We start from the raw sequence: 72,089 nt of genomic DNA on the forward strand, positions 1-72,089 counted from the left end.
CAAACATTCGCATTCACATTTGTTGACATTAGTTTGATTGAAGGATTTAAAGCCTTCCTCTCTTCTTCACTTACCACTTACAAACTGATTAGATTGAACGCGGTGCCAAGCCGATGATGTATTCTAGCAGGTTATATAAAAAAGATTTCAGCTTTTCAAATAGTAAATCTGAACGGTGAACCTAAAATTTTCTCCACTGACCATTATGTAACATACGATAAAATTATTTTTCGATTTTTATTTTGATGTGTTATGTGTTGTGTACTTGCAATTATCATAATCGTGAGCTATGAGATGTGTTGTGTAGGGATATTAATATACTCATATGAAACGATACCTAGATGCAAACAGCTAGAAAGAATTCAAACAAACTATTAGTGAAATTTTCATAATTACCAACAAACACCGGAGTTTGAGAAAAAATTAACGAGAAAGATAAAAAACTAAACCAACGTTTATTTGTAACAAAAAACACAGTTGCAGCAGTAGTTAATACGTAGGTTCACTGCAACTTTTATAACAACTTCTTTGAAAGTGCTACCTCTGAGCTCATAATACCTGCAGCGAGCGAGGACCGGATTAGTCTCTTTACCGAGGGGAAATCACCCTTTGAATATTACCTCTTTGCGTGATAACTAACTTTAGTTTTATAAACCAAGTTATCATTCTTCTCCCTTTGGATATAAAAGTCATGATAGAAATGAATAGCCAGGATATGTTTGTACAATTGAGATGGATTTGGAATCTTAACTAACTCAATATAACTACGTATTAAGGTCCGTTTATATCTACAGACATTTCGCGTGGCAGACACGTGCCGTGACAGACAAAATAAAATTCTTCTATACAGTGTTTATTAACGTATTTATATCTATCGTGACGTGGCCGCGCAGACGTTGACGGACATGGGCCGCACCCGGCCAATATTCGCGAAAAGAATATTTTGTCTGTGCGGTTCATGTCTGTAGAGTTTTTCACACAGCGCCTTACACAAATGTCAATAATACCGCCATTATCAAATGCCAATGAGCGCCATTAAGACATTAGCGCCGCGTCTGGGGGACTTATTTCATGAAAAGAACTTTACGTGTCTAGCTACCTGCTTGGAAGTGTGGATAGACGGTGTCTGTTGTTGTCTGCCACGCTACTTGTTTGTGACGCACTGTGTCTGTAAATATAAACGGTCCTTAAAAGAGGTTATTTCATGCCCACTAAGCATGTAAATAAATAAAGGAGCCTCTTTTTAAAAATAGAATGTTAGTAAATGATATATGAAAATAATTTTACACATCTATAAAATTAAACACTGAAAATTAAGAAATAACCCAATCTTCGATATTTGACAAGTGATTTCCTTTGCATGGCTTAGATTTTGATAAATAACATAACCTACTTCAAAGAAGGAGGTTCTATATCTATACTAATATTATAAAGCTGAAGAGTTTGTTTGTTTGTTTGATTGAACGCGCTAATCTTAGGAACTACTGGTCCGATTTGAAAAATTCTTTCGTTGTTAGATAGCCCATTTATCGAGAAAGGGTATAGGCTATATATTATCTCTGTATTCCTACGGGAACGGGAACCACGTGGATGAAACCGCGTGGCGTCGTAGCCTTATCTAGCACTGAAATAATTTTTCAAATCGGTCCAGTAGTTCCTGAGATTAGCGCGTTCAATCAAACAGACAAACAAAAAAACAAACAAACAAACTCTTCAGCTTTATAATATTAGAAACCTTCCTCAATAAATGGGCTATCTAGCACTGAAAGAATTTTTCAAATCGGTCCAGTAGTTCCTGAGATTAGCGCGTTCAATCAAACAAACAAACAAACTCTTCAGCTTTATAATATTAGTATAGATTAGTGTAGATACGGGCCCCCCGGACTACAGAGGCCTCTTACGTGTGAAAGCAAAAATTTGTAAAAGAGGTTATCCACAATCTCTTTTTTCCCTGGAAAAGCGTGTGCCCAAATGTTGGAAATATCATACATAGGTTAAGTCACTAACATATTTCTTTTAAGCAAGCATTTTTGTTTCTTTTGTGAGAAATCTTGACTGACTATAAGTATATGGACTACAATTTGTAAGCGAAGTTCCAAACGATGAAAGTCAAACAAAAGAGAGGGAGAAAGCTTTAAGAATATTTTATTTGAGTCATTTACTTCATCAGTAGTCAACTCATCGCTTTTACCACTAGAGAATTCTCTTGTATAACTAGCCTCAAGATAGCCATGTTCCCCGATTCTCAGAAAAGTTCAAGTCACTATTTTACGTGGATGAAGTGAACCATGACTTTCCTTAAAATTCTTACATTTTATTACAATTTTCTAACCTTTTTTATGGTAATTAGAGGCCCGAGAAATTAGTGGTCCTCCATATGATGTAGTGATTTCGTGGTGTTTTTTTTTATAAAAGAGAAAGAAATTGTCTTTTTTAGAATTGAAACTATCGTGAATGTTATTCATATTGATTGATTATGACACACGGCTAAAACTCACGTGATATAAGGTCGGAGTATGCCCAGTATGTTCGAACCCATACTGGGCTCTTAGTAATGAGCTGGTTCTTGCAACGCGGCACGATCCAAACTTTGGATCCAGTTGAAACGAAAAGAAATTGTCGTACGCCACTCTTCGCACTCAGAAAGAAATGAATTTACCCATTAAATCTGAGGTATCTATCCCATTTGAGGGTATCTCTATCTACATGTGGATAAACACAAAATAATCGTTTAGTACCCACAAATTTAATATCAAATAACTGCTGTTGTCTCTTATACCTATCGGAAAGCGACCAGGGAAGCGTCGGACCCATTTTGATCTCAATTCATTTTACGACACGGAGGCTATTAAAAAAGGGGCCCGCAATAAAACGGGCCCTTTCACTGAAAGCTGATCACGCGGATTGCAAAAAGGTTGCGTTGAAATTTAAAAAAGTTATTTTATGTTGACCTCTTTTTACTGTAGACTATATTAAATGGGGCAACAATTTAATGCTATAAGCAATGATTTTATTCTATTAGATACGTTACGTGCCTACAAAATCACTGCAAAATTTTCCAAACTCTAACTACTCCACTTTGTGCGCCTACAATCAGTGGCGGATTTACCAGTAGGCTAAGTAGGCTGCAGCCTAGGGCGGCAAATTTGGCCCAAATAGCTTTTCTTAAAGAAATAAAGAAAATTACTCATGAAAATTTCAATATTTTAGTCCTACTGTATGTTTCGAAATGGCAAGAGGTAGCTAAAGATAGGAAAAGGTGAAAAACATTGGAGGAGGCTTTTACCCTTAGGGAGTCCATATAAAAATAAATAAATAAAAAACGTGTAAATATAAACAAAAAAAAATCAAATTTATTTTAGAAATGTTATTTAAGATTGTGTGTAAGTTTTAAGATTTTATATGGAATTCAATAAAGCTTTATTATTATTATTATTATTTGTATTTTTATTTGTATTTTTTAAAAATATTAAAAGTCGAAATGTTACTGACAGATACTCGTAAAATATAATAAAAATGTTAGCGAACAATAGTGTCGAATTTCAGAGGACAGTAGGGGCGGCAAAAATTTAATAGCCTACGCCACTGACTACAATTGCAGAATTTTGTGTTTGCTTACATTATACAATATTTTATGTATAGGTACGAGTATATAGTTTTTACACTTCCTGAACGAACAATGCGTCATTGTGGACAATATTTAGATATTATTATGCTCAAATAACTAATCACTAAACTAAACTAACAATATATAATAATCGTTGTTTACTATAAATTAAATTAAGCCAATTGAATGACTTTATTCGCCTCACTTTCGATGCGCTAGAGCCATGTCTAATAGTATAAAATCATTGGCTATAAAGGCAAGATTTAAGCATAGATATAAAAGTAGGTACATATTTAATAAGAAATTAAAATACATAGAAAGATTCCTGACTGAGTAGGCTGAACCTGGCTGAACGTTCACCAATCATTGCCCAATATTGTTCAATATGCAAACAAAATAAAATATTTTTAACAAAAAAAATTAAAACAACTTCAAAGATGCAATCCTTAAAAAAGCGAATAATTACTAAACCGATTTTCGTGAAAATTAAATTCGATCAATCTGGAATTCTTCTATAAAAAATCAAAAAAACCCAAGATCTCGTGAGCTGAGCTAACAAACAATAGGTAACGGAATTAACTAAAAACAAAACAGTTTTAACTGCAATTTGATAGCGTGATAAAATTTTGACAATATCAACGCAGTAAAACAATGAATTTAAAGCTATTGCTTTGTGAACATAATGAATTTATTCTACAATCGAATCAATTGAAGAATATTGCCTCAATACCAAGTGCTTCTGTCATGCCAAGGTATAGGTCTTGCCTTGGCGGAGTGATTTGAGAATGACAGTTTCTGAAATAACTATATTCTCGGAGCTCACTATCCTTCCTCGCTCTACTTTGATAACCGCACACTTGTCTACACCAAATTCCATCCATAAGTCATTGCTAAAGGTTTGAGTAACCTTTATCAATGACACTAGTGCACACCATTGACGATCAATTATTATCACGTTTCTGCAGCACCCACTATAACTGATTGTGTATTGGTCGCTGCGTGCATGACGGCTCGACTTATGAAACGTCTTCGCTGCCGTTTAGCTGCAGAAACGTGAGAATAATTGACCGTCAATGGCTGACTTAGGTCTGAACGCTTTGATGCATACAGTTTGAGGGAGGGCCTCTCCCTGAGGTACGTCTAATTATTATTATCACCATTATCTAATATCTCAGGTTTCAAAAGTGTTTGTAAACTAAGCCTAATTTAAATAAATGAATTTTGACTTCTCATCTGATGTTAAGTGACAATACAATCTATAATCGTAGCGGTCTTACATTATCTATTAGATTTAAAAGTCATAAAATCCTAAATAAGCCGTAGCTGGGAGTGGGACCCAGTAAACCAAAGTCGTCGTAATATTACTAACCAGAACATAACCACATATTGTCAGGCAAGGAACAGAAATCTTTTAAAATTACGGAAACCTGTATATAGGTAGGCAGTTATCTAACTTCATAGGTATATACCTACTAGTATAGACCAAGTAGTTAAAGTCTGTATATTTACGTAGCTATTATGGAAAAGACTCATCTAATTGTAAAGCCCAAGCCCCGTATGGCTGACTTTAATCGCAGACTCCGCCAATTTCCGTAGATCGTCGTTTCAGTACCGTCACTATGTGTGGTACAAGAATTACATTCATTTCCTTTTTAGTTTGTTATATTATTTTCTATAGATGCTATTAATCAATGATGAAAGCTTAACAAAAATCAATTTCCAAAACAGTGTACTTTAATACAAAAACTCTGTCCAGTGAACTACACTAGAGTGAGTGAATATCGAAACTTTCTGTCATCACAATCAGCATACTTTCCATGGTCTAGCAGAATTCAGAATTCCACTTTCTTTCTCTTCTTTTTATAACCTGTTAATTTATATAAATTGTCGTACAATGAGTTATTTTAAATTTATTGTATGTTTTTTTCTGTATTTTTTTTGGCTTTGTGAAATAAACTATTCTTTCTTTCTTCTTTCTTCAAAGTATAGTGTGAGACGAATTTAAAACTCAGATTGTCGAATTATAAAACCATCGTTTATCTGTTTGTTACGTTTGAACTCAAAACTACTTAACCGATTTTAAAAATTCTTTCACCATTAGAAAGCTGCATCCTAACTAAATAACTTAAGCTATATTTTATCTCCGTATTCCCAAGGGATAGGGAATGAGTAAATCGTAGGGTAATAATTTATATCCTGAGCCTCTTTTCAGATGAAAGACATCGGGGTAAAATAAACTTGTAGTTATGAAAAAGTTGTACCTCTTCCAAGTTAGCCCGGTTCTATCTGAGACTACATCGACGCTTAACATCAGGGGAGATCGCAGTCAAGAGATAACTTGTAATTGTATAAAAAAACGCTATATCCTTTGCGTTGAGCCAAAGCAAAGTGTTCTCCGCAAGAAATTGGAGCGCACGTCCCGCGCAAACTTCGTCTCGGTTCTTCTTCACGTCAACAACATGCAATTTGGTTGCCGCAAAATTGGTCAAAAGTGTAAAAATAACTTTTACATCAAGTAAGAATTAAAGTGAGCGACTTGGAAACTAAAAAATCTAATCACACTAACATTGTAAAGGCGAAAGTTTAAACTTAACTGTGTTTGTATTTGTACTCCTTAATGTCGTAACTGCTGAACCGATTTGGCTGAATTTTGGAACAGAGATAGATTATACTCTGAATTAACACACAGCATTTTCATCCTGGAAAAAAATTGCAAGGGGTTTGTGAAAAACGTAATTTTTCATGAATCGTCCTCTAGTACGAGTAAGTACACGTAGGTACTTAAAAATATAGTGGCACGGTGTGTGACGGGAATTGAACCTATTCCTCTATCCGGATGTCGCTTCCAGAGTGTCAAATCCAGAGGGCCTGTAGCCATGCGTCACGTCAATTCTCTCTCTACAAACGCTAACGCTTCGAAGTTCGAACATTTAAAACGAGTATGGCAGATCAGATCGATAACTTGATCACGTGACATGTCTTTCCCTTACATTTTTTAATTTTCGAAGCGTTTGCGATTGTAGAAAGAAAATCGAGCTACAGGGCCAGGGCCAATGTTAGGTTAGGTTAGGTTATTTACTCTTCGAATTTCCCGTTTTCGATATGTCGGGTGCAAAACCTCAAAGGTCATGAGGCGTGCTGTTAGTAAATAACAAGCTCTGAGTAAGTACCGTCCATCTGCACTATTAGTCTAGCTGTAGGTGCGATGTAAGTCAATTTGTCCCACAGTCGGCGGCCATTGCGGTAATCCAGTTCAAACCGGATCGATCAACTTACCTGTTACCTTGTTTGCTGGATTAATGCGACTTTTCGTTGCGTTTTCGAAGCGTAAGCGTTTGTAGAAAGAGAATCGACATGCCGCATGGCTGCGAACTCTAAATACAAACTGAAAAATCGGGAAGAGACTCTCAAATTGCTATACCTAGTGTCACTATACTATCATAATAAATCTTCACGTACGTTTCTACTGATTGCAAAGACTGCAGGCAAAAGAGGTGTAGGAAGAAGAAAGAAGTCCTGGCTACGAAATAATAAGGGAGTGGACTGGCATAAAGACCATCGAAGAACTTTTCCGCCTAGCCATGGACAAGGAAAAGTTTAGAAAGTTGACCGCCGACCTTCAGTAATGGAGAGGCACTCTAAGAAGAAGACGTTTCTATGCGTAATAATTCAATGCATCAGCACCTTATGACGAACTATGTAAACAAGAAAGCCGTAAAAAGACCGTAAGTCGTCCTAAGTGTAACAAATAACCAATTGTATGGATATTCCTTGTAATATACTCAAAAAGTGTGCGAGAAATGGCCTATTATCACCTTCTTATCCGTTTTCCAACCAGAATAGTTGCGTGCGGTAGTATTATTCGTTGATCTTTAATAGAAACGATAAACGCTCTTATTACAATAAAAGTTAGGGTCATAATAGCTTGAACGTGATGTCTACTTAAACGTGCGTGAAAGAGTACCTGACCCATTACTTTTGATATCCGCCATTGGCTCACAGGACAATGGTTTAAACGCTACTGCTGGGCTAAATGTCGTAAAGTCTAATATCGCCTGGCAAGAGACCAACGTGTGTGTAATAACGAAAATCCACTTTCAGTTATGCTTTATTCGAGTCCACATCGCCCTCTGCAGGTCTGCGTAATAGGCCAAGAGCAAGTAAATATTTTTTATTTTATTCTAAAGCAAAATCTTGGAGTTCCGTCTGATCTTGAAGCCCTAGAACTTGTAATCTAGCAGAGCTCATAGTGTATAAAAATTACAGCGATTTATAAAAAAATCTACAGTGACACACAGAATAAGACCATACTACATGTTTATGTAAACGGAAGCTCGACAAATCAGTCCGAAGTTCGCTCTGTCAAGTGCAAGTGTCAAACATGCCAACTTCAGCTGTAACGCGGTACGTTACCAGGTGATTTACACAGAAGAAGATTTCTTAATTATGTTTAAACATAATTATATGTTTGTTTCGGTAGGACGGCGTTTTAAACCCGAAAATGGCTGTTTTATTGTATTTAGTCATAGGCTTTATATTAAATCCTACTAATATTACGAGTATAAAAGAAAAAAAGAAAGAAAGAAAAGTTTATTTAGAATAGGTACACATCACACAAAAGTACTTTACAACTAGCATCATGTGATACTAAAAGTGTCTCCACTCAGCAAACGCAAAAATTTGCATAGATGCTAATAAATGGATTAGGCTAAAATAGGGAATGAAGATAGATTATACCCTTTATACTTCATATACATAAGCTACTTTTTATCCTGAAAAAATCCATGTAGTCCGAGGGATTTGCGAAAAACCAAATTACGCGGACAAAGTAAATATTCAAGAAAATTTCAATTTTCATGGAAATTATTATCATTGGTTTATACGATAGTAATCTGTAGTTAGTATACAAAAACAATGATTCAGTTAACCAGCTCTCAGACTACATTCGCGTCCGCAGCACCCTCTGCAAGTCTACTACATACGTTTATTCACACATCGGAAATGGCTTTTGTTTCCTCCGTTGCGTTTAAGACTTTATTTTCAATGCATTAAGAATTAAAATACACTAGCGGAGCCGAACAGAGGTGTTGTTTGATCAAATTTTTCCTGTTTGTATTGTTAGTTGTTGTTCGGGTGGCTCCAGACGGGGAGAATTAATAAAGTGTTTGTATTTTATTTTCTAAAATACTTAGATCTTTATACATGTTATAGACCAGTGATTCCCAAAGTGGTCTATATCGACTCCTAAGGATCTATGAAACCTGCAAGGGGTCAACATCAGCGAAAAAAATTCTGGGGGTCCATGAAATGAAAATGGAGGTCCACGATAGTAGATCTCAACACATACACTGATAATACCTGTTTACTTACATCATACTATCCTATAATATCAAAACATATACATTATTTATAAAAGTACCTATGAAGTAAAAAAAATACTATATGTTTATAAAATTTTGTAAGTTGTAGGATGTTGGTATTCGCTTTGTGGTCGTAATAAATTTTGTAAAAACCTGAGAGTCGCAGTCTCAGAGCTTTGCTCAATACAATTTAATAAAATATAAATTTAGTATAAATTTATATTTTATTAAATTGTATAAATTAACATGTGTTTTTATTTTAAGTTTTTAACACTAAACTTCCCTACAGTTAGAATTTTACAGGAAATCAATATCAGGTAAGTAGGGGGTCTACCCAACACGGGAAAACATGGCAAGGGGTCTACGATACAAAAAAGTTTGGGGAACTCTGTTATAGACTAAGTAATTAATAGGATATTGTAAAAAATCCGCACATTTTGTAACATACCCAGTATATGAGGACGGTGTGTAGTCCTGGATGGGCAATAAAGTACTAAGCTCTTCTTTTTTTAATAGAAATATTAAAAAAAAAATAGCCCGGAGTTGGGTGTGTGTGATGAAGTGGGTGTATGTTACACCCAAACATTTTATACTATAGACTAGCTGACGCCGCGTGGTTTCACCTGCGTAGTTCCCGTTCCCGTAAGAATCATCATCATCATCATCATTATCTACCCATATTCGGCTCACTGCTGAGCTCGAGTCTCCTCACAGAATGAGAGGGGTTAGGCCAATGGTCCGCCACGCTGGCCCAATGCGGATTGGCAGACTTCACACACGTAGAGAATTAAAAAAAATCTCTGGTTTCCTCACGATGTTTTTCATTCACCGTTTGAGACACGTGAAATTTAATTTCTTAAAATTCACACAACGTCTATCCCGTAAGTATACGGGAATAAAATATAGCTTATAGCCTTCCTCGATAAATGGGCTATCTACAGTGAAAGAATTTTTCAAATCGGACCAGTAGTTCCTGAGATTAGCGCGTTCAAACAAACGAACAAACTCTTCAGCTTTATAATATTATAGATACTATTATAGACACTAGCACGTCGAAAGTGACGCAGAAAAAAGTGACTAATTATGTATAATGTATCTGTATGGTTGTGTGTTCAAGAAGTGTAAAAACTTTATATAGTCTACGTAAATATACTAGCGGACCCGGTCAAGCTTTGCCGGCCTCCGTGGCGCAGTGGTATGTGCAGTGGATTTACAAGACGGAGGTCCTAGGTTCGACACACAACTCGTCATTGTAGACGATATTTAGGTATTATTTGTTTAAATAACGTAGTCGTGTATAAATTTCCTCTTTTGAGCGACTAATTTTTCATGCGCTGGTAACACATCTGACACTATATAATATCATTGGGTATACCTAATATAAGTCTTACCTTCTTTTAGATATCTACCTTCCTTTTGGAAGAGGATAATATTCCGTTAAACGTGCACAGATAGTCCGCCTTGTAAAATCCTCATTTCCCCCATAAACCTAATTTGCCTGATCCAATTTTCCGGCGACCCTACCGGTCCGATAATTTAAGATAGGCATATCAAGTGGAATTTGGCATGCGCCTATCTGCCGTGCCTCGGGGAACACGTTAATTCCCCGTACCCCAGGGAGCACGTTAATTCCCCGTGCCCCAGGGAGCACGTTAATCCGCCGCCGTTCCGCTCATTATCACTAACACCTGTATAATCGTTACTTACGACTGACTTTGTGCTGAGATTGCAATCATTTCTGTTTCTTTTTACCTGGAATATTAACGACCTCCGTGGCGCAGTGGTATTCGCGGTGAATTTACAAGACGGGTCCTGGGTTCGATTGAGGTTTTCTTAATTTGGTCCAGGTCTGGCTGGTGGGAGGCTTTGGCCGCGGCTAGTTACCACCCTACCGACAAAGACGGCCAAGCGATTTAGCGTTCCTTTAGGATGTCGTCTAGAAACCGAAAGGGGTGTGGATTTTATCCTCCTTCTTACAAGTTAGCCCGCTTCCATCTTAAATTGCATCATCACATACCATCAGGTGAGATTGTAGAAAAGGGCTAACTTGTAAAGAATTAAAAAAAAAACTACCTCCCTGCCAAATTAACAATAATGCTTGCTTAAAGAAAATATGACAGTGACTTAATCTATGTAGGATCAAGGGGCCCCTATAGTTGCTACGCCCCTCGTATTGTAGGTGCAACGATAAAATATCCTTGGTGTTGTTGTTGGGGCAAAACTCTGGATCTACTGAACCAATTTTGAAATTCCTTTTACATCTAGAAAGCCACGTTATTTATGAGTGTCATAGGGTATATTTTATTGCCATATTCTCACGGGAACGGGAACTACGCGTGTGAAAACCGTGGGGCGTCGGTTCACTAATACATTAATTCTGCGTATAGCATACTAGATAACGCCGCGCGGTTTCACCCACGAGGTTCCCGTTCCCGTAGGAGTACGGGGATAATAGCTTATAGCCTTCCTCGATAAATGGGCTATCTAACACTGAAAGAATTTTTCAAATCGAACTAATACTTCCTGAGATTAGCGCATTTAATCAAACAAACTCTTCAGCTTTATAATATTAGTATAGATTATTTTAATCATGAGGCTCCGAGAATTTAGACTTTGTGTTATCGAAAACAACTGGTAGTGGCCAAGGGATGTAAGCTCATAGTAGGTGTGGAATATATTGTGTTAGCAATGAAGAATAAATATTTGTTTAAGCTAAACCTTTTTTGATAAGCAAACTGTTTGCAAGAAAGAATGGGTTTGAAAAAGGAGGAAGGCAAAGTTCTGATATAATACAAGTCGAATATTTGTATTTGGAAAACTTAAATACGTATCTGTCTTTGATAATATAAGCCTTACTAGATCAACGATTGAAGGGTCGGATTGAATACTGAGTTGTCACGGGTTCGACCCTCGATTGAAGCAAAAAGATCACATTTAAAATAAATATGGAAAATATTTTTTGAAAAAAAGGTTATCAATTCGTCTTTTAGACGTCTATCAATCTTTTATTTATGATTGATTGACATTTTTAGGATTAAAAGGACCTTGACTTAAAGATGAACAACAAAGTGATTGTAATAGGGTACCATATTTTCCTTTATGTTACGGTTAACCCTAAAAATTTTAATAAATTTTCATCGTTTACAAACACAAAGTGATTTGAAAACCATTACTCTTTTAAACGATTTTACTTTTTAAATATTATTTTCTTTTTCATTTTTAATATTTTATAAGCTTTAGCAATGTAAGAACATACATTTGAAGCACAGAACTCTGTTACGTGAATTCGACTCGTGTTTAGCTGTTTTTTCACAATGTTGCCTTTCATATTCCATTTTATAGTAATCAAAAACCACGCAAACTTATCGACAACGTCAACACAGGCATCCCTAATTAATTGAAACCATCTAGACCTGTCGAATCAGCGTTTTTATCTTCCACCGTACCATATTGCCATTTAAATATCGACCTTAACATATAGACGGTTAAATATATTCTGCATTAATAGACACGGAGTTTAATTTGCAATTTTCCGGCTTACTATTACAGAGGGATTAAGTTCTTCGACGGATAGAATCTTTAATTTCCTTAGGGCTTAGGGTTGCCACGCTTTTTTCTAGTGTACCCTTAATAGCTTTACGGTTAAGGGGACGGACTCTAGTATGAGTGGACTTGGTTTCGATCACCGCCTGATTGATTAATGTCGTACCCATTTTTAGTTCTTTAAGTTATACTCTCAGTTAAATTGTTACATCGGTCGAGAATTACCAAATTTTGAACGTTGAAAACCCTTGACGAATAATGAATAGCTAGTGTCGGAGACGTTCATGAGACGGAGCAGATCATGAGGTCATGGGTTTTAGTCTTAGTTTTAGTCCCAAGACTAAAACCCTCATGACCTCATGATCTGCTAAATATTTAGACCCACGGGCAGCAAAAAAATATATACGAGTAAGATTATCCAAAGGAATCCTTCAGATAACTCGTGAGGATAAAGTATGGGATCCAATCAACACTAAAATGGATAGAACACTGAAAGGAACCTATTTCATTTTGTCTCCGTTTTTTACGACCTACCCACTTGTTTCGTATTATTATATTTTTTTTCTGAGCACAATTTTGTACGCTGATAAATTGACCTATTGGAACCAACTCTGACTTCCAGTTTTCCAATACCGATTTCGAAAAATACAGAGGAAGAATACTGGAATGATCTCCAATCTAAAGGTCAATGTAGGGGAGATTCCTCTCATATATATAACGCCGTGATAGCCTAGTGGATATGACCTCTGCCTCTGATTCCGGAGGAATGGATTCCGAAGGGTGTGGGTTCCAATCCGGTCCGGGGCACGCACCTCCAACTTTTCAGTTGTGTGCATTTTAAGAAATTAAATATCACGTGTATCAAACGGTGAAGGAAAACATCGTGAGGAAACCTGCATACCAGAGAATTTTCTTAGTTCTCTGCGTGTGTAAAGTCTGCCAATCCACATTGGGCCAGCGTGGTGGACTATTGGCCTAACCCCTCTCATTTTGAGAGGAGACTCGAGCTCAGAAGTGAGCCGAATGTGGGTTGATAATGATGACGATGAGGTATATAGTAGATTCTGATGCGAATAGTACGAATGTTTCCTCTAGGGCAGGTTTTAGGTACACACAGTTATTGTCTATTTCACTAATGCAGTTCCATTAATTTAAAAAGGTGACAAAATTCACTGGATATAAGTAGGTTTCGTGGTGGTTTTATCGCAGGCAAACCAAATATTATTCAATGGCTGACGCTCACAGCATGAGCGCGGTTAAGCAGTTTGTTCGAATATACCCTCAAAATCGGTGACGAAAGTACCCACATGATCGAAATTCAAAAATTTCGAAGGGGTTGAAAGTTTGTATGGAAAGTCTTTCATTTTTAGAGTTACAGTTTTAAAACTTTGTTCTTAAATCATGAAAAAAGTACGAAGTATAATGTGATTCAAGATTTTTTTAAACTCAACCTCTAACGTGGTGAATATGGGTTGAAAGTTTACATTGATATATATGTGTAAAATTACGAAGGACTGACCTTCACAGGGTCTAGTTATGGTTACCAAAGTATACATAGAAAGAGTTTTATTAGCGTGTGAAAAACCTTACTAACATTGTTTCTTCTACATATAATATTCCTCAAGGGACTTAATACAATTTTAAACAAAAACGCAACATAGTTCCAGTTTATTTCGCTGAGGAAATAATACTTGCAACTATGAGAACAAGCGAGTCTAGTTTACGATGTCGTAATATATTGCAGTGGCGAGTGTTGGGTTGTATTGCAATGAGCTTGTGGTACAAGTGTAAGCTTTGAGCGTGTTATGATCATGCTATTATAGCTTGGCAAGTTCGTTCATGACACTCCCGTGATATGCGGACGACGGGGGGAAAGGACTGCGCAAGTGTGAGATCGCATAGCTACCCTCCTCCCGGCCCGCGCGGACCATCGGGAGTGTTACGAACGAATTTGCCAAGCTATAGATGCCCCGCGGTTTCACCCGCATACATCCTATTCGTGTGGGAATACGGGGATAATATATAGCAGACTAGCGGAAGCCCGCGACTTCTTCCGCGTAGAATTCAGTTTCTCACAAAGTCGCGGGCTTCCGCTAGTAGTTATAGTATACTTTAAATAACGATATTCGAACAATACATATTTTAAAATAAATAAGTTAAGAAATGGCGTGCGTTTTCACTTTAATTTCTAATTTGGTTGTTGGTAAACAGTGCACATCGAATCGGTCTGCAGTATACTCGTAGTAGAGGAGTCGATCATCACGGCGCTTTCTGGTCGCCATTCAAGCATCTTGGGACCCCAATATCAAATAAAATAAATAAATAAAATAAAATAAATGCCTTTATTGCTGTTTTTATCTTTACATACAAGCACTTGTTAACAAAGTAAACAAAATGTAGGTTATGTAACAACTAGCTAAAATAATAATTTTCTATCTGATTGATCCCCCTTTCTAACATGATATCTAATGGCGATCGTTAAGTAGTCAAACATTATAAACACACAAATGCGTTGCGTGGTGGGTTTTAAATCGCTATCGCTTCTGCTATAGCAGAAGCGATAGCGATTTAGGAAGGCAGGTCTAGGCCGAAAAAATAGTCTGATGATGACAAATCGCTTCCTCTTGTGACTTAACTAATACAAACGTAAGTAACAACAATTTATAACAACGGTATAAGTGTACTAAGCACTAACTGTACTGGAACATATTTTTTCATTACTTAAGACATAACTTCATTAACAAACACGGGTCTTACTAACTAGCTAGAATGCATTAGTTTAAAAAATGTTTTTAAAAATCGTATTTTTTGCTAAGAAACATTTGTTTAATATTATCTGCTAGTGTTACAAAGAGGACAGATTTGATTGTTTGTTTGGAATGAATAGGCTTTGAAACTACTGAACCGATATGGAACATTCTTTCACCATTAGAATTTCATCATCGCTGATGAACAAAAGCTGTATTTTTATCCCCGTATTCCCAAGCTAGCAACAGATATTGCGGAGTTCTACTAATTCTGCTCACATGTTTTGTTTTACTCTTCATAATATTAGTAGGTATAGAAAAAAAAATGCCGTTTTAGTTTGTCTATGTATAAGAAGTTCTTAATCTATACGTCAGATGGAAATTCTGTTAAGTCAAGTTCAAGTGTCATCAAATCAATCAAGCATCGAAAGTTCTTGGATTTACTATTTGGTTCTTGGACGTATTACAAGAACTAAAGAATAATTATTTTATTAGAAGCAAGAAAGTAAGCTCCTAAAGTAGAGGGTGAATTTGCATTTGGTCTTGTACGTATGTTTTCTGTGATTTGGTTTCAAGTATGTTCTCTGACGCCGCGCGGTTTCACCCGGGTGCCCGTTCCCGTAAGAATACGGGGATAATATATAGCCTATAACCTTCTTCGATAAGTGGGCTATCTAACGCTGAAAGAATTTTTCAAATCGGACCAGTAGTTCTTGAGATTAGCGCGTTCAAACAAAGAAACAAACTCTTCTTCTACCTTTTGTTTCAGATGGTATGAATACTTATATAAAACAGCATACAAGGTCAAATAGTCCAATCATGACCGGCGTGAAAGATGTCTCGATGCATTCAAATACGTAGGCGCTTAGAAATGTACTCGAAATACATGCAATCGATGCAATTCCTCCTTCTCATCACGTATATCAGTCTGACGATTTCTATGATGTGGATTCAGTTAGTAGAAATTATAACCTAACTTTCGTTAGCGAAATCTTGATACACGAAGTTATAATTAATGTCAATCGTGATTACAGATACGCGGAAATATACAGAAAGGTGTACAAACTACCTAGCGGTGTAAAATCCATTCTTCTATGGACTCGATATGATTTTGCGCCATTCTACTTTTTCGGGAATGGCCAAAAAGCTTTCGTAGACAAGAACTGCTCGGTGATAAATTGCTACTTTACGACTGACAGGAATTATTTCAACGGCGATGTAACACAGCTTGATTATATATTCTTCAATGGACGAAATATTGGGGGGCTAACTAAATCAGATCTTCCAAAGAATCGTTCGCCACGGCAAAAGTACGTTTATTGCAATATGGAATCAGCTGATAACATACCTGTATGCGAAGATATGTATGATGATTTTTTCAACGTAACAGCTACTTATAGACTCGATTCAGATATACTCATGCCGTATATACAAATTGAAAACACCAAAGGCGTAGTTATTGGACCTAAGGTGGAGATGGGCTGGATTGTAGGCGGTAAAGTTGGCAAAGATTTAGCTATGAGACTGAAGAATAAAACGAAAGCAGTGGCGTGGTTTGTCTCGAATTGTAAAAGTAGAAACAAACGTCGTCAATATGTCAATAAATTGCAGAAAGCATTAGAAACATATAATTTAAATGTAGATGTGTATGGAAATTGCGGGTCACTCACGTGTCCCTTGAAAGATAAAAGATGCAGTACAATATTAGATAGAGATTATTTCTTTTATCTCTCCTTTGAGAATTCTTTCTCGGTAGATTATGTCACCGAGAAGCTTCTAACGGCGATGCAGCATGACGTTGTGCCTATCGTTTTTGGCGGAGCCGATTATTCTAGGTACGTATGTAAATATATTTGTTTTTCTTATATATATCTTATATATTGTTGTATTTCAGGTCTATGTTCTTTTGATGTTTTTTCACCACATTACTCGAGTTGATAGGGATCCAGGACTTCAATACTGATGATATATTGTAAGATTTATATGTTCAAAGTTCCTATTCCATTCAAATCGAAAGTAGGTAAGAATTTTTGTTTCATCATCATCATCATCATCGCTTTTTTACATTAAGTATTATAAACCATCAGACGACCGTTGCATGCATCATCATCATGCATCTCCAACTTTTCAGTTGTGTGCATTTTAAGAAATTAAATATCGCGTGTCTCAAACGGTGAAGGAAAACATCGTGAGGAAACCTGCATACCAGAGAATCTTAATTCTCTGCGTGTGTCAAGTCTGCCAATCCGCATTGGACCAGCGTGGTGGACTATTAGCCTAACCACTCTCATTATGAGAGGAGACTTGAGCTCTGCAGTGAGCTGAATTGGAGGAGGGCGCTGCAGTGCGCACGTAAACAGCGGCTCCGTGCAAAAAAATCTTTTAAATTTTCAAGAACGCATAATACCACTTGTCGATGTGATAAAAAGTTCCAGTGTAATGTGACCCACCAGTGAAAACGTTTACAAAACAGTTAATCAACGGGAAACATAATTTTTCGTGTTCTTGTGTGACATCAGTTAAAAGTGTATAATGTAAACAAACACCAGTTCTAACCAATTGAAATACCACAATTTAATGCACGAAGTGTAAATAATATTTATATGAATATCTAATTCACTAGAAAATTACATAAAAACTATGTTTACAAATGCTAAATGTTATAACAACAACGACAAAAGTGAATCATAATTCATAATCTGTTAATTAACAATTTCGAGGGTGTGCAGGGAAAAGAATTGTGCCAACAACCAGTATGATACACGATTTGGCGTAGTGGTGCGAACATTCAGAATACGTACGAGTACAAAATTACGATGACCAGGTTTGAATCTTGGCGAAGTGTAGTGAAACAAATTTTTTTTTTTTTTTTTTTCCAAAATTTTGAGACAATAGAGGAGAAGAGATATAAAGGGAAGAAGGAAAAAACAAATCAGTACATCATAAGCAATTAAGTACTTATTTCAAGGAAAATTTAATAGGACTCTTAATTTGGTTTAAATGTATGTGACCTTGGTAGCTTAATTGGAAGTGAAGCCGAGAAACGAATAAACGTGCACTGAAACAAGTTGCTGGTTCAAATCCTCCAATTTTTTTTTTTTTTTTTTTTTTTTTTTTTTTTTCTTTCTATTATTATTATCTTCTACTCGGTTTGTATACGATATGGAAAACGACAATATAACTTTACGAAAACCTATACGCAAACCTGTAAACATGACACTGATGGATGATACTTATTTGAGCCTTCCTGATACATCCCTGGACGAAACACTTACTTGCTTACATGAAAAAATAGAAGAATTGACAAAGGAGCTGCAAAGTGCGCATCAAGAAATCGGAAACTTAAAATACGAGAACAGACAACTGATGACTGAGGTAGAAAAATGCAATAAAATTATACAATTATATAAAAAATGTAATATTGAACAACAAAATGTACAGACAACCCCAAAAATAAAAAGAAATAAATATAAAAAATATTTAAGTGCTGACAACACACCAATGAATCTATCATTTTTAAGAACTGAGGAACTCAAATTGAATAGAAATAATGTGCTCATACCTGAAATAGTACTCAATCAAAAAACACAGGCAACTAATGAAACTCTTAATAATGCAGAAATACTAGAAGAGCTGGAACCTAATCCTAAACAAATATTTAAAAAAGCCGTGTTAACAACCAACAAACGTGTTGAACCAACGAGCCCTGCTATGACAAAAAGAATCGTAATACTTGCAGATCAACAAGGTAGAGGTGTACAAAAAATAATGCAAAATTTAGCTGGGACAGGATACGTAGTAACATGTTTCTCTAAATCTAACGCAAAAATGACAGATATTATTAGCTCAGAAGCATCATTGCTAAAAGAATTAAACAAAAATGACTTAATAATTATAATTGGAGGTACCAATGATACTGACCCCTATGAATTCCAACTAAGCCTAAATCAATTCTTTTACAATAACCCCCACACAAATATTCTTGTAAGTGAAATCCCCTACAATAGAGCATTAAATGAAAAAAAGTTAAATTATGATTTAAGGTTTATGAGTGGAAAGTTCCAAAATGTTACGTTTACTAACATGAATTATAATAAATATTATGGTAAACGAAAACGAAATATCTATAATCTATGCCAAAACTTGCTAAAAGATGTTTTACGGCTTGAATATCAGAATAAAATAAGTAATTATAGTAAACAAATAAAATTTTCAAATGGTAATCTCATACAAACCGAAAACAAGGAGACACAAACAGATTATATACAACATAATATATTATCAGCATCCACGTCTACATATAATAATGATACCTACAATGAAATAAAAATCAGTGAAAATGGTAATATTGATAATAATATAAATATTAGTGAGAAACGTAACAGCAGTGATAGTAGGAATAGTGGAGAGGATAATAATTTTTTTCGTCTCTCATGAGCTATGTATACTACATCAGAATATTAATGGACTGTTAAGCAAATCAGAATTATTAACGGTACACCTGCATGAATTGAATAAGCGAAACATTGTTATAGATGTGCTATGTATAACGGAACATAATTTAATTAAAGATGATTGTAAGCTTTTGAAAATTCCTAATTTTAACCTCGCCTCAGCATACTTTCGTAATAATAGAAGTGGTGGTTCAGTCATATTACTACGAAATTATCTTAAGTTTAAAGAATTGACTTACGTTAGCAGTTTGAGTATAGCGGGTATTATTGAATGTAGCGGTGTACATTTGATTGAGCAGAATACTGTAATAATTTGTATTTATAGACGACCTAAATATAATCAACTTACATTAGAGACATTTTTTAAAATATTTTACAATTTGCTTATAAAGTACACCTTTTGTAAAAGGAAAATTATAGTATGTGGCGATATTAATATCGATGTGTTAAAAAATAATAACAATACACATAAACTTAAAGAATTCTTGGATGGTTTCAATTTAAAATTAGCTCTAAAACAACCAACGCGATTGGTTAGTGGCACATGCTTAGATAATTTCATGAGTAACATACGTAATTCTAGTTGTAGTGTTGAAGAATTTGCATTATCTGATCATACTGCGCAAATATTTAAATTTGGTGTTAAAAAATTTGCTCGCTTGACCCATTGGTATGCTATGAGACGGGACCTTTGTGATGAAAATTTAACTAAGTTTAAAGAATGCATGACTAATCTCACATTTTCAGACATTTATGAAACTTCAGAACCGAACGAAGCATTTAATATTTTCTTTGAATTGTTTCACCTTTTTTATGTACTATGCTTTCCATATATTAAAATAAAAAGAGATTTAAATAAAAAACCAAAATGGATGTCAAAAGGCATAAGGAGGTGTTGCAAAAGAAAGCGTGAATTGTTATGGCAGTACAGGAAAAAACCGAATTATGATAATAAGCAAAAATATAAAATATATGGCAAAAGAGTCAAACATATAATTAAAATGACGCAAAAATCACAAAATAACTATAAAATAAAAAACTCACAGAATAAGTCGAAGGCTACGTGGGCCATTATTAATGATTATAAGGCTAAAGCTTATGACGATAAAGTAATTAAGATTAAAAAAGGTAATTTAATAATTAGTAATCCCAGAGAAATAGCACAAGAGTTTAATGAACATTTCCTTAAACATAAAAATATAAATTTAAATATGCCAAAAACATGTATTGTATGGAATAAATCGAACTCAATTTTTATGAAACCTACATCACCCATAGAAATATATAATATTATAAAACTATTAAAGAACACATACAGTTGCGGGTATGATGAAATTAGTACAAAAGTCATTAAAACGGTGTCAAATATAATATCGCCCGTTTTAAGCCATATTACAAATCTTTGTGCTGAATGTGGCGTTTTTCCAGAAAAGTTAAAAATCTCTGTTGTAAAACCAATCTTTAAAAAACAAAATAGAGAAGAAATGGACTGTTACCGTCCAATCTCACTTATACCTATATTCTCTAAAATAATTGAAAAATATATGTACAATAACTTAAACGAATATTTTGAAAAAAATGGCATTTTCACGGAACAGCAAATGGGTTTCAGGAAGAATAAATCAATAAATTTAGCTATATACAAATTTTTAAAGGAAGTCATGGACAACGTGGATAAAAGGAAAAACGTGTGTGCTCTTTTTATGGATCTCACCAAGGCGTTTGATTATGTGGACCACTCTATAATGATAGATAAACTAAGTAGATATGGTATTAGAGGGAATGCTTTAAAACTCGTAAATTCATATTTATCGGGTAGGAAACAGATGACTGAAATAACTAATATAACTGACCATATAGAAACAAAATATATATCAGACCAAAAAACTGTGTCATATGGAGTTCCACAAGGGAGTATACTCGGGCCACTGCTATTTATAACTTACATAAACGACTTACCATCTGTTGCTAACTATCAAACATTCTTATTCGCTGATGACAGTACAGTTGTTTTTGTAGGTGACTCTAAAGATTCATTTGAAAATGACATAAATAATACAATTATAAATATTATTCATTGGTTGACAGTAAATAATCTAATTATAAATCTTGACAAGACTAAAATAATGACATTTGGAAATAAATATAATAAATTGACATTGAATATAAATTACTTGGGGGAAAATATAGCAGAGACTACAAGCACAAAGTTTTTAGGTCTTTATATAGATGACTGCTTGAATTGGAGAACCCATATTGAAGACTTGTGTACAAAATTAAATAGATTTTCCTTTGCTCTGTATATGCTCTCAAAAGTAGTGAATCAGTCAGCTGTTTTAATTGCTTTTAATGCATATGTTACAGCAAATATACGCTACGGTATCATATTCTGGGGAAATTCATTTGACCGTGATAAAGTTTTCAAGGCACAAAAGAAGTGTATTAGATCCATTTGTCATTTAAGTCCTACAGTTTCATGTAAACCATATTTTGAAAAATTTAAAATTATGACTTGCCCATGCCTATATATTTATGAGGTACTAGTTTTTATGAAAACGAACAGTCAATTGTTTCAATATTCAGATAGTGAACGTAGGAAAAATAAAATCTGTTATACATGGCATAAAACATCATTATATAATAATAGCATATTTCACATGGCACCTAAATTGTACAATAAACTGCCTCCAGCGTTAGCCGACAGAAACTTGAGTGCTGCCGTATTTAAGAATAAAATCAAAGAATTATTGCTCAAGAAATGTTACTATTCTATAAAAGATTATTTAATTGACATTTTTTAATAACTTTGACATAATTCATTGACACTTTAGAGAATAAGACATTTGGAATTATATAAATACTGCGCATAAGATATTGTTAAAAACTAATTTAAATTTTATTATACTTATATTGTCTGTAGTGTTTTTATTTTGTGTGTAGTGTTTTAAGAAATTTGCATGCCAGTATATGGCGAATTGTATAATGCATCTACTTCAACATTTATTGTATACCAGCTAATGTACCTAACTATACAATTGCAAATAAATAAATTGAATTGAATTGAATTGAATGTGGGTTGATAACGATGGACTAAAACCATCGTGTCTATTAAACTTTGCAATAACAATCTATTTTAAATAACTTCGTGCATCTCGCAGGTTCCTTCCACCAGGATCGTACCTCAACGCCCGAGACACCACACCCATGGAGTTGGCAGCCACTATTGCAGACCTCATGAAGTCAACCACGAAGTACAGTAGATTCTTCAGCTGGAAGTCTCAATACTCCTACCGTGAAAGTGATCACGTGTGTACAGTCTGTGACTTTGGCGAACTTTGGCGAACGGTGTAAAGAGCAACAGAGACAATGGTTGTGGTGGTAGTTGATAGACAAAGTTGCAATAGCATTTAAAAATAAATAAAAAATAAAAATAACACTATTTCCTTACATTGACAATAACAAATTTGAATATTTTAACTATATACTACAAGAAATCTAGGATTTAAAAGATGAGAATGTCCTCTACATTTGTTATCAAATAAACCTTAATGTAAAATTCATAGTTTAGGAGAAAAATGCAATACAATTCTTTTTTGAAAAACGCAAAATGTGGTTTTCATATTAAAATTTCAGCTAGTAGGTACTCAAATTAGGGTAGAAATACGCGAGTTTTCGCATAATTTCAGTAAAAGTTTCACTTCACACCGGAAAACTAAATGTACGTAATGCACTTTTAGCCGAGATACGAAAAACTAGTGGAAAATATGAAAACTATTTCAGTTTAAATAATGTTTATTTTTTATCTGGTAGTTTATCTGGTCTAGTGCTTCGTTGATCTAGCGCTTAGCATAATATTTTTTTAAACATACGGGAACTTTTTCATGTATTAAATACACTCTCGATCAAGTTATCAATATTCTTTTTCATTCAGTGTGCTTTCATTTGAGACCCCATTCGAGTTTAATTGCAGACATTTGGTTGATCTTCCCCACTTTCACCCCCACAACTTTTAAACGGCTCAACCGATTTTCATCAAACATGTCTAAGAACACTCGCCCGTAAGTCACCTTTAATACAAAAAAAACTAAATTGAAATCGCGTCTTCCGTTCGGGAGCTATGGTGTCACAGACAGACTGACAGACATACAGACAGACACACACGTCAAACTTATAAATACCCTCTTTTTGCTTTTTTTTTCTGTCTGAGTAGGTGCCGATAGCATAGATAGATAGGAATCACTACGGCGTCACCGGGGGGAATCTCTTTTTGCGTCCCGGGTTAAAAAGAGGACGTCATCGTGGCCAGAAGGCTAACCTATATTTAGGTCAGAGAATCAGTATTGCCATACAACGTGGCAATACTGCCAGCCTTCTGGGCAAACCAATGAACATCGATTCGCATGTTTAGCCTTTTAGTTATCCACTGGGCTATCACGTCTCTAAACGTCGTTCTAAGTTTAAACCCTGACTTTTAAATTCAGTATTACTCCTATGTACTTAGGTAAGTACAGTTTTACGAAGTTGTTGGTGTTACATCCCCGTGCCTCATTATTATTAATAACATCTGATAGCGATCGTTAAACAGTCATTATCACCCTCCAACCCACATTAAAGCAGCGTTGTGGGTCTAAGTCCCCATATATACTAATCTATAATAATATATAAAGCTGAAGAGTTTGTTTGTTTCTTTGATTGAACTCTCAGGAACTATCGGTCCCATTTGAAAAATTCTTTCAGTGTTAGATAGCCTATTTATCGAGGAAGGCTATAGGCTATATATTATCCCCGTTTTCCTACGGGAACGGGAACCATGCGGGTAAAACCGCGCGGCGTCAGCTAGTATTTCTATAACGAGTGATGGATCGATAATTCTAACAAGGATATCGTTTAAAAAACTCTCGTAACCCGAACAACTCATTTGGCTCGTGTCAATCAATGAAGTGTGAGTAATATCTTGTGCTTCACTGGCTCGCAACTGATGGAGCTACCCGCCTGTAATTGTTTATGAATAGCTCTACAATAAAAAACAAAACAACTGCCAAGCGCGAGACTGACTTGTGCTCTGTAGGTTCAAAATCAAAATCAAAATTCATTTATTTCAAGTAGGCTCAATTTACAAGCACTTTTGACACGTCAGTTGACTATTTGTAAAGATTACCTACCACCGGTTCGGAAGGCAGGTTCTGCTGAGAAGATACCGGCAAGAAACTCAACAGTTGCTCTTCCGTATCCACCGTAGTATTTAACGAGAAAAGTGGTATTGTTTGATGTATCTCGTTGGTTCAGTGGTGAGCTGTGTCTTCAGAATTTGAGTCTTGGCTCAAGCAGTATAATGTTATGCTTAAGTTTCTTCTAAAAAAATCTGTATAAATTTCCAGCCCAAAGTTGGTCTGTCTCGTCTGTCAGATCATGTTAACTGTTAATGACTACGGCTTAACTGTCAATGATATTAACAGTTAAGTCTGATAGTGGTTGTTACAAGATTAAAAAGTATAACCCTAAGTCCACCAACTCGCATTAGAGCAGCATGGTGAGTCTAAGCTTTTTATCCCCTTCTCCTGTAAGGAGGGAAGTCAAAATAGGCTATGAATGAAGAATCGATCGAGCCATTGTCAAGTTATTATCGAGAGGCGTTTGGAACCCTCGTAACTTTCATTTTAAAGTAATTACCTATCACCTAACTCATAACATAACTTGACGTTTCAAAAGTGCTTGTAAACTAACCCTAATTATTGTAATAAATAAATTTTGACTTTACTACAAAGAACATAATATAACCTTTATTTATATTGTGTATTGGAAAAATCAATACAAACCAAAAAACTGCAAAGGAACCCTAAAAATAATTGCTTGAGCAGACTCCACTCAGACATTCAAATAGTACTTTTTGAATTCATTTTATTTTCAAATTAAAAAGCGATAGGATGTAAATACAGAATTTCCATAATATCTTTGACTTTTGACTCCCTACACTCCATCTTTCATAAGTTACAATAATTGGAGAACAACTGCTTGTATTTTTGTTTATTTTAAGACTAGCAATGCCCTGCGGTTTCACGCATATCCCGTTACCGTACTATTAAACAATGCATATGAGCTTTTAAAAGTTTTTATTTTACTTGCAATGTATGTCTGTATGTTTTTATTAACTGAAATTTGAAGTAGATATCTTCAACCGATTGAGCTGAAATTCTGTATACCTACACGTTAAGTTTGGATGACTGTGCACGATATGATATATGACGTCATTTTAAATCACAGACATACAGTTTTGCTCATCAGAGCGTATGTTAAGCCCCATAACAAACATTCAATCCAATCTTTAACATTTTTAATAAGTATTCGTAACAGATGATCATAAAAATATTCACAAAGTATAAAATTACTTACATTAACGTACTAAGCATTTATAAGCCAATAAGACGGAGCGTTAAACTTTAATGACAGTCGCTTTACGATTTTAATCTGAGCACAAAATTTATTTGAACTTACCTTGCTTCAAAATAATTTTATTAAGTGTCTTATACGGCCTCGTAAACTTTTCCGTACAAAATGAGTGAATAATCGTACGGAAGGCGACGTTGTATCAATAGACGATTTTGAACCTTAAACATTTTGTTTTAGGGATGAGTAAATTAATATTGCACACTGTACAATTCCTTAATATAAAATGTAAATCAAAGTTACGAACAAATTTCTGTGCATATATATTATACGTACGGTATTAAAATCTCTTTATCTATGGGTGCCTTTACTAATGGATTATGAGCCTGCATTATTCACAAATGTCTTTTTCACTACTCTTGCTCAAAAACACTGTCATATTACCACTCCACAGCGGGGCTAAACAAGCATTTCAGCCTCTAGGGGCTAAAGTAATTTTGTTTTTTTAATTCTTGTCTGTTACGAGTACTAGCCAAGTACTAGCCTACTATAAAACGGAGGAGGTTTTATTCGAAAATAGAATCATTATAGGTAAGGCCCTGATTGTTTTGAAAAATAAATAAAAAACTTTAAATTGGTATGAAATGCAGCGTTCTTGTCTGTGGAATGCGTTTATCTTTTTATTTAATTTTTATTGAGTTGCGAATAGAGCGAGATTTGAAGACATGGGACATCCTTTACGGTGTAATACCTTTGCCTTTTTCTCATGTGAAAAAAATAAAATTAAAAAGCGAGAATTTAAAAAACTATTGGCGTGAATACACACTTGATTTTTTTCAGAAATTTATTGTATGTTTGTGACCGTAACTTACATATTTTTCAACAATAATTCTTATTGTTGTCTTTATCTAGTGAGAATGGTGATCCTAATTTGGAGATTGATGAAATTTTCAATCTGTTACCATCAAAGTCGAGACGCATTTACTTAAATACCTACCTACCTAAGTGAAGTGGAGAAATCAACAACGAATGGATTCTATTACGAAAGGAGTTTACTAAACTCTTATCTCCCATTTTTAGTTCACATACTCATTATTCATCTTCACAGTAGTCGGAAATTATGTTACCGGGTAAAAGGATCTCCCTTAATATCCAAAATTGTAGACTTTGTACATTTAATTTTCAATTAAAATAAATCATTGAATATTGTACTAAACTATTTTATTTTCTCGCAATCGTTGTGAAAAGCAGAGTGTAACACGTGGGGCTAAACCCATTATAAACTCGGTTTCTATTTAGGCGGCCCTCGCCTTACGTCTCGGGCCCTAAAAATACCTCGTATATAATGGATCTTTTTAGCCTCTTGTATAACAATCTACTATTTTTTTAGGAATATTTGCCATAGGCAGGTATATTTTAAATGTGACTTATATCCCGTTCCCCTCCAATTAGTCGAAAAATACTATTAGTTGTGGGTACGAAAATATTCCAACGGGCGCTGGATAAGAATATATCGCTTCATAAGTTCATTGCGATCTCTTCCAGGCAACCTTAAGTTTAGGAAAATATTAGAGTGAAATATTGCTGGTGGCGTAAAGAAAATATAAATAATATAACAACCCAAAATATGGTTTACTCTTGAGCACGAGTCTCCTATGAGGATGAGAGGGGCTACGCTAATAGTCGATCACGCTGGCCAAATTCGGATTGGCAGACTTCACATACGAAGAGAATGGAGAAAATTCCCAGGCATGAAGGTTTCCTCGCGATGTTTTTCCTGAGTGAATAGGCATCTTCTATAGGTAAGTGCTCTCCATTATACTGCATTAATGCTTTCCCCCAGGCTTAATTGTAGTGCAAGCGCAAACCTTATATTGTATAAAACGTCACCTTTAAATATTTATGGAGACCATGCTCGGCCATAAAATACCTGAAACCTGAAACTTTCGACTGTGTCCCTGTAATTTCACAAGGACATACCATACACTTCAAACTGACACATCAAAACGCCAGGCAGAAAAAATAAGCGCAATAATATGCCTTCCCGAAGGAACTATCTGACAAATAGCCCTACTCTTAAATTCTATCCAAGACTCCTATATGTGGAATTCCTATCGCGAACAACTTGAATTAATCGAAAATCCGACACGGAACGGACCGTATCGATTAAGAAAAACGTGATATATCGCCACGTTATCCGGCGTCGATAGGAGCCGATTATTTTCCCCGAGATCCTAATTAAAGAAATCTATTTGGAAGGATTTACGATCGAGATTGAAGCAATTTGGCTGGTAATTGGACGATTTTTCAATGTTTTCTCACAAGATTTCTTTTTGGTGATTTTTATTTTATTCGGGCGATAAGTTATGCCGCTTGATTTCAATCTCATACGATTGTAATATGCGACATCTATTCTTTGTTAGCACAAAAAACGCTTGTTCTTTTGACCCAGGTTATATACCCAGCGCAGAACAGCGATGATGTCGCAGTCCGCGTGGGGCACCTGACCTGACACCCGAGACGACCCATAGGCCAGAAGGCCTCACCCTCAAAAGGCGCTGGAAGAAAATGACCGGCGGAACAAGATACCCGTGCCTTACCCGGGCATAAGGCTAAGCCTCGAGGTCGGTACCCTCGCCAAAATTTATCATTTGGGAGGAGATGACCTGCCTGCCTACCTGGTTATGCTATGCTTAATAACAGGGTTTCACCTACCGTATGCGAAACAATCAATCATTAGGCACTATGCTTCCAGGTAACCCTTTGGCGGAGATCGTCAAAGTTTACATTTAAAGACGTCTGCGAATCGAAAGTGCAGATACTAGGCATGAAAATACCGCTGCATGCGAAAAATCTTGACTTGTTGAGTGTGGTTTAAAAATTGTTCCTCAATTAATTACTAAACCTGAACCGTCGCTAATCATGGGAAGACAATCTAGAAGTCCTTAATTAGAATAAAGGTAAAGGAATCGTGCGTGTTTGACAGCGATCTTGTATTAACTTGGCTTATATTATAATATTGTTATCGCAACAGTAGGTACCTAGCCCATACGTTGTCCTTTCTGAAACCTTTGACCTCAGTTTTACTTGGTTCTACTGGTTTTACGTTGTCATAAAAGCGAAAGTACATTGGGACATTGGGTTCGTTAACAAAAGACGCGTTTACGGCGCGCAAAGTGGAAAGCCGTGTTCAATTGAGCACCGAGGAGGTTTTACAGCCGTTTAGGGGTGCTGATGACATTTTTCTTGCAAAGTCGGTAGGTAGATAGAATATACAGTAGGTATGTATAGTAGATAGTAGCGAACGCTCGCAACTTACTCGCTTTCTTTTTAAAGAAATTGCAAAGCGATTAATCGACGCCTCCCATGACCAGTAGGCTGGTCTATATTTAGGTCAGAGAATTAGTATTGCAATACAACGTGTCGATACTGCAAGCGTTGTGGGCACTTTACCAATGAACATCGATTCGTATGAATTCTACGACGCTTATGTCTTTAGTTATAAATTTCATTTTCTGTTTATTATTTTTATTACAAGTTTAGTTATTTTATAATTATATATTTAGAATTATTAGCCGCAGCGTAAAGGAGGAACAAACATACACACATACTTTCGCCTTTATAATATTAGTGTGATAAATAGGATAGAAAGAATTATTTGAATTACCTACTGTTAGCGTCGCAAATTATTATTATATTTATAAAGAAAATCCCGACCTTATTGTATGTATTTAATAAAATAAACGGGCCGAGCAAACAACGGAACGTATAACGTTCAAGGGCAACTGTCAGTTTTGACAGATTTTTGAATACACCCAGTTCGTTAAGAATTACCCAACTGTCAACATCCCTTGCAACGATATACGTCCCGAAGAGCTTATTTTCGCCGAATTTATCTGTGTTTTGTTTCGTCCGTTACACCTACTTTATATGAAAACATAAAAAGTTTTTATTTTTTAGTTAAAAAAATATTCGTTACGCAGTTCGGCTCCTATAAGTGGACTCGTCAACACCTTGAAGTTATGGGAAATGCTCCCGAGCACCCTGTGTAATTATTAGAAAATTTCATAACATGTTTAATAAAATTACTCGAAAGTGATGGAATTTCTCATTTTCAAGTGAAATATTTTATTACTTACAAACTTGTCTAATTAACGTTCCGGGATCCCTTTATATTATTTTGAACCTTGTTACTATGTTGAACAAGAATTAAATTTTGCACTCATACTTCGGTGGTTCATTAAAAACTTCACACTCACACATGGATACTCGGCGATATGTATATAATATAATATTGTAACACATTCATTATTTTTAAATATTATAACATGATGGTACTTCAGTAACAGCGAGATAACGTGTTAAAAAAAAGTGGGTTAAAAAAATTAAACTTTTTTATAATAAATACCTACTGTTAATATATAATATATATTGATAAGTATAGTGTTTTTTTTTTTAAATCTATTTGGAATACAAATTAACCGAGAAAGCTGAATTTTGGATATGACGTGGGGAGAGCATAAAGAAGCTTAACTTCAAACTCCCGACCACGATTCCCTATGTACATTTTCCGCCGGCTAAAAAAGATTTAAATCCAGTTTTTTTTACAATAACTCTGTTCTCCGTTGAGATACGAAAATTTTGATATGATACTATTTTGTTCCTCTTTGTACGCTCTACAATTAAGGTCTCTTACATTTTTTACCTATCGTTCATAGTTATTGAGATATCGTTCATAAAAGTCATGGTACTAGAATCGTTATTAAATAGCAGATGAGAGTATATATTTCTATTAACGGACCCTAGACCATTAGCAACAATTTATTAATTTAATTTATTTATTTAATTTAAGATCAGTTTGGGAATGACGGAAGATTAAAATACATATATTTTCAAGAAAGCTTTTCAGCATTGCAAAGGAAGTCAAAGACCGATAGGTATGGATCATAAGTAAAACAGTTCGATCTATGTGGATGATTCGGAATTATCTTTTCTATTTATTCAACGTCAAAGTCAAAATGCATTTATTTCAATTAGATCTATCGTCAATAGATCGGTTGTCATGAGTCGAGATAGTACGAAATGTTCCGTGAGTTAAGTGGGAAGTAGTGGTAAACCGCTCGGGCGGCCTAGCTCATTCTTGTCGTGACATTCGATCCGTCCACACCTTTGGATGGATAATCCTTCATACTTAGATTATTTTGGTATAGTCGGGGAGAAAAACTTAAGTGGAGAAGGGGAAACATGGGTTTCTTGTGGACTACGAAACCCTAAAAACGTACTCGGCGCACGAAAATGAATGAAAATGCATATAAATTCCGTTGTCAATTAATTAGATAAAGTTGTCAGTAGGCCAGTAGGTAATATTCAGTCTATTAGAACTAGAAAGCTGAGAGGCATGAGCAATATTTATGTCGTAAAGTGTGGTAAAAAGGAAATTAAAAAAACAAGTTGGGGTTCCTTCCCTACATCCTACAAAGTGAGGATGATTTTTTTATCGTCTATCCCATGGTGTGGGGTATCGTTATCTGTAGGTACTTTTGTGCACTAAATAAGGGTTAAAAGTGCCCATTTAATCTACGGAACCCTACACGGCGCGTCGCCGAAAGCGCACTTGGCCGGTTTTATTTTACTACGATTAAGTACTTGCCTATATACCTAATGCTTTAAGAATAGCTTACCCATTCTATCTTCGTACAATATATGATAGGCGCAGATTATACAATAATATGCAAATAGAGCGTACGGACCACGACGGTGTCGTAGCCGCTCCAAATACAAAATTAGAAACTAACCGAATACATTCTCGAGTCAATACAACACGAAGCGTCGCATCAGTAACTTTCAATATTATTCAAGAAAAATGGCGTCTTATGTTTTTAAATACCTATTCTGAAATCTGTTCACGAAACTAAAGAAATAAGATGGAGTATTTTTATTGTTAATTAATTTACGTAATTGTGGTTAGTATTAAATTTATAAAAACCGAAATAATAAAAAAGTTAGTTTATGTGGATGTCAAGGAGACGCGTGACGTTGGGGTTTTATAGGTTTCACCGGCTTAACCACGCTGCTTGTAAAGACTCATTCTGTATTATCTTTATTCTATGGTTATAGGTACCTAATGCGAATGCTAAAAGTCTATTGAAGAGATTTACAGGCAGGCGAGATCACGGTTGTGTTGTCTACTAATAGATTATATAATTAGACGCAAGGGGTTTCAACAGCAATTTTCACGGTTGGCTGATTTTCAGTAAAGGTATAGAACGCTTCGCTTAGGCCATAATCGCTTATACGCTTAATTATGTACGGGCCCTTATTTGTTTACAGCCTAACCTTTTTCGTAAGGTATACCTACAATATTTAAAGCCTTGAGGGGCACTTAAATATAAAAAACCACAATTTCAACGACTCACCATCTTTCACCATCATCATTTTCATCGCCAATCTCTAAAACTGATACATTAGATTTATGACAGCTGAAGTAAGAAAAGAACAATTTTCTTTTGAATTGTTTTATGTCTAATCAATTTTATAACACATTTGCTCGTAATGTATCGCTTATTTCTCCAATTTTAATATCGTAATGTATCTCATTACGCGCATGTGCCGTAATGTAAAGTAAAATATCACATGTGCTGTAATGTAATATAAAACCTTTATCTAAAACGGTACTTTTTATACCTTAGCAAAAAGTTTTACAGACGAATATCTTAGCATTCCATGGATTTACTGTTCAGGTACCGGTCCATCGCGTGGTAGAGATAAAAACTCCGAGCAGAGTCCTGAACTTGTGACTACAGGATGTAGGGTTAAGGAGTTAGAGGTGTTTTTTAATTGTTAAAAGCGATAATAAACTATACTTAATTACAGAACTGCGTTAATTTTGTTCTTGTTCTGTTTTTTTTTTTTATTATTCTTTACAAGTTAGCCCTTGACTACAATCTCTCCTGATGGTAAGTGATGATGCAGTCTAAGATGGAAGCGGGCTAACATGTTAGGAGGAGGATGAAAATCCACACCCCTTTCGGTTTCTACACGACATCGTACCGGAACGCTAAATCGCTTAGCGGTACGTCTTTGTCGGTAGGGTGGTAACTAGCCACGGCCGAAACCTCCCACCAACCAGACCTGGACCGATTAAGAAAATCTTAATCTCCCCAGCCGGGTATCGAACCCAGGACTTCCGTTTTGTAAAACCACCGCGCATACCACTGCGCCACAGAGGCCGTCAAAATGAACTACTTTAGGAAACAGTTTAAAAAAAAACAATATTTTTGTATTAACAATATTTATTATTAATAAGTATTTCATACCTAAATAAAACAAGTATTTTAACGGACTACAAAAACTAATATAATATATAACATAGACTTGTAAAAAAGGCAGACGATAACAACTGAAGCACTTTAATTGTGCCAATTATTTATATGTGTGTGAAGTGTATTGCCAAATATAGGAAATTAATATCGGTCGATCTGTCTTCATATGTGCATCTGTGTGCATGTCAGCGTGTAGGTACGTATATGCGATCTAGCAGAATTGGGGTGCTTCACTTTTCAATTCACGAGACGGTGTCTGAACTATTTATTACGTCTATGATTCTATTTATTATGTTGGTATTAGCAGCGCAATCTGGCACAACCGTTGGCTAACTTATAACTATCAATTATTTGATGATTGATTTAATTTGTCCTCCCCGGTGCGCCGAAAAGCTGGCCTATAATAATCATCTGTTGGACAGCCGTTGGACAACCGTTGGACAGCCGTTGGACAGTCGTTGGACAGTCGTTGGTCAACTCTTAAACGCACTGCGGCAAATGGATCGAGCTATGGTTGGAGTATATCTCCGTGATCAAATCAGAAATGTAAAGAATAACGGAAGAATCAGTCAATAACTTAAGAAGCTGAAGTGGCAATGGGCAGTACATATAGCTCGAAGATACGATACGCGTTAGGGTCCCAAGAACTGTAATGGCGACCGTCGACCTAGCACCATCGATGGTGCAAGGTCGCCATCACCGAAGACATCAAACGGTTTGCAGGGAGCCGCTGGATGCCTGAGGCTCATAATGGCGATTTTTTTTAAACATGTTTTACTTCAGTTGTGTGGTCTGCACACTCTTAATTTTTCTTTATGGTAAGTTTTTTTTATTCTCTACAAGTCAGCCCTTGACTACTCACCTGATGGTAAGTGATGATGCAATCTAAGATGGAAACGGGCTAACTTGTTAGGAGTACGCTTTATAAAAATAAAATCTAGCTAAATCCATTTATTGCGAGCATACTAATTTTTTTTTTCGTTTTTTTTTATGTTTACCTCATCATTTCGTCATTCCTTAACCAATTTTGAAAATTATTTTTTTTTATCCAGATTGGTTCCAGAAATTGATACAATGGCTTGGCACCGCTGTCAAAGTGACCAGAAGGTACGATGTTATTTTTCGCTTAAAACCTTGTTTTGTTAATAAACCTTGTCTTAAATGTAGTAATTTATTCGATAATTGATTTAATTTAGAATCCATCGCAGCCAATCAATCCTGTTTGTCCTCCCCCGGCGCGCCCACGAGGAACCAACGCGTGCGCGCGCGCACGGCGGCGTGGCGCGCCAGCCGCTTGCGGTCGTCCAACGCCGGCGCCAGCGCCAGCAGCGTGCACTGCTTGTGCGGCAGCAGCGCGCGCGTTGGACAACCGTTGGCCAACTCGTAGATGCACTGCAGACTCTTTATTCGGACATCCTGTAAGATAAATTATAACTTCTAATATTGACGGCCTCCGTGACGCAGTGGTATGCGCGGTGGATTTACAAGACGGAGGTCCTGGGTTCGATCCCCGGCTGGATCGATTGAGGTTTTCTTAATTGGTACATGTCTGGCTGGTGGGAGTCTTCCGCCGTAGCTAGTTACCACCCTACCGGCAAAGATGTACCGCCAAGCAATTTAGCGTTCCGGTACGATGCCGTGTAGAAACCGAAAGGTGTGTGGATTTTCACCCTCCTAAAGCTTCCACATTGATGAGCTTGACGGGAAAATCGTAGGAATCACATCCAGCACTCGTTTTATTTTCATTGATTTGCTGCATTTTAGAGTTTTATTGCATAAACTACTAGCAGACGCAGCGCGGTCCGCGTGGTTCCCGTTCCCGTAGGAATATGGGAATAATATAATGAGAATTTTTCAAATCGAACCAGTAGTTTTCCAAATCAAACTCTTCAGCTTTTTAATATAAGTAAAGTTATGAACCCTACCTCAATACTAGCGGACGCCCGCAACTTCGTCCGCGTGAAAGTCGATGTAAACTTTCAACAACCCCTATCCTACCCCTACCCTACTCCTACCCTACCCTACCCCATTAAGGCTGCACCTCTATTTACCCGCCTTTTTATCCCCCCGAGTCGCGTCGAGCGCGGCGACCGTTACACAAAAATAATCCGTATAGCATGATTCAGTATTCACGCGCGATGGCTTAGCGTATTTCATGTATAACTTTGGTGTTTCTTTACCGATCAATATGATTCTTTTTTTATTGAATAGGTAATAATATTAACTCTTTAATTATGGATGAGTGATGAGTGTTATAAACGTAAGAGTAGACAAATATAATCAGAAAACTTCGAACTGCTAAGAGTTATAGTTATTGTGAGTCAACCATGAAAGATAGACATATATATGCTGTTATGTTTTTTTATATAATTTTTTAGAAGAATTTATTTGTTTGATTGAACGCGCTAATCTCAGGAACTACTGGTCCAATTTGATAAATTCTTTCAGTGTTAGATAGCCCATTTATCAAGGAAGGCTATAGGTTATAAATTATCCTCGTATTCCCAGTATATAAGCTGTTGTGTTTTTTTATATAATTTTAAGGAAAACATTTCCGTCATACATGATTTCTTTGTAGCTTTAACCATTAAGGCTGCACACGCTACGAAAACTTCAAGCAAAGAGGCGTAATCTACTCTAATCTATACTAATATTATAAAGCTGAAGAGTTTGTTTGTTTGATTGAACGCGCTAATCTCAGGAACTACTGGTCCGATTTAAAAAATCTTTCAGTGTTAGATAGCCCATTTATCGAGGAAGGCTATAGGTTATAAATTATCCTCGTATTCCCACGGGAACGGGAACCACGCGGGTGAAACCGCGAGGTGTCAGCTAATAATAAATAAATACTCTAAATTCTAATCATTAATCAGTGTCATCTATGAACTGTTTCCATGCGTTTTCACGCTGAAACAGTTTTCAAAAATACTTCAAAACTACTGAACGGATTTGGTTGATAAGAGTTGGGTTTCGTCTTATGATTTGTATAACGACAAACGATAGCGCGGTTGAGTAATGTGAAGCGCCATCTAGTTAAAAAAATATTTTACACTTCGTCCGCGGGAAAGTCGATGTAAACTTTCAACTACCCCTACCCTACCCTACCCTACCCTACCCTACCCTACCCTACCCCTACCCTACCCATTAAGGCTGCACACGCGACGAAAGCTAAAAAATGGAGTAACTTCTCCCGTTTTCCCAACATTTTCCTTTACTGCTCTGCTCCTATTGATCGTAGCGTAATGAAAAGTATACTATAACCTGCCCAGGAGTATGTAGAATAATTATACCAAGTTTCGTTAAAATCCGTTGAGTAGTTTTTGTTACTATAACGAACATACAGACAGACAGACAGACAAAAATTTTACTGATTGCATTTTTGTCATCAGTATCTATCACTAATCACCCTCTGATAGTTATTTTGGAAATACATTTCATGTACAGAATTGACCTCTCTACAGATTTATTATAAGTATAGATTGGATTATATTTAAAGGGCTTTATGTATAATTTTCTTTACCAATAAACCTAAAACTGTCAAAGTAAAATTGGCCAGGTTTTAAGTGAAATTTTCTACATAATTCTGCATCCTTAAAATATAAGAGGTCAAAGCCCACATGTTGAGAAACTCTGCTGAGGTCATTGAGCATGGTACTAAGGTCATCCAGAGTCTCTGCCATAATGAACTGTACATAAAAAATTGGTTGCCTGTAAAGTCGGTATACGGGCAAAAGTTTTACGTGACAACGACTTTGAGTGGTAAAATAATTTTAATGTGAATATTCATTCGTATAGTAGGAAGAAGGATGAAATAATAGTAACAATTTAAAACATTTATTTATACAAAGAATTATATTTAAAACATTAATTTATGCAAAGAATCTCGCACTGAATTTCATATTAACAAAATTTTATTCACTCGCTCTCATTGTGAGCGCATAACGTGAGCGGAGCGTAACGCAGTTTCTTGAAGTGTCACCCGGCAAACCAATTTATAAGACGTTGTCACGTCAAAACATAAGAACAGTATAGTAGTCTATAATATCAACTGCATACGTACCATAGATTTAGTGTATGTGGTCAAATTGATCATCCGTGGCAATATAGTCTGTAAGCTGTCGGTCACAATGGCGTTTTTCCCTTGCACGAAGTGTATAAGAAGATCTATCATCACAGTAAGCAGATCTTTGTTGTCGTATTCCAAGGCGTCTATAGCTAAAGGCACGATCTGAAATATATGGAAATACCTAAAGAATTGAACTCTTAAAACCCCTTCACAGCGTTATTAAACACCCCATATGAATACGGGGATAATATATAGCCTATAGCCTTCCTCGATAAATGGGCTATCTAACACTGAAAGAATTTTTCAAATCGGACCAGTAAATCCTGAGATTAGTGCGTTCAAGCAAACGAATAAAAAAACACTTCAGCTTTATAATATTAGTATAGATTTTTGCTGGTTTCGGCCGTGGCTAGTTACCACCCTACAGACAAAGCCGTACGGCCAAGCGATTTAGCGTTCCGATACGATACCGTACGTACCATAGGTAAGATTGTAGTCAAGGGCTAGCTTGTAATAAATAAAAAAATAAGAAATCTCAATTAGCCCAGCCGGGGATCGAACCCAGGACCTTCGTCAAAACTTACAAGAAAGAAAACCTCAGTAATTCACTACTTTTGACGAACGATATAATATACGAAATTGAGATTCAATGTAACAAATATAATCCGGTGCTTACTGGTGAATAACATACAGTAGGCAGATGACATTATGTCAATTGATTTTATGTTTTATTTAAATAGGTTGATAGTAATTACTAAAATAGTGAATCGGCCATTGTATCAACTGAGTAACTATACTGCACAAAGTTAATTTTCAATTAGTAATACACTTACTATCAAATGAGATCACAGGCAAATGCTTGAAGTAAAACAACTTACCTTACTAATTTCATTATTAAGTACAGTCTTTGGGGTTTTCTCTAAAACATATGCCCAACTTAGATAATATGCCTCTTTATCTGGTCCCGGAGGACCAATTTTCTCCGACATATTGGTGAATGCTTGGAACATTCTCTGCTTGTACAGTAAACTGGACCGACAGTGCTGTCTAGAGCTCAAACAGTTCGACGTGTCAGTCATTATTGTACGGATGGATTCAGAGGCTGCCTTACTGCATTCTGGATTTGATATAGCTATTACGATCTGGAAAATAAATTCACACTATTATACAGGGTGCTCGGGAGTATTTTTCATAACTTCAAGGTGTTGACAACTCCACATATAGGAGCCGAAGTATTTTTTTATCTGTATACTTCTCATCAAAAAAGTTGAAACCGTCCGCATGTACTGTTAAGGTGGACTGTTTTTTGTTGAAAAGTGTATTATATAATTTTATATAGATAGTTTTTATTGTAGGAAGTAATGGGAATATTAAGATATTTTTTTTTTTAACTTGGATGTAACACTGCTAAATTGGATTTGAGAATCCCGAGAATTTAAGTACGAAACCCAATATCTCATTACTCTATAAAAAATTCATGATAATACACTATTCACCTGTAATACTGAATGATGCTCTATTATAATACTATATCAGGTCCTAACCCGTCACCTAAATTTTTATAAAAAAAAAATCTTCAAAATTACCTTGTTAAGCCAAAACTGGAAGAGATCACTTCCTCGTAATACTAACGCTTTAGTGATCCAGCCATACAAGTTTATCAGCCTTGGACAAAAGTCCTCATCCTCTCTGCCACAGCTGCTGAGGTAATTCTTCAAAATTTCATACAATAATTCAAATTTCTGTCCACTGTCCACCTTATTCAGAAAATGTGCTACCATATAACAAGCTTTTAGTCTGACAACTGCTGATTCGCTATTGAGAGACAGATTTAAAGCTAAACTCAATAATTCTTCAAAATGGGCATTATATACACCCTGGTTTACAGATCTATAAAGGCATTCTAAAACTTGGAAATAGGTATCATCAATTTTCCACTGTCCCAAAATTTCATTTGTGTGCCTAGATAGAACTTTTAGCTGTTTTTCTACAGGCAAACTAGAAATAGTATTAGAGATCAAAGTGCATCCGTTGTCTAAAGAATCTTGCGTAGATGTTTTGATTTCTTTTAACAACCAAGCTAGGATTGATTCTATTAGGCCGTGGTCACTTTCTATTTGTGCTACTTTATCCTCTGAATAAAGACTTGTGTTTGATATTGAAGTGTTCAATGCTTGGACGACCTTGGAAGCATCCTCGTCGTTCGTAGTGATAGCTTTAAGCATCTCTTCAATAATAATTTTGGTAAAATCGTCTATGCTCGCGAGGTTCGATAGCAAATTTAGGCGTTTCTGTAGAGCCGTTTTGTCAGCCGTCAAGTTATTTATATCACACTTCCCTTGAACGACTAAACTCATCATCAATTCAGGATATTTCCTAGAAATCGCGTGAATTGTTTGTACGCTAACGCCAAGTAATTCATCGTCTAGGGAATGTTGGACGTTGTACATCAAAATTTCCACAAATGGTAGTACGAGATCAGTTTTTAAAGCACGCATTACTCTTATAAGAGTTTTGAATCCAGCGAGCTGGTATTCTTTGGAAGGTACGCTGACAGCGTTGAGGCACAGTTGGGGGATTTCGTCCACTTGCTTCTCTATTAGTTCCACTACAGCCCAATGATCTGCCATATCGTACAAATCTCCTAAAAAGTCCAAACTGGCTATCTGCAGTTTAGGGGATGTTTTGAATTCATAATACGCTATGACAGCGGGGATCATAGATTTGGTTATTATTTCACACGATTGTTTGGAAGCGTTAGCTGCTGTCAACAAAGTCTTTGTTACTTGAACGAATTGGACTACCGTTGACGCTTCGGCAACAGCAGTTTGCATAGAAATGAGAATTCCTTTGATTAAATTTTCGAACGATTGGTCGGTGTCGGCCGCAGTCGATAGTTTCGCGACGAGCGCCGATAAAGCCTCGTGAGCCGCTAGTTTTATTTCCTCGTCGGTTTTGTGCGATATCTCCCTTTGTATGGACGACCATAACGCCTTCAGGAAAGGACCGTAGCTCTGTGGCTTGAACGTTTTACAGCTTTCAGCCTGAAAAACGTGTTTCACAATTTTATTAAGTATATTATAAGATAAACTGACTGACATTGCATATTATTAACAAAAATGAGTTACATAATGAACACAAGAAACTAGATTTTAGTAGGCGTTCATGCTACGAAATTATCATTGACTTTGGTATTCAATACTCAAAGTGATACCAGAACTCACAAGCTTTGGTATTTCAGATAAGGAAACCTTGAATTTTTAGTAGTGACTAAAGTATTTAATATCAAAGTAAACACACTTTATCATAACACAATACAATTATTATATAATACATCTAAATAAAAAGGAAAGATTTGTATTTTTGTACATAACATCATATAACTGGACTAATTTGAAAAATTCTTTCTTCAAGAGAAAGCTACATTATCAGGTAGTAACATATATTTTATAAAATAAGCTTATACCTTCCCACAATAAGCTATCGTTTTTCAGATAGCATGGGTACAGTGACAGTTGTCTTATGACGTTCTTAATAGATACTATTGTAACACCGACCTACATTTAGAAGTAGCTAATTTTATTGCCTATGCCTTCTATTTAGTACCCACATCCAGTAGAGATAAAAACTTCAAGGTGTCAAAATTGAAAAGTTCTAGGTATTCTTCTTAACTCCGTTTAAAAATAAACACACTAATAAGCTACTTTATTATGATTTAACAAATTTACCATTGTGTTTTCTCACTAGGTAACCAGAATACGAAAAAATTGTAACAAAAATACATACCAATAACATCAAAGAGTCTATTTTAGCCACTCGAAGACTAGAATCCAGCTTCTCTATCAACAATAACAGGCAATGCTCTGCAAACTCCGGTACAGCACATAGACAAGGGCATAGAGCTGCAGCCAACTCATTCCGAGACACTGCAGCAGGGTCATTCGGTGAAGGATGGAAGTCGATGGGATAATAACACGAGATTACTTCAAACATTTCCTCAACTAAATGCCCCAAAGGAACCTTGTTTAGAAACTTGGGCAGGAAGTTAAAGAGGTATAACAAATTCCGAGGATCTCTTTCGCCGTCCATTGATGATATAAACCCATATACAAAATCTGGACCAAGTGACTGTGTATCTAAAATACAAAAAAAGATGTTAGTTTGAATAGTACTATGCATATTCTTTTTTGACTGTGCTACTATTGTATATTATGAATCTTGATAACTTTATTCACAAGCATAATATTATAGGACAAGCTGGGCCCTGCAGATTTAATTAAAATGTATGTATAATAAAATATTTTTTGTAAAATTTGTGTAGGTAATTTTTTAGTGCTTCAATTTTTTTTTTGTGTTTTAAATGATTTTTTGTATATTATTATGTTTAAATATGTAACTTTTTAATACAAACTGTTTCTGTGACACTGACCAAGATAGAAGAAGATATATCGACTGATTATTCAATAATATACAGATGGTGTACATACGGAATGGTACAGTTGGTGTCGGAGCCGCTCCAAATACAAAATTATAAAACGAATACATTCTTGAGTCAGTACGACACAAACCGTCCCACCAGTACTTTTTAATATTAATCAAGAAAAATGTTGTCTTATTTTTTTAAATATTTGAAAAACTGTTCACAATAACTAAAGAAATAAGATGGAGTATTTTTAATTGGTAATTATTGATTATTATATTAATTTACGTAATTCGAAAAAAAAAATTCTTGATAAGGATTTCAGTTTGTCGGTAAAGTACAAAAAGATGAAGAAATTAATAAAAAAGTGACAATGCAAGGAAATTAAAAAACAAAATTACTAACATTGTACATCCATATCCAATATTTTTTGTATGGTCAAATAAATATTATATCTATCCTGACGTACTTGCGATTGACACGCCACCTCCCTGAACAATATGGTGAAGTACTCCCCACTGTACTGCACATTATAGTTCCTCATATCTACAATTGCCAGATAACCTTCAAGCACTGAAGGAATCACTCTATGATTATCTTTCAATCTATCGACGTAAAACTTTGATATGAATTTTATTTGCATCTCCGACAAATAGTCCTTGGGGATTTCTTTAAGAATTTTGGTAAAGAATTTCATTCCTCGCTCTCTACACTCAGCGTCTTTGTTAGTTAATGTGCCAGCCATGTTTTCTGTCAAACATGTTAAATCAAGTCTGCCTGAAACAATATCTGTAAAGAATGTAAATTAAATAGTGATATTACAGGTTTTTATTGTTTTTACATGGTTTTGAGTATTTTTTGTTTGGCTACGTTGTGAGAACCCATATTCGGCTCACTGCTGAGCTTGCATCTCCTCTCAGAATGAGACCACACTTGCATAATGAGGATTGGCAGTATCACACACACAGAGAATTAAGAAACACATTATAGATAATTGATACTAATCCTAATTGACGGCCTCCGTAGCGCAGTGGTATGCGCGGTGGATTTACAAAACGGAGGTCCTGGGTTCGATCCCCGGCTGGGCCGATTGAGATTTTCTTAATTGGTCCAGGTCTGGCTGGTGGGAGGCTTCGGCCGTGGCTAGTTACCACCCTACCGACAAAGACGTACCGCCAAGCGATTTAGCGTTCCGGTACAATGTCGTGTAGAAACCGAAAGGGGTGTGGATTTTCATCCTCCTCCTAACAAGTTAGCCCGCTTCCATCTTAGACTGCATCATCACTTACCATCAGGTGAGATTGTAGTCAAGGGCTAACTTGTAAAGAATTAAAAAAAAAAATTATTGTGTAGTGTGTATTATACTTAATCTGTATGTTTTTATAGCCAGTTTGGTTCAAAATTGTATAGTTGCTACTAAAATTACAGGCAAATGAGGCTTAACAAACATTGATAGTTTAGAATAATTCAGGATTTTAAACTTTATGAATTTGCTCAGGTCAGAAGTCATCAGAAGGAGAGTTAGTTAACTGTCAAGGATGTCCTTAACCCTACACTCATCAACCACAACTCTATGGTTCTATTAACATTTTTTTCTCTTGCACACATTGGACCCAGCACCCAGACAGTAAATCCAAAGAATGGTAAACTATTAATTTCAAACAGCAAAGGCATACTGCCAATTTAGCTTTCATATGGTCCTGCCTATACTTAAGCCATATTCAATGTGCACTGTTTACTAAGAAAGAACAGCTAACAGTAATGATGGATGAGTGACACAGTGGGTAGTGACCCTACTTTCTGCATCCACGGCTGTGGGTTTGATTCCCACAACTGGAAAATATTTGTATGCTGAGCATGAGTGTTTTCCAGTGTCTGGGTATATTTATACATTATATAAGTATTTATATGTATAATAAAGCCATACTCGAGGAGTACTGTTTACTAACAAACAAATTAGAAATGAGGGTAGAAAACTGATGTCATTTCATAACTTTTTAATTTAAAATTATGTATTGTTTTTTTATAAAATATTATTCAAAATATATTAACTATATCTAATTGTTTTAAGCTTTTTAATCAAATTTATTTTCATTAATTTAAGAACAAGTTAATTATAATTATTATTAGGTGTGAAATGACTAGCGATTTATACCCTCATTTTTAATTTGTCTGTTGGTAAACAATATTCCTCGAGTATGGCATTAGTATAGTATATAAATTTAAACTATCTTAGCACCCATAACACAAGCTACACTGTATGCTTACTCTGGGGCTAGATAGTGAAACGTGTTTAATTTTTGTCCTATTAAAAAAAATTAGGGTATTAATCACTACTTATACATAACATAAGGGGAGATCTCAGGCAAGGACTAACTTGTCTTTGAATAAAATAGCTTTTTAATAGTCCTCATACAGGTGTGTCCTATTATGCTACATTTCTCCTAAAAAGCAACCTGTTTCTACCTAAATCTTTTGGATGTCAGTCAAATTACAGACATACTGAATACTGATTAGTTTTAATTTCTCCAGATAGGTACTTGCAATACCACATTCAGATTGCTTGAGTAATACAGCAATGAAACTTGATAATACAAGCAATTTACTATTACAAAACAATACATTGCCTATTTCGTTCGTTCCTAGTTTATAAAGACATATTATATTATGTTGGACTTACCCGTCACGATACTTTGTGTTTGATCAAACAAATCATCTGTTTTTATTATTTGCTCAGCTAAATCGGGCTTAAACCAGATTGGTTCCATTATTATTATTTATTTTTTAGTAATATATTTAGATATTCCTACTGAGACCACATTACCGTATCAATTGAATTTGTTCAAAATAATGTTTGAAAATTTTATTTTCCAAAAAAATCCAAAAAGAACTCTCTGAAAATGAAAATTTTGAGGTTAAAAAACTTTCTTTTTTTGTAAAAAGTTGTTAGCTGTCACTGTCACACAGTATTAGGCACAGATTAGGTAGTATGATTGATCATAGAGCAACTATTTATCAGACTAATTACAAAAGGACATGAATCGAGTCCTTTGATTAATATTCATATTATTCATAGCCTAGATGATGCCCTTTGGCAAAGATCAAAAATCAATGATCTAACGCGTAAAAAACCGTTTCTGTAGAATCAATGTTTTATTTTGTAATCGTTTTCGTCGTGTAAAGCTCCCTAAAAAATTCGGTTTGTGTAGTCGAATGGCATTAAAAACGGTCACCAACTTGTAGTTCACTAAAATATAAAGTTATGTTTAATTTGTAAGTATTTCTAACTTAATTTTATCAAATTTGTGATATAAACAATATTTAATTTCTGACGGAACAGTAAAACATCGATCAAGTAATCGAATATTCTGTGTAAGGAGTGTAAGCGATGAGTGTCAGTCGAAAATATTTATGATCAATGAATATATTCTGTGTCCTTATAGTACACCACACATAAATATAAATTTTCACACAGGCTAACAAACACATCGCTTAGACTATGCACAGAATACTAAATACACAGATAATTCGAATACTAGATCGATCTTCTAGTAAGCTAGAAGTTATTGCCGATTTTTATGCTATGCAACTACATAAACTGTCATTATTAGGGAGCTTTTATAAAAACTGTTTCCATAGAGTCGATGTTTCACAGTTTCACTATTGTAATAATTTTCGTCGCGTAAAAGATCGTGATCATATACTTTTGACAAGGGGGGTAACGACTATTAGCGAGGCATGTCCTAAGGTAGTCGGTCTGAGTCACTGGTGTTTATGGACGCCATCGTGTCGAGTCTGTGGTCTCTGTATAAATCAAATCTTGTCTGTGACCATCAATCAAAGAAATTGTCGAAGAATTGCGATTCGATTTTTGGCGGGAATCGAGAAGCGCGCTTTTAAAATTGAAAATTTTAATTTAAAAATTTTTTCAGTAATATACGTGTGAAATAAAGTGTACAAATGTAAAGTCAATCAGGCAAAATGCCGTCAGACAGTGATGGTGATGCCCACGAAAGGCTAGACAGAAAAAAACGTAAAGTGCATAAGTCTGGTGAGGACGAGAGTTTAAAATATAAACCCTATATAAAGGCAGGTTATAGCAGAGCCTACACGGATAATAGCACTAACGCGGAATTCCCAGTGTTTGTGGAAAGCAGTGAGGCGGAAATTAAATTGGGGAACAAAAACCCATTAGTTGTGTCCAAATACTTTAAACAAGTAAAAGGTATCTATGAGAGCAGGCGCATTAATGCTAACAAAATAATGTTAGTATTCAAACAAGCAACAGCAGCCAATGATTTTCTCAAACATGAATGCCTAACGGTTTACAATCTTCGTGCCTTCATCCCGGCATCTTCTGTGGAGAGGGTGGGGGTTGTCAGGTTTATACCTAAAGAGTCCAGTAACCATGAACTATTTAATAAACTTTCTTCAGAGTGTGAGATTATTGGTGTAAGACGATTCATGAAAAAGGTTGTAGACGATGTTGTTCCTTTGTCAACTATTAGTGTAATTTTTGCAGGAACAACTTTACCACAATATATATATTTAGACAATTGGCGTTATAAGGTCTATACATATATTCCTCCACTAATGCAATGTTTTAAATGTATGAGATTTAATCACTATGGGAAAATATGCAAAAATATACAGGTCTGTTCACGCTGTGCTGGTGAACACCACTACAAAGCATGCACGGCTGATACACTGAAGTGCAGTAATTGTGGTGGAGCTCACTTAGCCATATCCAAAACTTGCCCGATAAAGGCAGCGAGATTAGAAAAAAATAAACAATCTTATGCTAAGGTAATTGAAATTAATAGTGTTAATTTTCCTACTCTCCCGAAGCCTCAACAAATACAGCAAAAATTCCACCAATCTAAACTAGACACACAAGAAAATTTAGATATTTCTTATTCAGATATCATTAATAATAAAAAAATATTATCGGCAATAATTAATACATTAGTTACTATAGGAAACTCAAATGACATAAAAAGCACAAGTAAAATTAAAGAAGCATTTTTGAAACATTTGAATAAAGTTTAATGGCTTCAAAGCTCATTATTGCTCAACATAACATTCAGAGTATTAATAATAAAAAACCCTTAGTAAAAACATTTTTAACTCAGGAAAATATTGATATTTTATTATTAAATGAAACTTGGCTTAAAAACTCTAGTAATCTTGTAAAAATCCCAGGCTATAACTTTGTTGGAAAAAATGCAAAGAATGAACATGGTGGTGTAGGTATTTTATTAAGAAATACATTTAAATATAAACTTTTGAAAACAAAATTTTATGAAGATGTTCAATCCATAGCAATTTCTTTAGGAACCAATGTTGGTGACTTGTCAATACTTTGTGTTTATTGTCCACCTAAAAATAAAAATAAATGTAAAATCAATAGACTTAAAAGTATCATCAGTGATATGCCAAAGCCCTGTTTAGTAGCAGGAGACTTTAATGCACATCATATTTCTTTTGGTTGCCATAGTACAAATTCAAGGGGTAGAAGCCTATTTGATATTTTTGATGAACAGGATCTGTGCATATTAAATTCTGGTAGGTCTACTACACTTCAGAGACCATATGCAAATAGTTCTGCTATTGACATAACTGGAGTGAGCCCAGTGCTCGCTCCGTTATGTGAATGGACAGTAGGTGTAGACACTTTGGGTAGTTACCACTATCCCACATTCACAAAAATTAACTTAATTCCATCTAAATATTCTGTCAATGATAAAGTAGAGAAATTTTTATATAATAAAGCAGATTGGGATAAATATTTTAAGAAATCCAAGGAGTATTTTGAGTATATGACATTTAATGAACTAGATCCTTTACAGTCATATAACAAATTTTGTGAAATTTTGAACATTTTAAAAAAAGAATGTATTCCGCTTGTTAAATTTGAGGGTCCAAGAACTATTAAAGCTCCCGCTCCTTGGTGGGATGAAAATTGTGCTGTAGCAGTTAAAAATTCCAAAGAGGCTTTACAATTATATAGGCGAGTAGGGTTAATGGTAAATTATATAAATTATAAAAAAATAGATGCACTTAAAAAAATAATCATTAAAAAAGCAAAGAAAGATAGTTGGAATAAACTTTGTTCATCATTTAATAGATACACTCCTATAACTTATATATGGAATTATATGAAAAGATTTAAACGAATAAATAACCAACCGAAACTTAAAAATGATGTATGGATTCCAAATTTCATCTCAAAACTTAAACAGAATAATAATAACACAAACTTAATCAACTCTGTTTTTGAATACAACAATGACAATGAGAATTCCATGTGGCTACTAAATCCATTCACCTATGCAGAATTCAATATAGCACTTCAATCAAGAAAGGAATCTGCACCAGGATTAGATGACATTCCTTATATAATGTTTAAAAAGTTACATAAATCAGGTCAAATAGCTTTACTTAATATTTTTAACAAGTTATGGCTTTCTCAATGTATTCCAGAGAGTTGGAAGATTCAATGTATAATACCAATTTTGAAACAAGATAAACCTGAAGACGATTGCAATTCTTACAGACCTATATCGCTGACTTCTTGCATAGGAAAATTGTTTGAAGTAATGCTTAAACTAAGATTGGACTACTTTGTAGAAACTAATAATTTATTACCAGGTTTTCAATATGGTTTCCGTAGAGGTAAAAGCGCATCAGAGAGTATAACTTCATTTATATATGATATGAAGAATTGTCAATTGTCTAAATCCACAGCAGTATGTATATTTTTGGATATAGAGGGGGCTTATGATAATGTGGACTTAAACCAGCTCATCAATTGTCTTCATGAAATCGGTATCCCTGGAAAAATGTTAAAATGGCTTTCAAATTTTTTTAATAATAGACACTTTTATGTTAAGTACAATAATATACTCCATGGGATAAACCAAACTAGTAAAGGTCTTATGCAAGGTTCAGCATTGTCACCAATTTTGTATAATTTATACACCTCACAAATTGAAAATTTTTTATTAGGAGATGTTAAAATTTTACAATTTGCGGATGACTTGTTAATGTATAGTGTAAATAGAAATATAGAAATAGCTAAAAATACTATTAATTCTGCACTGTTCCAGTTGCAGTCTTATTATAAAAATTTGTTAAAATTAAATATCAATACTTCCAAAAGTTCATGCATGATTTTTGGCAGCCCAGTGGGGAATAACATCAAATATAATGGTACAGATATTCCATTTGTAAATCAAAAGAAATTTTTGGGTGTAATTATCGATAATAAATTAAAATTTGACAGACATATTAATTATATTAGCAAAAATGCGTTAAAAGGCATTAATTTATTGAGATGTTTGACTGGAACGTTTTGGGGCTCTGATCCTAAAGTCCTATCTCTATTATATAAAAGCATGGTCAGAAGTCACTTTGATTATAGTTTCCTTGCATATATGCAAGCCAATTCCACATTATTAAAAAAACTTGATGTTATTCAAAACATTGGCTTGCGCATAATAAGTGGGGCTATGCGCTCTACACCTGTTAATTCAATGGAAGTAGAGACTTGTATTTCTCCTTTAATTGTAAGACGCATATATTTAGCTGAAAGATTTTGTTTGAAAGCTCTATCGTCGAGCTCCTCAATAGTGAACAAACTTTTGCTTCCAAATAGTTTACTAACTGTAACTAAATCTACAACTGAATCTTTACAAGCGACTGCAAATTCACTTTTGGCAGGTAAACAACCTACCATATCTATTATTATGACATATATGCATAATATTGCCACTAACATAAATGTTAGTAACGCCTGGCCCATGTACTCTTGCTCCTTTGAGAGCTTGATTATGAAAAATAAAATTCATTTGTTGAATATTACGTCAAACATAGACTTCCGGATGTTTATTGATAAAAATTGTAAATATTATTATAAGTTATATACAGATGGATCTAAAAATCAGCACTTTGTAAGTGCTGCTTTCTATGATCCACAAAACAAATTTAGTAAAGCGTTTAAGTTAAATTCTCGATGTAGTATTTTTACTGCGGAATCTTTTGCAATTTTAAAAGCAATTTCTTATATAAAAGAGAAAATTTTACATAGTGTAAATAATTGTATTATAGTAACAGATTCCAAAAGTGTTCTTTTAGCTATTAACAATTTCAATTTTAGTTATAAGTCTTCATACATTATTTTTCAAATTAAAAATGTATTACTAGACATAAGAAAAACTGGAATGAACGTAGAATTTGTCTGGGTACCCTCCCACAGAGGTATAGCGGGCAATGAACTGGTTGATTCTGTAGCAAGACAAGGATTGTTTAATGAAGATTGTTCAGACAATATCAAAACTCCATTTACAGACTTTTATCATGAAGTGAAGAAGAGACAGAAGTTGCTTTGGCATGAACTTTGGAAGGAAACTAGTAAAAGTAAAGGATGTTGGTACGCAGACATACAAAATGAAATACCGGTGCAGCCATGGTATAACAAAATGAGTTGGGATTCAAGAAAATTCATATCAATAATAAACCGACTAAGGTTTGGTCACTGTTTAGTGCCAAGCCATTTATTCAAATTAAAAATTTATAAAGATAACAAATGCATGTACTGTAAAAAAGATGACGCAGATATCAATCACATAATTTTCAAGTGTTCAGCTTTTGGTATACAAAGAATAATATTAGCAAGTTCGATAGAGTTAGTAAAGGAAGAAAACGAAATTAAGTGTGATCCCCGCCACATTAAGGAATTGTTGAGGAACCATTTATTTTATAAGCCTGTTTTAGATTTCATTAGTAACACAATAGAAAAATTGTAAAATACAGTAGTAAATTTATATTTAGACGACGACGACGATAATTTTAAGTGCTTTGTATTATTTTTAAGAAAAATTGTAATATTTTAAGCAGGGCCTATAAGGACTTGTATCCAAGGCCGTAAAATAAATTAAAAAAAAAAAAAAAAGAAATTGTCGAACGCCAAGATATTTTTTATTCGCAAATTCTCTTCCGTGAACTAATACATCAATAAACTGTGAAATGCCTCAAAATATTCTTCATTTATAACATTCCACAATTGCACACCACGCAAGTGCAGTGATATGCTTTTACACTCTTCATAAATAGTTTGAATAAAGCAACTTAGAAAATCTCACGATGGACCAAGACGATGAAATAAAATCTGGTTGTTTATTATTTCCACCAGCCGGAGGTAACATGTTCAGCAAATTTCCTAAAAAGGTAATTTTTTACTCTTTATTCAGCATTTGTATCATATATTTATAGATAACACGCTGCATATTTTATCCGCATGGTATTCTAACTTACAACTTTACTAGAAAATGAGTCAGGGAATGTTGAATATATCGCTATCGATGTATATTACATGAATAGTTACGAAGTGCCGATTAACAATTTGCATTTTGCGTGTCGATTACTATTCTAAAAAGTTTGTATAACAAATGGAAAAATTTATTATGTTTTTACTGGTTTTATGAGTTTTTATTATGAATAAACATTACCTCTGCAATAGTTAGCAATGTAACTAATGATAAATGCTGCTAATCTTCTATTTATTATGTTGATTTGCGAAACTAAAATCTGGTTTTATAGCTACATGGATTTTTATATTATCTTTTTTTTAATAATTTCAAATAAAGCTAATTTTCCCTTTCACCTCTTAAAGTGTTTTTAGATAGCATGGGTATAGTATGGTATTTACCATAATAGTATGTATTATGAATGTATTGGGGCAACTGTACCCATACCCATGCTATCTGAAAAATACCTTATCTATACAAAGTTTCTGCTAGAAGTGGTTATGAGTGACAATAGTCAGAAAGCAGGATTCAAACCTTGGATCACTCAGCTTTAAGTGTGGCATTAACCATAGAGCTATCTATACACTGTGCTTATAGATAATTTATATTTGTGCTAATTATTAAAATTAGAATAAATAAAATACAACTCTACATTATGTCATGATAATTTTATACTGATAATAAGCGTTTTTTTTAAATCATTATTCCTTTACTTTACTGTAACTATACTGGTTGTAAAGCACTGGCATTTAATTCTCATGATTGATTAATTCTCATGATGAATTATTGTCAATACAATAAACTTTAATTTTAACTTTTAAATGAAAATCCAATACATGTATGATTATTAGAAAGTTCATTTTTTTTTTTTTTGATTTTCTATGCAAAATTAAATCAAGACATTTAATGAGTAATATATTAGGCTACATTCTATACTATTCTATCCCCATATTCCCTTGGGAATAGAAACTATGTAGGTAAAACTGTGTCTGCTAGCTTAAGATATAAAAAAACAACAGCCAACAGTGTATATTTTACATTTTAGAAATGTATTAACTATATTCTCTATTTATTTACAGAAAAATTGGCAGCAAAAATACTGTATACTCTTTAATGCTAGTATACAAGGTATTGAAAGACTTGAGATATATGATAACAAAGATGATGTTACTTCTGGGGCTATCCCAAAGGTTATAACACTCGAAAATTGTATAAAAATTACACATTCTAGTCCCAACATGATTACTATTCTGGCTAAGTCACACACTCAACAAATAAGCGCTCAGTCAGAGGCTGAAACTTTGGAATGGGTGACAGCTCTGCAATCTGTAGCATTCAGAGCAAGAGACTCTAGTCCCATAAGTTGTGATGAGGACAATGATCTATACTGTTCATCTGGAGAAGGTGTTTTCTCTGTGAAAATGTGCCCATCCGATGCGTCAAACAGATGTGGGTTTGAGCCCATAAGATACCTCTTACTGTTAACTGCCACAGCCATTGAACTGAGAGATGTCAATGACAACAAATTATATGCTACCTGGCCATACAGATACATAAGACGTTATGGTTACAGACAGGGTAAGTTTACTTTTGAGGCTGGCAGAAAGTGTGATACAGGTGAGGGAATCTTCCACCTTGAGCATCCAAACCAGTCTGAAATATTTAAATGTTTGTCATTAAAAATGAAAACAATGAAACAAATGATTGGAAATGATAATCTGAACAGTCCAGAACATGCTGAGTTTAATATACATCCTAATACTAACTTGTTTCCTGGATCCAGGAGTCCACTGGTAGCAACTAAGCCCGATGATTTGAACTTAAGCTCACTGTCCTTCAAAACTGCTTCAGTGTCGAGCCATCAGACCACAAGTACAGAGAGGGACAATGTACCACTCCTAATGCCTAAGCCTGCACTGAAGCCCAAACCACAGAAGCCTCCTCGCAAAATCATTAACCTTCACAAACCTATAGTCAAAGATCTTCCTAGCTCAACAGATGAAAGTGTTGAATTTGGCAGATACAAAAAGCTTGACAACTATGAACCAATCGAGCAAATCAAACGAGACCACAGTCCCCCTTCAGTGCCATATGACAAAGTTGAAGTGAGGAGTGAAGCTTGGAAGACGTTGGGTATTGATGATCCTGACCACATTGAGTACACTCCCAATTTAAGTGACAACCCTAACTGTATGAAACTAATATCAAGGTCACAAGACAATTTAAACATAACAGGACCCGAAGGTTCAAGAATCATCCTTTTACCTAGTCCTGTAGTTGATCCAGAGGATGAGAACTATGACAGGCTGCAATATTTTGGCTCTACCAGCAAATTAAATAAATCCTCAAAGTATAAGAAAGTTGAAGCTCGTCCAAACACATTAGCTCTGGGGGAACCTAAAAATAAAGACACATGGAACGATTATGATGAAGTTGAGAATGTTATGCAAACTGCAAGGTTGGCGGATGACTCTCATTTAGGTTACGGCATGATAAGGAAGCCCAACACACCTGGTCCACAGGTGCCCACCGCTGCTCAAGCTCAGGCACTTCAAAACCAAGTTAGTTTAGACGATGTTACCCATAACACTTGTAATGGTACAGATTATGCAATTGTGAGCCGTCCAAAAAGAGTCTAATATAATTTTATAAAAAAAATTTCTTCATGAGATTAGATTTTCAAAGACTGAATGATTTTCTAAAACTGCCAACAAATTCACCTTTAATAAAACTTACAATTTTTGTTAAAACCTCATCAATTATGTCATTCACAAATAAATGTTTTTGATCTTTTCGTCATAAATGGAAAAAATATTTTTTTTAACAGAATTATTTAAGGATGATTTCTATATTCTAATTTTTAAAGCACAAAATAGGTTATGATAACTCGAAATAAGATTTAATAAACGCACAAAAATAAATACCTTCCAAAATGTGAAAAAAAATTCATTCTGCAAAAATTTAGCAAAATTTACATATAATTGCTGCTTAGTTTAGATACCAATTTTATTTGGTCTTGAAATGACTAATATTTTATATTATAAAATGAGTTGCAGCAATCTCAGATACATTCCATATCTCAGTATTGCATCTAAATCTCAATATATTATTATGTGTAAAGTACTATTTTTATATAATTTTATTGTGCTGATACTATTTTTATATAATTGTTAAAAAAATTTAGAACTAAAGTATTAATGAAATCTTAAATATGAGACTGTCTTAGCATTCCCATTTTGATATTATTAAATTTGTATATGTTTGAGATCTGTGTGATATAAGTAGTATTAAAATGTATTTTATACAGTTTATATATTATAGAGATTATTAATTTCATTGATATCTAATTTACATGTGATTGTACTGTGCCTTATATTTACTAGTGTCACTGTATTTTAATGAGTCGTAAGATCAGAATTAGAAAGGACTTTCGCCTATCTGTTTAATAAATTGTATTGAGAACAGGTTGAAAAATTCCTGGCCACAGTATTATTAACAGTCTATACTAATATTATAAAGCTGAAGAGTTTGTTTGTTTGCTTGCTTGAACGCGCTAATCTCAGGAACTATAACTGGTCCAATTTGAAAAATTCGTTGATTTTTAGGTAAAGTTGGTGTTTGTTATACCATACCTACAAAATTTGAAAAATTCGTTGAGTTTTAGGTAAAGTTGGTGTTTGTTATACCATACCTACAAAATTCAATTTAAAACAAACAGATAGGTGAAGGGTATTTCTTATTTGGAACTACTATGATGTTTAGGAGCTATAGTCATAATGAATTGAACTTCCAGATATTCCTAATAACAGTTAATAATTTTGAAACTATACATATTCTATATTACCTGGCATCTCAATACATACAAATGTTATACTTTTGTGTTTATGAATAAACATTGAACACAAGTTATCAGTTACCAAATGTCACATTTTTCACATCTATTATTCAAAATAAAATAAATAAATCCAAAAATTGTTCTTACTCGACTAAATTACTAAAGTAGTCTGAACTAAACACAACAGAACATCAAGCATTCATTGTTTTTAAATTAGTTGTACTGAACAATGAGCTGAGCCAAGTGTAGCGCCAAATATTGCTAAGAACATCATGAAAATTCTAGAGAATGCTCTATTCAATGCTCGTCAAAAGATATTCTTCATGAAGATGTCAGACTTGATGGTTACATGTGCTGTAGATCTGCTCGCTAAAAAGATTGCCAGAATGCTAATATGTTTCCTTATTTATGTGATTTAACATTCACAAGAATGCTCATTACAAGTGATGCTCGAGTCTATCAGCACCTATAAACTTCAAGCAGTTCATGTGTTGAAGTTTCAAGGTAAAATTAAATTACATACCTTCTTATATATATGTTAAGAGTTTCTTTTGTATTAATTTAGTTACTTATTCTATGAATGTTTACCATATGGTGCCAACTTAAGTACAATTATTATAATACAATAAATAATTATTAATTATTTATACAGCACTACGTTGTGCCTTTTTTATTGTATTCAATAAATAATATGTACTCTCATACTCTATGTAAGTACTTTGTGCTCATATTTTTGTTTTATTTTGTAGAGGAGCCATATATTAAAATAAATAAAAGCCATGTAATCTTTGGTTGATGTTTTATTTACAACTTTTAGTAATTTAAAACAGTGTGATACTACGGTAGACAGTTTTTAGTTTTTGTACTTTAAAGATATTAGATATCTAAAGGGTTTATTTGGTTAAACATGCAATTCTTGTGAATTGAGTTCAAATTGAAGAATGATTTATTGAGGAAGCAATAGAATAGGCTTGGGCCCAATAGGAGCAGATAATAATCAGTGAAAATTGTGGTAAAAACTGGAATTAGTGTTATAAATAAACACAGAGTAACCAGAGTGAGTCTTTACAAGATGCGTGCTAAAGCAAAAAAAAAAACAAAAGTCATGCATCAAAAAAAATTGTATACATGGATGTCAAGTATACAATTTTTTTTCATAATTTGTATTTATAAATTAACACTAACAACAATTAGGTAAATTAATATATTAATATAATCAATAATAACAAATAAAAAATACTCCATCTTATTTCGTTAGTTTTTGAGAACAGTTTAATTTTGTATTTGTGACGGGTACGACACCATTGTGTTCCATATGCTCCATCTGTATCATGAGTAATCTGTTACATTGTCATCCCACTCTAACCAACCATCCATCTGTTTAGGAGCATTGTAGCGGGTCTAGCAAGTACTTTACTGTGACCTATTAATAAGCTACCCATCTAACACCTTTTTGTCAACATTATTTACAATTTCTTGAGCAATAAACTCTAAGTCGTTGGACATGATTTTCTGTACAGTCTCGCCCTTCTCTGCCATAATATCTTCAATGTTCTTTTTACCATTCATATCTGAGAACCAATTAAGATTGTCAGCTATCAAGTGTTTGTTTTGGCAGCCGTCACATATAACAATAACTACACCCTTGTAATACGCCAGTTTTGTGATGAATTTTGAATTCCGAGTGTTACATTTTTTGCATGTAAACATAAGCTGAAACTTTCCTTCACATTTTTGCGGCTCGGTCGTTAGTTGTGCACCGTTAAAATTCGATAGGGTTGTGCTGATGTATCTTGGAGACTGGATCTTGGGAGTAGAACACGACACTGCATTTACGGGTGTTAAAAATCGCCTTCCGAAAAAAGAGTTCCCATTACTCGGAAAGCACACAACATTGTTTAGCAGTCGCGGTTTGTGGTATTTAACCACGAAATCTATTAATGTTTTACAAGACATTTTTGTACTTCTATTACGACGTCTGTTTTGTATAATAACGTATTACGCTTAGATTAAAGGTAATGCTTATATTTCTTTTCTATTTCTACAGCCACAACTTTTGAATTTTGAAATATTTCATCACCCACCACAACATGTCACACACACAAACAGAATGACCACAGATGACAGAAATATTTACACCTGACACCACAGACAAGGAACACTCGGGAGCTCACAGATGTTAAAATAAATAAAATATAATCACAGATTAGATACATGACCCACAAACACAAACGTAATAATTAAATCTTTGTGCCATGAATATAGGTTTTATTGGACTTTTTATTCCTTCGAGGATTTTAAGTTTACCAACGCTGTGGTAATTTTTATGGTAAATAAAGTATTTTTCTTTGGGCATGGGCAGAAACTGCAATCTGTGTTAGTCTATACCTTCATTTATCATCTGTGGTGTATGCCGTGGCTCCTAATTCCTATTAGTCTGTGGTGGTAAATTAAAAAAGTAAAGTTGTTTTTATTTTTGCAACGTTGACATAGATATTACACTTATACTGGTAAACGTTGATAAATTGTACATACACTTGAAATTGTATCAAAAATTGAATCGATATCGTCGGCATTAATTATTTATACTCAATCATCAACCTATAATCACGAAATGTCAAATAATGTAAACCCACTTGCAGGAACTGCACATTTACTGGACGAATTGGACAGTACGTTGAACTCCTATAAAACTTTATTATTGTTTTCAATATATATATTTCATCAACTGCTTGTTTCAAGAGAAACTTATGGTGTTGCTCCGAGATGGAAGAACGTTGATCGGTTACCTACGTTGTGTGGACCAGTTCGCCAACCTAGTACTACACAGAACTATAGAAAGGATTCACGTTGGACGGGAGTATGGTGATATACCACGAGGAATTTTCATAGTTAGAGGCGAGAATGTAGTGCTTTTAGGAGAAATTGTAAGTGTAACTTTAAACCCTCAAAGCATGTGTCAGCTTTTTCAGGAGAAAATGTATGTATTTAATCATTTGCATTGCTGATCTCGAGTCTCTTCTCAGAATGAGAGGGGTTCGGCCTTAGTCCACCACACTGACCCAATGTGATTGGTAGACTTCACACATGATATTTAATTTCTTAAAATGCACACAACTGAAAAGTTGTAGGTCCATGCCCTGAACCAGATTCAAACCCACACCCTGTGGCATCAGAGGCAGAGATCATAATTCATATCCACTGGGCTATCACAGCTCTTCACTTCTCTTTAATGTAATAAAATACTTAAATTGTATCTGACTTCTTTTTTCTAAGAAATTTTCACTTGCAATTCTCAGCCTGGAGTTAGGAAGTTGGTAGTGGAAGTTGGTGGTGTGTGTGTGTGTGTTGTGTGCTGCTTGTGCTTTCGAGAACATGTTAAGCTGTCAGTCCCAGTCATGAACATCAGATAGTGGTTGTTCATGAGTTTAACTAAAACTCATGTAATCAAACAAGTAATTTATCTCAAACTGTGAAGCATGCATGCATACTGCATACCTGAGAATAAGGCTAAACATCTCTCCTGAGAGGAAACTTGTGCTCAACAGTAAGCCAAATATGGGTTATTAATGATGAATATAGCATTCATCTTATCACATTCATATTATAAATTACTATTTATAGAACAAAACTAAAGTATGATATAACAATGTCAAATGTTTTAAATGTAGTAAAATTAAATGTTTTACATTTAATTTTACCACATTTAATTAAGCAAAGCAAGTTTTATACTATACACCAACATTTAGCATTTGAATTATATTGTTCTTAACTTATTGTAAACATTTCTAATATAATCTATTTCTAACTTTAATATCATCCCTGTACAAATATACAATCACTAGCAGACACCGTGAGGTTTCACCTATGTGTTCCCATTCCCGTACAAATAAGGGGATGAAATACAGCCTATAGCACTCGGAGATAGTGTAGCTTGCCAAAAGTGAAATATTCAAGTAGTTTCAGAGCCCATTCAATGCAAACAATCAATCAAAAATTCCTCTTTATAATAATAGTCTAGATCAGTGATTCCCAAAGTGGTCTATATCGATCCCTAGGGGTCTATGACAATGCAACGGAAAAACATGGCAAGGGGTCTACGACACAAAAAGTTTGGGAAACTCTGGTCTAGATTAACTGTTATGTAGATGATAGGTGTAGATGACACCTTTATATTTACTAATTCTTATTTTGTGTGCATTTTAGGATAAGGAGAAAGAAGAAAATCTGCCATTAACTGAAGTATCAGTAGATGATATTTTAGATGCTCAAAGAAGAGAACAAGACGCTAAAATAGAACAGCAGAAGTTGCTCTCGAAGGCTCTTAAAGATAGAGGTCTCAATTTATTAGCAGATCTAGGACATGATGATATGTTCTGAGTTTAAAAATAGTTATTTTGGTCTATTGTTTACATATTAAGTTTTTTTTTAAATAAATTATTATGCTATGAAAATGGAACCTTTTTTAAATAACCCAAATGCTGTAAAGAGGGGAATTTGAGCCCTGATTCTGTTTTAGTGCTTCTTCAAGCATAGGGTATTACAAGTCTAATGAAAAAATATTAAGTAAAAATTTAATAAAAAAAATTCAACCGACTTCCAACTCAAAAAATAACTTTAACTAAAAAGCAAAAAATAACATCCTACCTATCTGCTACCTTCTGATCAGTGAAGGCGGTGCCAAGCCAGTGATGTTTTAATTAAATACGTTTAAACTACAAAATTTCTGTGGTTATTCCAGAAACAGCTTTAATTAAAACACAACACTGGCTTGGCACCGCCTTCAAACTGATCAGAAGGTAGCAGATAGGTAGGATGTTATTTTTTGCTTTTTAGTTAAAGTTATTTTTTGAGTTGGAAGTCGGTTGAATTTTTTTTATTAAAATTTTTATTTTTTTATTTTTAGTGTTAGCATACCCACTGCGTGTGTACAGTCACAACCTATCTAAGTGGAAAGTTCTTATCAATACAAAATTATCAAGTCCAAACACAAGGTAGCTACTGGGAACCGTCGAGGAGTTCTCGTCACTGTGCTTCGTCTTCATCACCAGACCATTAATACAGTCGCAATCCATCTAGGTGGAAAGTTCTCATCTTAATACAGTCACAACCCATTTTTGGAAGTCGGTTAAAAACTAAAACAGACAGTGTAAGGAAAATTATTTTATTGGTGATTCTTTAACTATTTTTAGAAGATAGACGTATTTTGCTGATACAGATAAAACTTGTACTGACTAGTGACTCGTAAATCTATGGATCAAATAAATTCCTTTTTCTAGAAAAAGAAAGATAAGCATTGGGTTTAATATATAACCTAAAATAATAATTATTAATTTTTACTGATACTTACATGTCTGTGTGTTTAGCAAAAGTATTTGTGTTTTGTTGATTTTCATTTTATTAAAAAAAATATTTAAATGAGAAAGAAAACTTAAAAGGTATAGGCAATAACGATACTTTAATTTTATCATAGGAACTGCAAAAAAACGTCATACAATGACTACAGAAATGGGACTGGTGGGCTCCTGAGTAAATATGTTCCTTGCTGGTGGGTGTCCCAAAAAATATGTAAAAAATCATTAAATCTATACTAATAATATAGATGTGAAAGAAAGTCTGCCTGTTACCATGTCACGTAACCGAACCAGATGAATTTTAGTAATTTATACAAATGGGACCTTGTAGCTTACTAAAGGCTACTTTTTATCCCTAAAATAAAAAGAAAAGGGGGTGAAGTAGGGCTTGAAAATTTGTATGGAAAATCGTCCATTTTTAGAGTTACAGTTACAAAAAATTGTGCCTAGATCATTTCACCATAAATTACAAAATGTAATGGGATTTAAGAATTTTTAAAATTCAGCCCCAAAACAAAGGAACTTTTCTATTCTTGCCTTTTCTTTAACTCTGTTCTCTTTTTTCAAGTTATCTTCGCGGTTAAAAGTTACTGAGGTTACAGTCGGTTGTAGGCTATAATCGACTAAGTATCTATTAACCAATAATTATAATTATTCGACTTTGCCTGCTACGACTATTAAAATGTGAAATGTAACGTTATGTAAATGGGGATGAAAGCTTGGACTAATTATTAGCAGACAAAGTCGCGGGCGTCCACTAGTTTAGATACTAGTGTATTTAGTGCTTAGACCATTAATTTAGTGTATGTATGTATTTATTAAAAGATTTAAAAATGGACACAAGACATATTGTCTATGGTATAAGATTTGATTTTTCTGAACGTAAGGAACCGTTAAATAATATTTTGATTTTTGACGTTTGACAGCTGACATTTTATTTGAAAATTGAAGAAGGCGACTGGCGAACTTTTTTCACAGTTACTGTTATTTATTTTACGTAAATTCAACTGGGAATATAATATATAAAAAATTACTTTGATATATAAGTTATCAAATATCACACATGAGTAACCATCGATGTGAATAGAAAATGGACAGTGAACATTGTTAATTTTTTAATGCTCTTGGCACCCGTTCCGATATGACTTCCTCCGACTTAAAATTGATAGAAAGGCTTCGAAATGAGAATTTGGAACAGTTCTTCACATTAGTGCGAATGCATTTATCATTCGTTGTAGATATTAATACAGACGAGTGAGTTTACTTATTTTAATTTGTTGAATAGTTTCACAAAAACGCTGTTGAGATAATTCTATTTACATAAATCTAAACTAAAATTATGACATTGTAAAGTCATTCATTGTATATTCCTAATTTAAACAGATTACTGGACAGATTATTGGTGGTGTGGTGCAGTGCTTAGTGACCTTTCTTTCTGAAGAGGCCGTGAGTTTGATTCTCACAACTGGAACTTTTTTGCCCTTTACAATGTAGTATTTGTGATGAAATCTATTCTATGCTTTCTTTGGGCTACTGATGATACAAATATTATAATTTTTATTTATTAATTATATAAATATAAATATTTTTAAGATGTGTGCAGGGTGATGCCCCGCCGCCGCGCCTCTGCGTAACCGGCGACACCTAAAACCTTGTACTGCATAAAAGCGATGTTCGGAATCATTATTTTTCATTAATTTAATGCTATTCAGTTAAATTTTCTTTATTTTAAATTACTGTAGGAATAGGTTGAATAAAATATAGCCTATGGTACTTACAGATAATGTGGCTTTCTATCGTTCTGTTCTATAAATCCAAAGTTGCCACAAACTAACAAAAGTAAATATTATTTAAATATGAAGTACAGTTAAATGCCTAAATACAAGCATATATGTACTAATATAAAGAGGTAAAGTTTGTGAGTTTGTGAGGTTGCAGGAGGATGGATTATCATCTATGACTTATAATTTGCAAAAAAAAATAGTCCAAATATGTTAATTTAATATTTTTAAATATGTTATGGTAACAACTATATCAGATTAGTCTATGAACACATAAACAGACCAAATTATATTTGGAATGCAGGGCATAGTCTTTACAAAATAGGTGCCTGTTATAAAATGATTTTCCATAATTTATCCATAGAGTTCCTGCAGGATAGTAAAAATCTAAAATCTCTGCAGATGAAATCTAGTTATTAACTAGTTATCTAATATAATCTATATTTGTAAAATAACATAATTATAATAAAATTGTTTTTAGTGTTGAGTGTTCAACGGACAAACCAAAGCAGTTCAGATGGAACTTTCACAAGAAAACCAAAACACCTAGTTCAAATACTAATCACAATGCTAATTATCCAAAGAAAAATGAAGAGGCAAACTCCATTACAGATGATGGTGTACTAAGGCTTTATGAGTTGATAGATTTTCTCTCAAATCCTGAAAGTGAGTATATTATAATTAACATAAAGTTCGGGCGTGATAGCCCAGTGGATATGACCTCTGCCTCCGATTCCGGATGGTGTGGGTTCGAATCCGGTCCGGGGCATGCACCTCCAACTTTTCAGTTGTGTGCATTTTAAGAAATTAAATATCACGTGTCTCAATCGGTGAAGGAAAACATCGTGAGGAAACCTGCATACCAGAGAATTTTCTTAATTCTCTGTGTGTGTGAAGTCTGCCAATCCGCATTGGGCCAGCGTGGTGGACTATTGGCCTAATCCCTCTCATTCTGAGAGGAGACTCGAGCTCAGCAGTGAGCCGAATATGGGTTGACGATGAAAGTTCACTGTCAAATATATCTATACTAGAGGACACCCGCAATTATGTGTTAATCCAGGATATTATCTATCTTTGTTTTAAATTACAGCCAATCGGTTCAGCAGTTGCAGTGTTAAAGAGTAACAAACACCTATACAAACTTTTGTCTTTTTAATATTAGGAGAATTCATTTGAAAACAAGTTTATAGAGTTGGACAATGATTATGATGGTTCTTAGAGGTGCACTTTTTTTTTTTAGAAAATTACCCTTGGGATATGTCACCTACAGGATCACTAAATTGAACAAAACACCACCAATTGAACAGAACACCTGCTTATAAAAAATAGTATTGTATGAAAAAGACAGGCTTAACCAATTATTTCTTTATCTTTTTATTTAGCAGAGCTATGGCTCTCCCATCTGAATCTGTGCCTAAGTCACATTAGTCACCTGCTTATAGTCTAACAACTCATCTCAGCAGTGGAGTGCCCAAGGATTTTTACTAGAGAAACCACTTTATGTGCATATAATATTAGAGGCTCATATAGAAAATTTGTCTACTGTATGTTATTATGTAATGAGTCCTCAGGGTGGGCTGAGCAGTTTTGCATATCAGATCTCAAAGTCTAGAAAAAATAAATCTTGTTTAATTCCAGATGTAACCCAAGAAGGGATATTTCGGAGGACCGGTTCATTGAGTAGACAGCAGGAGCTTCGGCAGTTGCTGGTCACAGGGTCCAACTTGGGTCTGGGGGAAGGCAAGTTCTCAGTCCATGACTGTGCGTCAGTCCTGAAGGGATTCCTGGCTGAGTTGCCGCAGCCTTTGCTGATGGATCAGTACTATCAAACTTATTGCACTTTGGCAGGTAAGTCTATATTTTACAAGTCATATTGCACAACAATGTTAACGTGAGTCGTATTCCTTCATTAGGCAATCATGCATTCCTTGATTGTATTTTGAATATTAAAAGAGACAAAATCTCCCCTAAGTTTATTGAGTATAGACCACTTAAGAGTGTGTGCCTAGATAATTTTAATAAAGATCTTGGGAATATTCCGTGGAACCATATTTCATCCTTAAGTTGTGTTAATCAGATGGTTTCTTATATTAATAATTCAGTCCTAGAATTATTTGATAAACATGCTCCTAGCAGGTCTAAACTGATTAAGGAACATTGCTATCCGTGGATTACGAACAACGTAAAATTTATGATGAGTTTAAGGGACGACGCACATTCACAATGGTGTAAAGTTAAATCAGAGTCTAATAAAATATTTTACCATCAATACAAACATTTAGTAATAGAAGCCATTCATAATGAGAAAAGCGCTTATTATAAATAAAATTAAGTATCCTAAGGTGATGTGGCGTAATTTAAAGACTACCATCCTGCCTAAGAAATCTCTTTCATTACCGGCACATTTTTCTGACGCCGAGGCATTAAATGCACACTTTCTTGTCGTTCCAGGGGCAAACATTACCTCTTTTTCTCTACTCACTTATTTTGAGTTTAATTTTCTTTATAATAATGCTTTCTCCCTTTGTACTATTTCTGATATTGATTTATTAAAGTAACTTAAAAAACTTCATTCAAATGCGGAAGGGGCCGATAAAATCTCACTTGATATGCTTCTAATGACCCTCCCACATAGTGTGGATGCAATTAGAAACATTGTAAATGCTTCTATTACAACCTCTATCTTTCCAGATAGTTGGAAAGCAGCATTAATTCGTCCGCTACCAAAAGTTTCAGACCCCCTTATATCAAAAGACCTGCGGCCAATCAGCATTCTACCCTGTTTTTCTAAAATACTGGAAAAGATAGTACATTCGCAAGTATTGGCTTATCTTGAGAAGCAGCAAATTTTGCCTGAACATCAATCTGGTTTTAGGGCTGGTCGTGGAACGGTGACGGCATTATTGGATGTTACTGATAATATTCTTTCTGCCCAAGATAAAGGGATGTGCACTATTCTTGTACTCCTAGACTTTTCGCGTGCTTTTGACTGTATCAACATTGCACTCCTGCTATCCAAACTATCCTATTATGGGTTTAATGTTAATGCTGTTAAATGGTTTGATAGCTATTTAAGTCATCGAACACAGTCTGTAGAATTAGTGCATCAGGATGGAAGAAAGTACAGATCGTCGGCAGCAGTAGTCTCCAGAGGTGTACCGCAGGGTTCTGTTTTGGGTCCCTTACTTTTTATTTTATATTGTGCGGACATAATTAAAAAAATTAAACATTGCAAGTATCACTTGTATGCCGACGACTTACAGTTGTATTACTCTTGTAGGCCCGAAAAGGTTCAAGACGCTGTAGCATTAATTAATGAAGACCTTGACCGAATTTCACATTGGTCTGATAGTAATTCTTTAGTACTCAATCCTTCTAAGTCCAAGTACATTTTGTTTGGTTCGAATAAACAATTAAGTAATGTTGAACCTGAGCTTTTAAACATATGTATTAGAGGCAACCGATTAGAAAGAGTTCTTCAGGCGCGTAATTTGGGTTTGCTAATGGACTCTGGGCTTAGATTTGAACAGCATGTGGCTGAGGTGGTACGCAATTGTTTTTATAGACTAAAAGTAATTTATAAGGTCCGCATGTACCTTTCGCAGGAGCTGCGTATTCAGCTAGTTGAGGCGTTAGTCCTTTCGAAGCTTAATTATGCAGATATTGTTTTTGGCCCCCGACTTCTTTGTAGAACTAAGCGCCTCATACAGCGTGTGCAAAACTCTTGTGCACGCTTCTGTTTTAATATTCCTCCAAGAAATCGCATTACACCATATCTGAATAATTCTAGACTATTAAAAATGAGATCTAGAAGAAAATTACATCTGGCTGGTTTACTTTTCGGTTTGTTAAAACAAGGTAAACCATTATATCTTCTGAATAAATTAAATTGGGTGGGTGAGAGTGGGACGGGTCATCGAAGCTGTCGCAATCAGTTTCGTGTTCCACCTCATCGTACTGCCGCGTTCAGAGGATCGTTTACCTACTCCGCCACTAAATGTTGGAATAATATCCCCCCTCCAATAAAAAAAGTCAAAAGCATATATACTTTTAAAAAACTGCTGAAACGATTTCTTATTGACAGACAGTTCGAATTCCAAGATCATGTGGCGGAGTTTTCATTTTTGTAATTCTAATTTATTTTTAACCGACTTCCAAAAAGGAGGAGGTTCTACGTTCGGCTGTATGTATGTTTTTTTTTTTTTTTTTTTTTTTTTTTTTTTTTTTTTTTTTTTTATGTATGTCCAGCGATAATTCCGTCATTTATAGGCCGATTTTGAAAATTCTTTTTTTGTTTTGAAGGGTTTAATTCCAGGGTCGTCCCATTTTTTTCATGTCAGGATCTGATGATGGCATCCTGGAGAAATCGAGGGGAACTTTCGAAAATTATAGAGACGGCTAGTGCGTTTGTTAGTGTTTCCATAAGGTATTTTAAACCACTACAATTTTATGAAGGCCTGGAGTTGGTCTGATGATGGAGCCGAAGGCGAGTGAAGAGTACTCCTCGGCGGTTCACAGTAGCTACCTTGTGTTTGGACTTGATAAATTTGTATTGATGAGATCTTTCCACCTAGATGGGTTGTGACTGTATTAAGGGTCTGGTGATGAAGACGAAGGCCAGTGAAGAGAACTCCTCGGCGGTTCACAGTATCTACCTTGTGTTTGGACTTGATAAATTTGTATTGATGAGAACATTCCACCTAGATGGTTTGTGATTGTATTAGGGGTCTGGTGATGAAGACGAAGGACAGTGAAGGGAACTCCTCGACGGTTCACAGTAGCTACCTTGTGTTTGGACTTGATAAATTTGTATTGATGAGAACATTTCACCTAGATGGTTTGTGACTGTATTAGGGGTCTGGTGATGAAGACGAACGAGAGTGAAGAGAACTCCTCGACGGTTCACAGTAGCTACCTTGTGTTTGGACTTGATAAATTAGTATTGATGAGAACTTTCCACCTAGAATGGGTTGTCAGTGTATTAAGGGTCTAGTGATGAAGACGAAGGATATAAAAGTATATAATACGAGTGGATATAAAAGGGGAGTGAAATTTTGTAAATGAATTTAGGTAGTATTCTCAAAATTGGGGTTGTAGGATTTAGGGACTTATCATAAAAAATAACGTTTCAGCTAATTGCTTATTAATTTTTGTTCACACTCCATAGGTATGCTAACACTAAAAATGAAAAAATAAAAATTTTAATAAAAAAAATTCAACCGACTTCCAACTCAAAAATAACCTAAACTAAAAAGCAAAAAATAACATCTTACCTATGTGCTACCTTCTGATCAGTTTGAAGGCGGTGCCAATCCAGTGTTTTAATTAAAGCCGTTTCTGAAAGAACTACAGAAATTACGTAATTACGTAATTACGTAATTTAAACGGCTTGAATTGAAACATCACTGGCTTGGCACCGCCTTCAAACTGATCAGAAGGTAGCACATAGGTAAGATGTTATTTTTTGCTTTTTAGTTTAGGTTATTTTTGAGTTGGAAGTCGGTTGAATTTTTTTTATTAAAATTTTTTTTTATATAATATAATATGTAGGACGGCGCAGCTTGAGTGCTTTATTATACCTATCATTTTAATAACTTATATACATATATTTATATAATATAGGTATGATTAAATAGTTTATGTATTATTTTTTTATATATTTAATTTTCAATTAATTACGAATTTATATGTTTAATATGTTGTTATCTTATATATTTAATAACAAGTATTTAGTTATCTATAAATTAGTAAAAAGAGTTCTTAACAAAAAAAAAAAGTATACATAATTATATTGCAGGTAATTTTTATTTGTATCATTAATTTTGTTTTTCATCGTTATGTTTAAGTTTTCTGTTTTTTTTTTTCTAAATCAATGTGTCTACCTAGTTAGTTTTAATTAGTTCTTAATAATTGTATTTAATAGTTTACGTTAAGTGTTGAACTATGTGCGTGGCGGCACCTGAACTGGGTCCTAACTGAAAATCAGTGCTGCATACTTTTTTTATTGAAAATATGCGGCAAAATGCTGAGTTGGGGCCTTTTTCTAGGTTGTGCCACATATTACAGGGCATTCTTTAGTGCTCCACTGTTTGAGTGGACAGTTAAGCCATAATATGTTATAATTTAGATTTTATGTGATATGTGGCATTACTTAAAAATAAAGATCTTTTTCTTTCTTTCTTTTCTTTCTTTCAGGTGTAAGAGCAATGCAATTTTAATTTTATGCTTTAATAGGCTTTAATCTGTGAATAGGCTGTGAACTGTAAGGGGACTCAACACATGCTGCTGGACTGTTGTAATACCCAGTCCTAGCACAGTCTTTGCCGACTTACTTGCAACGGGAATATTGGTCATGTTTAAAAGATATAGACTTCCAAAAGTAGAAAAATTAAGAGGCATAAGAAACAATCGGTCCGACTACAGCGGTGTAGAACTAGAGGATTATTTTCGGTTTTAGCCCCATTCATGCTCCTGTCAGATCTATGAAATGTTTATCAACAAACAAATTAAAAATTATGGTAAAATCGCTAGTTATTTTACACCAAATAATTTTGTCATTTGAATAATATTTTATAAAAATATAATATTAAATAATTTTTTTTAAATACAAACAATTTTAAATAAATTAGGTATGAAATTTTTTATTCAGATCACTTTTTGCGGTGATTTTTTACGGACTACCTCTCTATCTATATCATCATAAAATTATCATTGATTACAGCACAGTATCCTCCACACGCCGAATCCTCCGAGACTAAATTGCTGACTGCGTTGCAGTTGCTATTGCTCCTTCTTGCTCCTTCGCATCGGAACTTTCTAGAACGTCTGCTCGGTCTGCTGCGACTGGTGGCCGACAATGAGGCGAGCAACCGCATGTCTCCCGACACGTTGGCTACTATGTTCACGCCTCATCTGTTGTGCCCAAGAAAGGTATGTGTTACAAACAAACGCCCGTGACTTCGTCCGCGTAAAAAACTATCCCTACCTTTACCCTACTCCATCCTAAGTTTCCTAAATCCGTCTCCTGGTTCTGAGCTAGCTCTCCACCAATCTGAAAAAAATTTCATCACACTAATATTATAAAGGCGAAAGTTTATACACGCGGGCGTACGCTAGTGTTTGCTTTTTTTTTAATTTACTCTTTTCACACTTTAGAATAATTTTTTTTTTGTTCTATTATCCTCGTGCGATCAGTCGACAGACTATAAGCAGAGGTGTTGTAAGTAAATTTGGCGGTTAAAAGCAATCTTCTCCAGTGGGAGCAGCTCCATGTAAATGTTATATAATATGGCTTTCAATCAAATTTGCCGTCTTTTCAAGCATTGAATCGCCTGTGGTATAGTTAACTGTACAGCCAGGTGATTCGGATGGTTTCTGAGTCTGGCTTTGTACTTGATGTTACTGGTTTTTATTTCTTCTTTTACTGTTGGCATTTCTAGATGTTCGTGAATTTCTGTTATTCGTAGAAACCACGGCGTGTTCGACACTTGTTTCAATATGTAATTTTGCGCTCTTTGTATAATACTAATGTTGGAGTCGCATGCTGATCCCCACAATTGGACTCCATACATCCATACTGGTTTAATTATTGTCTTATAGACAAGTAGCTTGTTTTCTATGGACAATCTGGAGTTCCGAGCAAACATCCAATACAACCCCCTATATCGACGGTAGATCTCATCCCTCTTTGTTTGGATATGTTTTTTCCAAGTGAGCCTTCTATCCAGGTACATGCCCAAGTACTTGACTTCAGAATTATAAAAAAATATAAATTGCCATCGTTTCCTTCCAGTTATCACCAGAAACGTTTCACGCGGACTCCATAGCGCTTGCCCCAGTCATAAGCTTCATGATCCGGCACGGCACGGTTCTGTTCGCCGCGCCGCAGCGGCTGGCGACCGACGCCGCCGCCTACTTCACAGTGCGAGAGCGGAAACGCGCTATGTCGCCCGATGTAGACCTGGATGAGAGCATCACCGACAGGTTGGGAACAAAATAAACCAATTTTAATATAGTAGACATAATGCTTATGGAGTTCCTCAAGGCAGCATCTTGGGACCTTTATTATTAACAATCTATATTGATGACTTGTCAGATACTACAGTACATGACTGTATCTGATTAGCTGACGATAGTACATTCATAATTAAATGTGAAGACAGGGATGTCATTGAAAAGGTAGCTAACATTTCCTTGAATGAAATAATATACTGGCTTTTGTATGATGGACTTGCATTGTTTGTAAACATGAGGAGTAAACGAAAATATTTCTGTATTAACATAAAAGTTTTATTAATCGGCTCAATAGAGGTAACGAAAACACTCATCATTTATGTGTCCTTATAATATGGAGTTTAGACTGTATTAAAATAGGCTGATGATGGCACTGGTGTTTGTACATTTGCAGAACGGCAGCGAACACAGTGTACACATTCGTAGACCGGCGACGCACGTGCGCGGAGAACGCACGAAATCCCACCGACACGGCGCTGGCGCAACTGTACGCGCACATACAGGCGCTGCCCGACTCCGCGCACAAGCGGCGCCTCGTCAAGCACTTTAACAGACAGAACGGATATGGTAATCATTTGTTATCATTATTGTGACCAGTCGTCGTCTTGGACACGATATGGTAATCGTTTGTTATCATTATTGTGACCAGTCGTAGTCATAGACACGATATGACAGACAAGACCAGACAACCCCGTCGACATGGCGCTGGCGCAACTGTACGCGCACATACAGGCGCTGCCCGACTCCGCGCACAAGCGGCGCCTCGTCAAGCACTTCAACAGACAGAACGGATATGGTAATCGTTTGTTATCATTATTGTGACCAGTCGTAGTTTTGGACACGATATGGTAATCGTTTGTTATCATTATTGTGACCAGTCGTAGTCTTGGACACGATTTGGTAATCGTTTGTCATCATTATTGTGACTAGTCGTTGTCGTAGACACGATAGACATACAAGACCAGACAACCCCGTCGACATGGCGCTGGCGCAACTGTACGCGCACATACAGGCGCTGCCCGACTCCGCGCACAAGCGGCGTCTCGTCAAGCACTTCAACAGACAGAACGGATATGGTAATCGTTTGTTATCATTATTGTGACCAGTCGTAGTCATAGACACGATAGACAGACAAGGGGAGACAATCCCACCGACACGACGGATTTGGTAATCATTTACTATCATAATGAGAAATATACACGTATTATTTTTAATATTTTGGAAGAGATGGCCCCATTGCCTAAAAATAAAATACCCAAAACAGAAATCAAAAAAAATTCTAGGTGTTAAAATAATTTTAATTTTATTAATATCTAAAAGTTACAGACAGTCAGTACCCTATCCTTATGACAGCATGTCTGTCTGTAACCCTTAAAAAGGAAGAGTGTACAGCTCAGCGTATGCCGTGCACTATATACAAGCTTAATACACGGCGCTGATTTTCAGCTGAGACCCGTGTGACGTCACAGCTAATATAATTGTATGAATACATTCAAATAAACTAAATTAAAATTATGTAGGATGTTATGCAATTAACAATAACCCTGCTATCTAAGGCCATAAATACAAAATACTATTAATCTAGACAAATAATCAACTAAAATTCACAATTTAAAATGAGTAAGGATAACTTTGTAGGTTATAAATACATACCAATAAGAAATACTAATTTTATATTCTTATTTATTAATTTCTCATTTATGAATTTCTCATTTTTTTTTAATTTTTAAAAATTTTAAAATACAAAACACTATTAAAATTGTATATAAACAAGTAATACTAATTGTTATTATTATTTTGGTCTAGGAACTCCAATTCAAATCCAGCGTACAGGGAAAGTAGCCGGGTCTAGGAGTTTCGGCGACTCCATAAAGAGGCACATATTCAATAAGGGC

General features: G+C 34.9%; 5 protein-coding genes and 1 pseudogene across 5 annotated transcripts in view; 4 read left to right on the top strand and 2 right to left on the bottom strand.

The window, feature by feature from the left end:
• The first annotated feature begins 16,128 nt into the window (after positions 1-16,128).
• Positions 16,129-23,062, top strand: LOC112058122 (alpha-(1,3)-fucosyltransferase C-like; annotated as a pseudogene).
• Positions 23,063-33,369: 10,307 nt separating this feature from the next.
• LOC112058079 (MMS19 nucleotide excision repair protein homolog) lies at positions 33,370-44,875 on the bottom strand. The gene is made up of 7 exons (XM_024098756.2): positions 44,584-44,875; positions 42,309-42,692; positions 41,270-41,619; positions 39,070-40,527; positions 38,362-38,625; positions 37,478-37,645; positions 33,370-34,833 (listed from the first exon to the last, which is right to left on the bottom strand). The coding sequence occupies exons 1-7, from the start codon at positions 44,669-44,671 to the stop codon at positions 34,630-34,632; spliced, it is 2,916 nt and encodes a 971-aa protein (XP_023954524.2). The 5' UTR covers positions 44,672-44,875; the 3' UTR covers positions 33,370-34,629.
• Positions 44,876-50,859: 5,984 nt separating this feature from the next.
• On the top strand, positions 50,860-55,837 carry LOC112058080 (docking protein 3). Its single transcript, XM_024098757.2, has 2 exons — positions 50,860-51,131; positions 52,291-55,837. Exons 1-2 carry the CDS (start codon positions 51,048-51,050, stop codon positions 53,848-53,850), a joined length of 1,644 nt encoding a protein of 547 aa, XP_023954525.2. The 5' UTR covers positions 50,860-51,047; the 3' UTR covers positions 53,851-55,837.
• Positions 55,832-57,164, bottom strand: LOC128198627 (DNL-type zinc finger protein-like). The gene has a single exon (XM_052884922.1). The coding sequence runs from the start codon at positions 57,000-57,002 to the stop codon at positions 56,481-56,483; it is 522 nt and encodes a 173-aa protein (XP_052740882.1). The 5' UTR covers positions 57,003-57,164; the 3' UTR covers positions 55,832-56,480.
• A 269-nt stretch (positions 57,165-57,433) lies between these two features.
• On the top strand, positions 57,434-59,500 carry LOC112058116 (U6 snRNA-associated Sm-like protein LSm1). Its single transcript, XM_024098806.2, has 4 exons — positions 57,434-57,526; positions 57,560-57,718; positions 57,789-57,973; positions 59,253-59,500. The coding sequence occupies exons 2-4, from the start codon at positions 57,661-57,663 to the stop codon at positions 59,424-59,426; spliced, it is 417 nt and encodes a 138-aa protein (XP_023954574.1). The 5' UTR covers positions 57,434-57,526; positions 57,560-57,660; the 3' UTR covers positions 59,427-59,500.
• A 1,825-nt stretch (positions 59,501-61,325) lies between these two features.
• The window catches only part of LOC112058081 (rho GTPase-activating protein 19), a 13,239-nt gene continuing 2,475 nt past the window's right edge, over positions 61,326-72,089 (top strand). The window contains exons 1-7 of the mRNA XM_052885014.1: positions 61,326-61,654; positions 62,663-62,847; positions 63,820-64,029; positions 68,903-69,111; positions 69,974-70,164; positions 70,589-70,761; positions 72,001-72,089. The exon at positions 72,001-72,089 is cut by the window's right edge and continues 57 nt beyond it. Coding sequence (XP_052740974.1) covers positions 61,542-61,654; positions 62,663-62,847; positions 63,820-64,029; positions 68,903-69,111; positions 69,974-70,164; positions 70,589-70,761; positions 72,001-72,089 — 1,170 coding nt within the window. The 5' untranslated portion in view covers positions 61,326-61,541. The remainder of the gene's footprint in view (positions 61,655-62,662; positions 62,848-63,819; positions 64,030-68,902; positions 69,112-69,973; positions 70,165-70,588; positions 70,762-72,000) is intronic.

The sequence above is a fragment of the Bicyclus anynana genome, chromosome 13 (assembly GCF_947172395.1).
Source record: "Bicyclus anynana chromosome 13, ilBicAnyn1.1, whole genome shotgun sequence".
NCBI classification, from domain to species: domain Eukaryota; kingdom Metazoa; phylum Arthropoda; class Insecta; order Lepidoptera; family Nymphalidae; genus Bicyclus; species Bicyclus anynana.

Excerpts from the sequence above, each read along its gene's own strand:
- LOC112058079 (XM_024098756.2), bottom strand. The coding sequence starts at position 44,671 with ATGGAACCAATCTGGTTTAAGCCCGATTTAGCTGAGCAAATAATAAAA. Across the intron at positions 40,528-41,269 it reads TAGACTCTTTGATGTTATTG|GCTGAAAGCTGTAAAACGTT; the intron begins GTATGTATTTTT and ends CACGTTTTTCAG. Across the intron at positions 38,626-39,069 it reads TCCAGTTTTGGCTTAACAAG|ATCGTAATAGCTATATCAAA; the intron begins GTAATTTTGAAG and ends TTTATTTTCCAG.
- LOC112058080 (XM_024098757.2), top strand. The coding sequence starts at position 51,048 with ATGGACCAAGACGATGAAATAAAATCTGGTTGTTTATTATTTCCACCA. Across the intron at positions 51,132-52,290 it reads TCAGCAAATTTCCTAAAAAG|AAAAATTGGCAGCAAAAATA; the intron begins GTAATTTTTTAC and ends ATTTATTTACAG.
- LOC128198627 (XM_052884922.1), bottom strand. The coding sequence starts at position 57,002 with ATGTCTTGTAAAACATTAATAGATTTCGTGGTTAAATACCACAAACCG.
- LOC112058116 (XM_024098806.2), top strand. The coding sequence starts at position 57,661 with ATGTCAAATAATGTAAACCCACTTGCAGGAACTGCACATTTACTGGAC. Across the intron at positions 57,719-57,788 it reads TTTACTGGACGAATTGGACA|AGAAACTTATGGTGTTGCTC; the intron begins GTACGTTGAACT and ends GCTTGTTTCAAG. Across the intron at positions 57,974-59,252 it reads TAGTGCTTTTAGGAGAAATT|GATAAGGAGAAAGAAGAAAA; the intron begins GTAAGTGTAACT and ends TGTGCATTTTAG.